This window comes from Salvia splendens, chromosome 17, assembly GCF_004379255.2.
Source record: "Salvia splendens isolate huo1 chromosome 17, SspV2, whole genome shotgun sequence".
NCBI lineage: Eukaryota > Viridiplantae > Streptophyta > Magnoliopsida > Lamiales > Lamiaceae > Salvia > Salvia splendens.
The window spans coordinates 22,364,722-22,436,810 of record NC_056048.1 but is presented as its reverse complement, the minus strand read 5'-3'; the positions used below and the strand labels follow the sequence as shown (position 1 = coordinate 22,436,810).

Sequence of the window (72,089 nt, the reverse complement as noted above, 5' to 3'; positions counted from 1 at the left end):
AGCTGGGTCTTTCACTATTGCCCTACGCGCTTGAAGCACACCGAATCCTCGCTCCACGTCCTTCCGTGAAGACTCTTGCCGCTTTGCAAAAAAGGCTCTCTTCGGATCCGTTGGGCATGAGATCGTCTTCAAGAAGACTGGCCATCTCGGGTATATGTCATCAGCTAAGTAGTACCATATATGATGATGTCATCCGTTAGCAGTGAACTCGATAATCGGATCGTTGTCATTGCATTGCTCGGTGAAGAGACTCGACGTGTTCAGCACGTTGATATCGTTGTTTGACCCCCGCCACGCCAAAGTGAGCATGTCAGATCCAAAGACGGTGGTCAACGATGGCTTCAAGGATCATCGTCGGGTGGGTAGCCTTATACCCACTGGTGAATTGGCCTCTCCACGCTTTCGGAAAATTCTTTCACTCCTAGTGCATACAATCAATGATTCCTAACATTCCAGGAAAGCCGTGCACCCTATCGTGCATCCTAATCAGAAACTGGCAATCTTCGGCATTCGGCTTGGGCAAATATGTGGCGCCGAGGGCGTTAACCACGCCCTCACAAAATTTTGCCAAACACTCCCGGCAGTTGTATCCCCGACGTGAAGATACTCATCGAACATGTCCACCGTGGTGCCGTAGGCCAACTAACGAAGCGCAATCGTGCAATTCGTAAGAGGGGATAGACCGATTTTGCTGGCCGCATCTTGCCGCTGCTGGAAGTACTCGTCGCGCGCCTCCATCGCCTGTGTTAGGGTTTTGTATACTAGAAATCACCTTTCGAGTGATTGGATACTGTAAAACTCTAATTGTTATTTTCCAATAAATGCAACAGATTATTTTTTTGTCATAATGTTGTTATGTTTTACATTTAATGGTTGTTTATTGCATATTTAAATGTATAAGCAAACGTAACAAAGTCTAAGTCTTTGTTTTAGTAGACCGGTTGTGGGCGTTGTCCAATTTAAGGTAACACGGTCAGTTCTAAACAAAGAAAAATAAGAATTTCACAACCTAGATAGGCCTAGACTACCTATCGTGAAAGGTTGCAATGTCAGTCCGATTATTTCTAAGCCTTATTGAAATAAGATGACATTGGTGTGGTATAGCACTGAATGGATCTAACAGCAAGACGAGTCTTTATGCTATCTACTGAAAGACGAGGTCTTGATAATTAATTTCTTAATCAATGTACGTTAGCATTGAGCATACGATATTGAGTATCTACTACTTTGACTTACCAAAGGTGCGGATTTTTCGTCACCCAACGATCTAGGTATATTGGGTCGTGGCGATCATTATCTAGCGGTGCTAGGATTGCTATAACGTTGAATCGTGCGCGATGAGAGTCTCGTTTAATAACATCCACAAGAGGAGCTCAAAACAAGGTTTTGTTATTCGGAACCTAGCTACTTGGAGTTTAATTACTCTATGAATAAAAAATAAGAGTTTCTTGCTAAATCCACTCTTGGAGATTAAAATATGTTAATTAATTAAGTCCATAGCAGATAATAATTAATTAATGGATGTTTCTATCTTAAGCGCGGGAAATAAATTAAATGCAACTAAAGGAAACCCGGAATACTTGTAATTTCGGATTTGGAAGGCAGTGTAATATTACTTCTGTAGTGGCTGCTTGTACTATTCCAATATAAGCTTATATTAAATTATGGGTTCAATTTAATTAGTAAAAAGCTAATTGGGTGAGGCCTGTTCCAAATTCTTCCTTAGATCCCTGACTGGGCCCAATATGTGACTTAATATAAATAGGAGAATAAAGGAGACAGAAAAGACAATAATTTTGGTTGAGAATTTTCGTCCCCCTCAGAGAAAGAGAGAGTTCGAAATTTTGCCCCCTCCGTGAGCTGAGTTCTGTCTTCGTTATTCAAGTCCTAGTACGTTGGTGAGATTTGCCTACACAAATATCAGCGTATAGTCCGGGGCACCAGTCAGAAGGTCCGAGGTTGAGTACTGAAGATCTTCACGTGGAGAAGACGCAAGCCATCATCGATTCTTGATTGAATCAACAAGGTAAATTGGCTAATTCCGTAGTAAGCATGCTTTAGGGATCTTATATGCTAAAGCATGTTTTAATTCAAGTTATGAGCATGATACATGTGATAATTATGCGAATAGAATTTGTCTAAATAATCTGCTAAATAGATCAAATTTATGTGATCGGTAAATTCATGCACGCTTCCGCTGCCAATCCCTTCAGCCTGAACAATGCGGAGAAACAGTTCTCGCCGCATCCTAAACCGTCGGTCCCCACCATGGCTCATCGGCGAAGTAGTCTTTGAACAGACGTTGATGAGCTATTCCATTCTCTTGGTGGACGGATTTCCAGTGACGGATGGGCCTTAGTGCCTGTTCTTTGGCTTGCTCTTACTCCTATATTGCACGAATACCTCCGAGAATCTGGTTCCCGAAAGCAAACATTGCGTGTTACATAGCTCGATTTATATCTTTCTTCTGGAAACATTTTGGAAAAGTGGGTGAAAGAGAGATGTTTGATTGGAGAGATGTTGTGTGAGGGTTGAGAGATGTGTGAGAGTTGTGTGAAAAATGAGTGAAAATAAGGTATATTTATAGATAGAAATAAAAAAATGAAGAATGAAAACGCGTCACTCGGGCTCGGGTGAGATCAGGCGTCGCGTTGCAATGGACCCCCAATCTCACCCGAGCCCGATTTCGCGCGATCGGGCGCCCGAGTGGGACATAATTGTGGATGCTATTAGTGGAGAATGATCTCACCTCATTAGAGAGAGAAGACTTTCCAAAATTAGAAAATGCATATTTTCGTGGGACGGACTAAAATGAAAAAGTGCATATTCTTGTGGGACGGAGGGAGTAGAAAATATATATTGGTCAACTTGAATTACTATTTTGCCCCTGATTCCTAAGAGAACAAATGTAATTATTGCAAAAAAATGTGTGTATGTAATGTAAGGCATAGTACATAGTGATTTATAAATGAACAAAAGTCTAAGTTTTGCATTATATTTCTTGCTAAGATGGACTATAGATCCATATCTCTTGTGCCAACTTATAATTAATGTAAGAAGATATGCTAATTAATTATGATGTTGAAGATGGCGTTGGTTGATATTTAGACATTTTCAAGAGTCAGAAGGACCATTCCAATTGATTTTTTTGTTTCATATTTTATGCATGTGTAACATAGCTCACTCGTCCTTGTATGTAAGAGCATATATTCATCGTAAACTACAAAAAATTATACTAGTATTTATTTTGTGAGTTTGGACCATAAACTTGCTTTTCACAATAAGAGTCATTACTCTCTATTTATCCAATACTCCTTAAAAAGGAAAACAAAAATAGACAAGGTTTCACTAAATACAGATAGCATAGTAGTTATAGGGTTCAATCTAATTTAGGGTACAATCTAATTCTAAGATTTCGAGGGTTCAGAAAAAACAAATAGTGCAAAAAAATATTGAGTTTGTTTTTATGTTGCATAAATTATTAGGCCGAGATCGCAGGCCCCAGACGCACCCGCGTCAAGACCGACATGGATATTGGCGTGGTGCGGCGGTTCGACCGAGAACCGGCAGAGACACCGAGATGCGAGGGAACTCCAACCCTAGGCGGAAGGTCCTAGACGGAGTCCCGAGCCACTGGCCGAGACGGACGCGCCGCGTCGCGCGCCGTGTGCCGCTGGGATGGGAGCATCGTCGCTCGGATAGGCCGAGACGGGCGACAGCAACTGGCCGAGAGCAGCGCCACCGTCGTGCGCGCTGCTGGCCGAGGACCGCGTCACCCGACGTGCCGAGACGGCCGAGAGCCTCATCATCCGACGGCCGAGAGCAAGTGCACCTGGTGCGCTACGCTGGCCGAGACGCTGGCGCGCCACCTGAGCGCCGGTGGCCGAGACGCTGCGTGCGTCGTGATTCGACGACGAACTCGTCGGATCTTCGTCGTTCATCGTTCGTGCGAACCTCGTAGATGAGATAACGATGAAGGATTATTTTAATGATTATTTAATTATTTTATTAAAAGATATTATTAAAATATTATTATTTAATGGAAATAAAATCTTTTTGGAAGATTTGCCTTGATTTTAGGAATACTTTTATTATTTTCTATATCTATGGAAATAAATAATATTATTTTAATTCCTAGATGATATGGATGAGAAAAATTTAATAGTTTCCTAATATTTATCTAGATTTAAGAAATATTTTTATTATTTTCTATATCTATGAAAATAAATAATATTGTTTTGATTTCTAGATGATATGGATAAGAATAATTTAATAGTTTCCTAATATTTATATATCTAAGATCCTAAAAAGGATAGATATGTATGAATACATTAAATAATGAAATATCTCTTCCTAATCTTGAACATGGAATTAATTTGAATTTAATATTTCATATCTTATTAAGAATTAAATAATGTATTTATTTTAGACATATTTTATAGTAGACATGAATAAGAATTATATTCTAGAACAATAATTTCCTAAAGGAAGACACCAATTAATAAAAGATTTGATTATCCAGCAAATTAAATACCAACAGAATTTAATTAAGCCTTAAACTGCCTCAAGGCTAAGGATAATTAAAGAAAAACCATAACCCAAAATATCTAAGCTATAATTACGAACTCAATGTTTGTATATGGTCTCCACCAATTGGTCTGCAACTTATGAAGCTTTTTTTCTAATATTATCGCCACCTGCACTGTGGGGACAATAATCCTAAGAAATAGCAAGTTCATATGGCGGACTTCTCAAATATAAATGGTATGAACTAGAATGTGGTTTCCAATATTATCGCCACCTGCTCTGTGGGGACAATAATCCTAAGAAACTACGAGATTCCGAAGTTCACACAGGATTTATGAGATAGCTTGATCTTGTTAGCAGCACATAAGCATTGTTATGGGAGTGTGTTGTAGAAATGAGATTCTGTAATGCTAAATTCGGTGGTCTTGCTTAGGCAACATTAGGCGGCCATGTCACTCTGTGGTCTCTGGACTATTCGTCGGTGTTGTGACCAGTAAAATTGTAAGATTTTAATGCGTATTGACTTCCTCTGGAGGGTACAAAATTTTAATTTTACAGTTGTAAGATATTGAAAAGTTTTATAGTTAATCTAATCAAACTTCTTACATAAGTTTATGACAATAGTAAAATACTCCGTTTTGCAGTGCAAATCAAATCGTCAATATGTCGTTCAATCCTCTTTCTGCAATTCTCAAAGAAAACAAACTTGAGGGCCAAAATTACATAGAATGGAAATAAAATTTGGACATCGTTCTTACAGCTGAAGAGTACAACTTTGTGCTCACAACCCCGCGACCTCTAGTACCGGCGGCTAACGCTGCGGTAGGACTCAGAGATGCACATAGAAAGTGGCATAAGTCGAATGAGATGGCTAAGTACTACATGTTGGCATCTATGTCTTCAGTACTCAAGCATCAGCATTCTGCCATGGAAACTGCCACTGAAATTATGCAGAATCTCAAGAATCTTTTTGGTACTCAAAATCGAACAGCTAAGTCTCAAGCTTTTCGGAGTATCATGTCGAAGACAATGAAGGAGGGCTCGTCTGTGAGGGACCATGTCCTCGAGATGATGGGCCACCTCAACCAGATTGAGGTGTTGGGAGGGACGATCGATCTCGAGTCCCAGGTAACAATCATCCTTCAAAGTCTTCCCCCTAGCTTCCAGCAGTTCAAGCTCAACTTTGAGATGAATAAAAGGAATTACACCTTGGCAGAACTATTGACTGAGCTTCAGTCAGCATAGGACCTTATTGTCACGCCCGCATTTTCTAAGGATAGAAAACACGGTTGATCGCGACTAGGGGAGGATTAAAGAAGCGGGGAAGAAACGGGAAAACAACACAAATCGACCATAGCCCGAAACAAATGGGAATAGCTCGAATAAAATCAGAGTGTCTCAACGATCAACAACTCAAAAGAAACAATATTTAACGATACAAGAGCCCAAAAGAATGAAAACTACTTAGCGGAAGCATTTGAGAGAAGGAATATGCCACGTGTGAAGACATGACACTTTCTAAACACTTAATTTCTTCAACGGTCTTGCTCAACACCCACCACACCCGTCACGCTCAACCTGCAATTTTTAAAAGAAAAGCAGGGCTGAGTACTTGATGCACTCAGTGGACTCATGCCGAAAACATTTTATAAAAAGTATTTATCATGCCACCATTGAGTGACCTTGGGGTTTTAACTTTAGAAATCGCCCAAGACACTAAAATAATTTCCATCGTAAAACTCGACTAATCAGTCATTTTCCCATAGATGTCTACCATATCTGATCCATTGATGACAAAGAATGTGGCCACATTCCAAGTCACTAGACCGGCCGACCCAAAAGACGGCTCACGATCCCCATTGGTGTACACTAGCCTGAATAGGGACTCACTCCCTAGACAGACCCGAATTCGATTATCCATTGATGGCAAAAGCCACATCAGATAGGTTCCATAGAATAAAACAAAACACGGCATGACAAATATTCGTATCATTTTCACATAAAAGTATACTTGGGGCATTGCCCATATTTAAAAAGAAAGCCCACCTCGTTCGTTAGATTTTCTGAATTTGAATTCCTTACTTCGACTTCAAGTTATTTGCAGATAGATCCGTTCCTCGAGTCCAAGCTTGTCTTGTCTTTCATTTATTTTTGAGGTCACCCGAGCTCTAATGATTCTTGTATTCAAATCAGTCCAACTAATTTTATACTCCCAACTGCATACCCAAACTAACAAAATTAAAATTTAACAAGCCCAATTATTACTTTGGCCCAAAAATAAGAAAAGAGCAGCCCCTAATCACTTATCTTTCTCCCCCAATTTCACGTCAATTCTTTCTCCCTCTGTTCTCAATTTTCACTTCTCATCCCCTCCATCGTCTTCTTTCTCTCTCAAATCTCGACTCTTCTTCACAAATCCTGCGCCGAAGTCGTTGCTCCAGCCGGCGCCTTGCCCACTCCAGCGACCTCCACTGCGGCTGTTGCTGCTGTCTGCTCGTACGACCTGCCGCCGCTGCTGTTCGAGACTCGTCGAGCAGCCGACGGTGCTTTCGTCGTCTCGTCTCTCTCCTCCTTCGCTGATTTCCGCCGGCAAAATACAACACCACCGCTGCCAATGCCGCGACGCAGCAGGAGCTGCTGCTGCTGCTCGCTGATTCACCCTTCCTCCGTCGCAGCTCCACATCGGTTCAGCCCGGAGTGGATCCCGTTCTATCGCTGCCTTGCTCCATCCGAAATCATGCCACCGCGAGACTCCATCGCGTTCCAGCAGTGATTCCTTCATCGTCGCGGTCAGCCCCTGCTGCTGTTCGTCATGAGCAGCCGCTGCTACTGCTGCGGTACATCTCCCGAGCTGCCGTTGCTCGACTTCTCCAGCCTCGGCTGTTCAGGCAAGCGCTGCTGCTGCTCGGATCGCGATGCAAAACTGCAGCCGCCCCTCCAGTGCCGTTCCTCTTCGTGGGTTCGCTCATTTTTGCAGTATGACTTCACTCTCTCTCCTCAATTGATGATGAAAAATTCACTCTTTAATTTCAATCGTGAGAGAGAAAGTGTGGATTTCTCAATCGGGGTGACGGCGGTTTTCTTGAAAATGAAAGAACGTGGAGAGAGATCGTGTGATTGGCCGTTATGATATTTGTGGTGGATGAGATAGTGGAATACCGTATATAATCTCTTGTTGTTGAGATTTTGCAGGTTGGTGGATAAAATATTGCAGTTTATCCCCATATTTTGTGGAACAAAAAGTCTGGGTGTTGGCCGATTAATTCTCATGAATTAATTGGGCTTCTCCAAAAGTGGGTTTTAAAAGAGAGAATAAATCTATGTTTTGGGCTCATTTTCAAATTGAGCTACGAAAGAAAAATTGTTTGGTCCAAAGAGTAAAATCTTTTTTCTCGACAAAAGAACAACGGCAAAATATTTCCAGATGCACAAACGACGGTCCTTTCAAGAACACAATAAAAATGATAGAAAAAGTCGGGGTGTTACACTTATGGTCCAGGTTAAGGCTGCCATGATGACTTCGGCACCTCGTTCCTCTGGCTTCAAGCCTAGCAAAGGAAAAAGGAAGGCACCGAACTCAGAATCGGGCAAAGTGGCTAAGGGAAAGAAGAAGAAAAGGGCAAACAAGAAGCCATCGGGGAAGTGTTTCAAGTGCGGAGAAAAGGGGCATTGGAAGCCAAGCTGTCCTATAAGGGGCAAGGCTATAGGTATGCACCAAGCTTTAGTAGTTGAGTCATGTTTGACTTTGACATCTACTTGCACTTGGGTTATTGACACAGGAGCCACTAATCATATTTGTTTTGATCCAGACTTAATGCAGGTGACAAGACGGCTACTTGATCGTGAGATCGAAGTCCAGCTGGGCGACGCTACCAAAGTGGCGGCCGTTGCAGTGGGAGACATTTATTTGCATTTTAGTAGTGATAGATTTTTTATTTTAAAGAATGTTTTGTTGATACCTTCTTTTAGAAGAAATTTAATTTCAGTTTCTAAATTGGTTTTTGATGGATATTCGATTTCTTTTAATGACAATTGCGTTATTAAGAAAGATGGTTCTTATATCTGTCGTGGTATCATGGAAAACAATCTGTACACAATCACTTCTACACAATTTAATAATCGCAAATCAGAACTCAATACAACATCAAAAATTTCAAAGAAACGAAATGAACCTTCAAGTTCAATGAACGAAACGTACTTATGGCACCTTAGACTTGGTCATGCTAATGAAAGGAGGATCCATTCTCTTGTTCAACAAGATCTTATCAAAGGTCTAGAGGAGGAACATTTTCATGAGTGTGAGTCATGCTTAGAAGGCAAGATGACCAAGAGGCATTTTAAGGCTAAGGGCAATAGGGCCAAGGAAGTACTTGAGCTCGTTCATTCCGATGTATGTGGACCAATGTCTACGGAGGCAAGAGGTGGTTTTCGATACTTCATCACATTTATTGATGACTTCTCGAAAATTGGATATGTCTATTTGGTGCGTCACAAGTTTAAAGACTTTAAGACTCTTGTGGAGAAGTATCATGGAAAGAATATCAAAAGCCTACGATCTGATCGTGGAGGCGAATACCTCAGTGCCGAATTTTTGGACTACTTATCGGATTAGGAATCCCAACTGACTGCGCCGGGCACGCCCCAGCAGAACGACGTGGCTGAAAGAAGGAACAGGACCTTGTTAAATATGGTTCGATCGATGATGAGTTATGCACGTCTGCCTATTTTGTTTTGGGGACATGTCTTGCTTTCAGCAAGCCATATTTTAGACAATTTACCATCAAAATCCGTACCTACTACTCCTTATGAGGTGTGGACTGGGCGCAAGCCCAATCTAGCACATCTCAAGATTTGGGGTTGCCCGGCTCATGTATTGGAAAATGATCCAACTAAGCTAGGATCAAGGATGAAGGTATGTTTGTTTATAGGATACCCCAAAGGGACGAAAGGTTATGAATTCTTTAGTCTCCGAGACAAGAAAGTCATTGTGAGTACTCACGCGACATTCTTAGAGCAAGACTATGTAATGAATCATAAACCCAGCAGTGAAGTGGCTCTTGATGAGCTAACTTCTGTCACAAGTTCCATTACCCAAGAACGAGTACCAAGTGTACAAACAATTCCCGAAACTTCAACTTCTACTCAAAATATTGTAGTGCCGCGCCGCAGTGGGAGGGTCTCGCATGAGCCCGACAGATACATTGGTTTGGGAGAATCTATGGATCACTCCTCGGACAATAATGTATTAGATCCTTGGAACTTTGCGGAGGCGCAGACAGATGTCGATCATTGCGAATGGGTAAAATCAATGGATTCGGAACTACAATCTATGATAGACAAAGACGTCTACGATTTGTCCGTCCTACCCGAAGGCTGTACTGCCATTGGGAGCAAGTGGATATATAAACGTAAACGTGGACCCGATGGACGAGTTAAAGTCTTTAAGGCAAGACTAGTGGCCAAGGGGTATACCCAAAAGGAAGGCGTCGATTATGACGAGACCTTCTTCCCAGTGGCCAGCTCAAATCGATCCGGATACTATTGTCTATTGCAGCTTATATGGATTGGGATGTATGGCAGATGGACGTTAAGACTGCGTTTATAAACGGTAGTCTTGAGGAGACCATCTACATGGAACACCCCGAAGGATATGCCATAAAGGGCAAAGAACACATGGTTTGGAAGCTTAAGAAGGTCATTTATGGCCTCAAGCAAGCATCTAGATCGTGGAACCAATGTTTCGATCAAACTGTTCGCAAGTTTGGATTCGAAAAGTGCCCAAGTGAAAGCTGCGTGTATAAGAAAGTTGATAAAGGGAATGTGTTGTTCTTAGTTTTATATGTTGATAACATTCTTCTAATTGGAAACAATAAAAAGATGTTGTCATCAGTACGAACATGGTTGTCGAACCAGTTCGAGATGAAGGATATGGGAGACGCGGGACACATCCTCGGGATCAAGGTTCTTCGGAATCGAGAAAAGAAGATGTTGTGCTTATCTCAAGAACCTTACATCAACACAGTACTTAGTCGTTTTAGCATACAGGACGCCAAGAAAGGTTTCTTACCTTTTAGACACGGCATCCATTTATCTCAAGAGATGTGCCCTAAAACGCCGTCTGAGATTCAAACAATGAGAAGGATTCCATATGCTTCGGCAGTTGGAAGTCTCATGTATGATATGCTTTGTACTAGACCTGATATTTGCTTTGTTGTTGTCATGGTGGCAAGATATCAGTCGAATCCGGGCCAAGGACATTGGACTGCCGTAAAGAACATACTCAAGTACCTTAAACGGACTAAGGACTATGCTCTAGTTTACAATGCAGTCGAGCTCTGTCCTTTGGGATATACTGACTCAGACATTCAAGCTGATCAGGACTCGAGAAAATCTACTTCAGGATATGTGTTCACCTTAGGAGGTGGAGCCGTAATTTGGAAGAGTGTGAAGCAGAAATGCATCGCGGACTCTACCATGGAAGCCGAGTATGTGGCCGCTTCGGAGGCTGCAAAAGAGGTTGTATGGTTCAAGAACTTCCTTATGGATTTAGGTGTGGTTTCGAATCTGCTCAAGAGCATCACTATTTATTGTGACAATTCTGGTGCTGTGGCAAACTCGAAAGAACCAAGAGCTCACAAAGCGAGCAAACACATAGAGCGAAAGTATCATATCATCAGGGATATAGTGCAGAGAGGAGACATACAAGTGGTCAAGATTGAGTCAGAGAACAACCTGGCAGATCCTTTTACAAAGGCTTTGGCGGTGAAACCGTTCGAGTGCCACGTTGAAGGGATGTGAGTTCGACTCATTCGAGACCTCAACTCGCTTTCACTATAAGTGGGAGAAATTTTAGACGTGTGCACTACCATTTTGTATACTCGAAAGCTGCTTTGAGTATAAGTGGGAGATTGTTAGGGTTTTGTATACTAGAAATCACCTTTCGAGTGATTGGATACTGTAAAACTCTAATTGTTATTTTCCAATAAATGCAACAGATTATTTTTTTGTCATAATGTTGTTATGTTTTACATTTAATGGTTGTTTATTGCATATTTAAATGTATAAGCAAACGTAACAAAGTCTAAGTCTTTGTTTTAGTAGACCGGTTGTGGGCGTCGTCCAATTTAAGGTAACACCGTCAGTTCTAAACAAAGAAAAATAAGAATTTCACAACCTAGATAGGCCTAGACTACCTATCGTGAAAGGTTGCAATGTCAGTCCGATTATTTCTAAGCCTTATTGAAATAAGATGACGTTGGTGTGGTATAACACTGAATGGATCTAACAGCAAGACGAGTCTTTATGCTATCTACTGAAAGACGAGGTCTTGATAATTAATTTCTTAATCAATGTACGTTAGCATTGAGCATGCGATATTGAGCATCTACTACTTTGACTTACCAAAGGTGCGGGTTTTTCGTCACCCAACGATCCAGGTATATTGGGTAGTGGCGATCATTATCTAGCGGTGCTAGGATTGCTATTATGTTGAATCGTGCGCGAGAAGAGTCTCGTTTGATAACATCCACAAGAGGAGCTCAAAACAAGGTTTTATTATTCGGAACCTAGCCAGTTGGAGTTTAATTACTCTATGAATAATAAATAAGAGATTCTTGCTAAGTCCACTCTTGGAGATTAAAATATGTTAATTAATTAAGTCCATAGCAGACAATAATTAATTAATGGATGTTTCTATCTTAAGCGCGGGAAATAAATTAAATGCAACTAAAGGAAACCCGGAATACTTGTAATTTCGGATTTGGAAGGCAGTGCAATATTACTTCTGTAGTGGCTTCTTGTAATATTCCAATATAAGCTTATATTAAATTGTGGGTTCAATTTAATTAGTAAAAAGCTAATTGAGTGAGGCCTGTTCCAAATTCTTCCTTAGATCCTTGACTGGACCCAATATGTGACTTAATATAAATAGAAGAATAAAGGAGACAGAAAAGACAATAATTTTGGTTGAGAATTTTCGTCCCCCTCAGAGAAAGAGAGAGTTCGAAATTTTGTCTCCTCAGTGAGCTCAGTTCTGTCTTCATTGTGGATGCTCTTAGTGGAGAATGGGTCTCACCTCATTAGAGAGAGAAGACTTTCCAAAATTAGAAAATGCATATTTTTGTGGGACGGACTAAAATGAAAGAATGCATATTCTTGTGGGACGGAGGGAGTAGAAAATATATGTTGGTCACCTTGAATTACTATTTTGCCCCTGATTCCTAAGACAACAAATGTAATTATTGCAAAAAAATGTGTGTATGTAATGTAAGGCATAGTATATAGTGATTTATAAATGAACAAAAGTCTAAGTTTTGCATTATATTTCTTGCTAAGATGGACTATAGATCCATATCTCTTGTGCCAACTTATAATTAATGAAAGAAGATATGCTAATTAATTATGATGTTGAAGATGGCGTTGGTTGATATTTAGACATTTTCAAGAGTCAGAAGGACCATTCCAATTGATTTTTTTGTTTCATATTTTATGCATGTGTAACATAGCTCACTCGTCCTTGTATGTAAGAGCATATATTCATCGTAAACTACAAAAAATTATACTACTAGTATTTATTTTGTGAGTTTGGACCATAAACTTGCTTTTCACAATAAGAGTCATTACTTTCTATTTATCCAATACACCTTAAAAAGGAAAACAAAAGTAGACAAGGTTTCACTAAATACAGATAGCATAGTAGTTATAGGGTTCAATCTAATTCTAAGATTTCGAGGGTTCAGAAAAAACAAATAGTGCAAAAAAATATTGAGTTTGTTTTTATGTTGCATAAATTATTAGTGGGATCGTGATTAAATTAACAAAATTTATATAATTCAAAACCCCATTTATAAAATATATATAGATAATGATGCCAATATTATTATATTATAAAATAGTGGTGCACTAGTATTAAAGTGCCAACGTTATGCTTTTTTATGAGCTTCTCATACTTATTTTTCAAGCTCTTCCGAAGTAAGAATCCATTTATCCAACTTTATTGGGAAATTATTAGTATTTCTATAATTGATCCCTACTATTCCTAAATTTTACTAAGCTAAAAGTGAAGTTTAAAAGGTTGTATTATGATATCCGGAAATTCCCAATTACAAAATTTATAACTGAAATAGGCACACGTCACGCATTACATGCATTACATTAATTTCGGAATAAATGCATATGGATATGGAAATACTTGTTTATAATTCAAAGTCATATTTATGCTGTTCACAACTAAACTTAGTTATGCATGTCGGCATACAAATCTAAAACAAAATTTAATATCCACATATTATAAATAAATAGAATTAATCAGATGCAGCTTCAACTACGAGATATCATTAACAAATAGATAATACATTGGATTGGACCACCTCCTTATCTATATTTCAAATCCAATTAATTGATTGTATCATGGAAAATGTTTCTATTTTCGATGTTGAAAGTTTCGGGACCATTATAATCCCATCAATATATAACCTCTAGGTTAGACTATAGTAAACGAAATAAAAACATAAAAGGATAAATTGCCTAAAAAACCAATAAATTTTAATTTTGTTGAATTTTGTTTCCTCTTGCAACATTAAAAATCCGAAATAGAAACCATAAATCTTTTTCTTAATTTTATTATTTTTCAATAATTTGTCCAATGAAGTATAAAATTTATAAAGAGTGAAGAGGCATAACTTTTGGAGTTAAGGACTATACAGGAAGATAGCAACAGCTCATAATTAATGCAAATTAAGACCCGTTTATTATCTATTAATTGCTGGTTGACCCCGTACTCTCTTTTACTATATTTCCAAACAAGCCCCATCATGCACCAAACCATCATATATAAATGCGATTATATTTTTATGTAATTATCGTTATTATTAAAATATGAGACCACTTGTTTTTCGAGTAAGATTTTTAAGATCCTATATTAGTCAATTTCCACAATCTTACCCAGTTGATAAAAAAAATGTCGCATAACAAAGCATGTTGTCTATCATTAAATAAATGGAACATAACAAAGTTATCATTATTATCAAGAAAAATGGCGCCACAACAGTAGACAAAATCTGCCCGGAAAAAGCACCAAAAACTTTCAAATTTCCAACTTAAATTTTTATTTAAAATATGGCAACCATTTCCTTAAATACAGATAGAAGTGCTGACATTCCTGCTTCAAAATGTGTTCATTCACTGTTTCAAAATTTATTATACAATAGATATTTTTTTTAATGTAGTTTAACCCCTTAAAAATATTTAAATAGCAAATAATCTTTTATTCTAGATAATAAAAGAAAACGATAATACTTTAATAGAAATTTGTAGTATACTTGAATCGAATAAGAAATGAGTATACATGGTATGTAACTTAATACTCTGATTTGTCGGTCCAAATTGATCCTAACAATTTACCACGTACAAAAGCACGTCATGAATGCCTATATCAGATAATATTGTTTACCAAATTCTAAGTTACAATATTTTACTACTAATTTTTTGTGTTAAACGATTATACTAATGGTTAATCACACTACTTTTACTGGTGTATATCTCAGTACTACTATTAGTTATGGACCTTTGATGTAATTACAACACGTGAAAATAATAGTAGTATAATTGAACCAACTTTGATAAAAAAAAAAACTAAAATATTATAATTGCAAACATATCATGAACTCAATGGTGGGCTTGTGGAATATAGAAAAAGTGTAAATAGACTCCAATTGAATGATTTTGACAATCGAATAATTAATAGTACTATTACTTAAATTGAAAGATTTTTAAATACAAATTTAAAGACTAGTGAAGTAGAGAGCTTCTCCACTTAAATTATGATAAAAAATTAATAGTCATTCCATCTCATAAAAATAGCATAATCACACAAATTTATATAGTACTACTAGGAGTAGCAGTAAAAAATACTCCATATGTCCAACTAGAAATGAAACGTTTTCCTTTTTGGGTAGTCTCAATAAAAATGAAACGTTTCCTAAATGGAAAGAACATTAATTCAACTTTTTTTTTCTCTTTTACTTTAATATCTTTTTATGAACTTATAAAATAACACTGTATAAAATTCTGTGTCGGAAATTAAATGTTGCATATTTATTAGGACGGAGTAGTATATAAAGAAAAAGTTATATTGGATAGATCAAAATAGGTTTATTTTTATAAGTGAGTTATGAATCTGAGATGGCAGCAGTGTCTCTCTCTCGGGAATGGATCCCCTGCTGTGCTCCCACCACAGCAGGGAGTGCTGTGCTCTCACAGCACAATATTTTATTAATAAAATAAAATATTAAAATATTAATTAAATTTTGCTTTTTTAATTGGGCTGTGAGAGCACAGCACTCCCTGCTGTGGTGGGAGCACAGCAGGGGATCCATTCCCCTCTCTCTCCCACTCGGCAATGAAAAAGTATCTTCCATTAGATCGACACCCATATTTTCTCCAATTCCTGTTGTCTCATTCTGTCATTGGCCGAATTCCTTCATAAAAATCCAATCTTTTCCTCTATAAAAACCCACTCTCTCTCTCCCACTCTCTATCGCACTGACACTCTCTTAATTAGTGTGACCAGTGACCACCACTTCCATCTAAACCGTTATTACATCGATACACCCGCTTCCCCCTGCTTCCTGCTTCTGCTTCTGCTTCTGCTTCATCTCTCTCTCTCTCTGTCTCTCTCTCTGATCTATGCTTCCTTCTCAATATTTGGTCGGTGGGATTTCGCTTTTCTAGGTGGGTTTTGCTTCTCTGCCGTGATACTGTTTTTTTTTCTATTTCTTTGGTGGATACAAATAAAATGATGAATTTCTCTTTTTTTCTTGATGAAAGTCACTTTCTTGAAGTTTGCTTTGTTCGACTTTTGATGGAGGAAAAATGGGATTTTTTTCAAGTGTTTTTCATCTCAAGTTTCGGTTTTTCTTTGACTTTTATTTTCATGCATTAAATTTAGATGTGACTTAGAAGCCCTCCTAGATTTTGAATCTGAATTTTCTTTATCTGGAAATAATAATCTGTCAGTTTTGTTATTATTTTACCATATATAATTGTGCTAGCTATCATTTATCCTCTCCAAAAGAGAAATACGGATCTTGCTTTTATGCTACACTTTAATTTCTTATGTTTTTCTTTTTCCTCTTTCAGTTGACTTGCGTCTAATTTGAACACCTTTTCGCCTAATAAAGCTATATATTTCTTGCACTTCAATGATTGACCATTTGTTTCTGAATTTAATCTATAGGTAGATTTAGGCTTATTAATGTATAGCTTGCTCTTTTCAGAATCACCACTTCTTACTTAGCTTTGTTCTTGTTCAATATCATAATTTTGTTATGAAAAATTGCAGCTTTGTTGATTGAATTGGTGAAGATGCTGGAGAAAATGGAGGACAGATTTGATCCAGAGGCAGTGATTGAGGAATTCGAGTCGTTGTCGAGAGACGCAGGGAGGGTTCAGAGGGAAACTCTGCGGAAAATCTTGGATGAAAATGGTGGAACAGAGTATTTGCAGAGATGGGGTCTCAATGGGAGAACTGATTCTCATAGCTTCAAGGATTGTGTTCCCATTGTCTCCCACAGTGACTTGGAGCCTTACATTCAGCGAATCGCGGATGGAAACAGCCCCTGCTGCCTCACCGGAAAGCCAATCACCACCATCTCCTTGAGGTGGAGCCTTCATAAACTGTATTTTATAGTTAATTCTTGAAAGAAAATGGTTTTGAATTGGCTTGCAAATGATGTTGTTGCAGTTCTGGTACCACTCAAGGGAAGCCTAAGCTTGTGCCTTTCAACGACGAATTGATGGAGAGCACGATGCAGATATGCAAGACGTCGTTTGCATATAGGAATAGGTAACAATCTAATGGTGTAGTTTGTTTTTATATAGTTATGGTTAATCATCCTTCCCTTGCATTGATGAAGGTCATGATTATAGTAATGCTGTTGTAGTTGTGTTGTTTGTGAGAAGTGTATTGAGATGATTAGTGTTTTATAGTGTGGAACGATTTGGTTTTTTAGGGAGTATCCGATTGGGAACGGGAAGGCGTTGCAGTTCATCTATGGCAGCAAGCAATTCAAGACGAAAGGCGGGCTAGCTGCTGGAACTGCCACGACCAACGTGTACCGAAATGCACAGTTCAAGAAAATGATGAGGACGATGCAGACGCCATGCTGCAGCCCGGATGAAGTCATATTCGGACCAGATTTCCACCAGTCGTTGTACTGTCATCTTCTATGTGGACTGATTTTCAGAGACGAGGTCCAGGTGGTCTCGTCCTCGTTCGCGCACAGCATAGTCCACGCTTTCCGGACCTTTGAACAAGTCTGGGAAGAACTCGTCACTGATATCCACGAAGGGACCTTGAGCAGCCGGATTACTGTCCCACCAATCCGAGCAGCCATGGCAAAGCTGCTCGAGCCAGATCCTGATCTAGCGGATACCATTTACAGCAAGATCTCGGGGCTAAGCAATTGGTACGGCCTAATCCAAGAGCTATTTCCTAGCACCAAGTACATATACGGGATCATGACCGGATCCATGGAGCCGTATCTGAAAAAATTGAGGCATTATGCTGGTGAGCTACCTTTGTTGAGCGCAGATTACGGATCCTCCGAGGGATGGATCGGTGCAAACGTCAACCCCAAGCTCACTCCAGAGGTGGCCACATTTTCCGTGCCTCCTAATATTGGCTACTTCGAGTTTATCCCTTTGAGAGAGGATCTAAACAGCCAAGGGCAAGAGGCGAAGCCCGTAGGGCTCACCGATGTCAAGATAGACGAGGAGTATGAGATCTTAGTCACCAATTTTGCAGGTACACAAACATTCATTCAAATTAATTATGCAATTCAATTCTTGAAACCGTGCTTGCTTCTCGTCTGATATCGTCGTATTATGTGTATGTTTGCTAATACTTAGCCACTAATTAAAGCTCTTTGACTCCTCTTGATACTACAGTGCAAGATTCATACAAAATTGGTAATTTTGAAATTGAAAAAACTGGCTTCAATGCTTTGGCATGTGGTTGTTGGAAATTTGGACATTGTATTTATAAGTTTCTGCAGGTTTAGCTGTTTCCTCTACTCTGAAATCATTGAATTAATTTGATTCAGATATTATTTTGTGTCACGTGATATAACCAGCTGGATGAGTTAGGCCTCAGAAACAGTACTTATTTCATAAATGATGCTAATTTTGCATTTCCATCTGTTGACTATATTTGTTTTCTGACAATATAAACATATTTAAGCTATTTCTTCAAACCAAGTTTTCGGCTTCAGTTTCTCACCGCTTTTATTGTGTTTAAATTAAAATGTAGCTATGTTGTAGTTAAACAATGTTCATCTTGTTGAACTACTAATAGAGAAAAAAAATGTTGTGATGCATAGTCGTTTAGTGTATCTAGTCGATGCCTGAACGTGTTCCTGCCTCGATGGTTGCTACAGTTGATGTCTTGAAGCGTTGTTTCACTTATACAATTGTTTTCTGGCTAGCTGACCGAGATAGGAACTACGCGTCGGCCTTTTTGCGATGGATGATCGCACGAGAATCCTCTCTTCATTCGATTCAGTTGTGTTCGTTGCATTTGACATGGGACTGAATCACTGACTGGCTGCTGTGATGATCGTTTGAGATGAGATTATTAAATTCGTCATTCTGACACTCGTGTGTCGTTGCAGGGCTGTACCGTTATAGGCTAGGTGACGTGGTGAAGGTTAAAGGCTTCCACAACTCGACTCCGGAGCTCCAGTTCATCTGCAGGAGGAATCTCCTGCTCACGATCAACATCGACAAGAATACAGAGAAGGATCTGCAGCTCGCGGTGGAAGCAGCGGCCCAGCTGCTGGTGGGGGAGAAGCTTGAGGTCGTGGATTTCACCAGCCGAGTGGATCTGACGATGGAGCCCGGCCACTACGTGGTCTTTTGGGAGATCAGCGGGGACCCAGAGGACGAGCTCCTCCAGGAATGCTGCAACTGCCTCGACAGATCGTTCGTGGATGCAGGGTACCTGAGCTCGCGCAAGGTCCGCACCATCGGGGCGCTGGAGCTCCGGATCGTGAGGAAGGGGACTTTTCACAAGATACTGGACCACTACGTCGGGCTCGGGGCTGCTGCCAGCCAGTTCAAAACGCCGCGGTGCGTGGGGCCCACGAACAACACGGTGCTGCAGATCCTGTCTGTGAATGCCAGCAGGAGCTACTTCAGCACTGCGTATTAGTTTGTTGGGGGGCAGGATTGTTGTTTTGGTTCGTTTGTGTAGCATAAATTTTATTGTTGTAGGGAATGTACTAATAAGAACACTTACAAGTTTAATTGTATGATATCAACTGTTGTAGTCCTAGCTCGTAGTAACTTGGTTGGTAAGACGCACTCTGTTATCCCAATGGATAAATTAACCAAATCCCACATTGGAAATTGGAAGTTTATTAAAGAGGTACTCCATTTAGTAAGATGATTTGTTACATGTAGAGCCCACACGTACGCGCCGTCGCCTCGCCGAGACCGCGAGCCCTGGACTTGGATCTTGGTCTTTTGGGCTGGTCATTGGCCCCACCTAATATTTTTGGACCACCTCAAACATACCAAGGTCCATGTTGTCTATGTCGTGATCGGAATATGTTGTGGCAGACACACAGCCAGGTCCACGATGAACCCTGATGCATTGCGTGTTCTCGATGGACCTCGACATGCGGCGTGTTCACGATGGACCCCGACGTGTGGCTTGTCCACGACTGATCTTGACGCATAGCATGTGTTAAAAGGTCTACGATGGACCCTGACGCATAGCGTGTCCAGATGCATCGAGCTCTTCACCTACCACAACGGCTAGTGCAACGTCTAGTAACCCTCGACGATTTCAGTCAATGGCATGATAATAGACATTATGTCTGTGTTGACTCCAGCAACCTCCTGCAGTGGACTCGGCCTATAAATAGCATGCATCACATGAATTCCAACACACAACACACTCAAGCATTTGGCATAGCATAAGCTCTCACCCTCTCTATATTGTCTTTCTATCGAAGCTCTGTCATCGCCATCATATAGGTTGTCAGAACTTGTTCTGTCTGCGGTGCTGCAACGAACTAGACGAAGTCGTTTTATCTTTGGGGATGACACGCTAATCCAAGAGCACTACCAGGGCATATCTCATCTTGCGGAAAGATGACTCCTCGACTATGATTACCTTTCTGTTTATAGTTCCTTTTTGTTCAGTTTATTCCGTATAATTTCCTCCTTATTATCCCGCGTAAGTTTCGTCTGGCAAATTTCTATCTCATGTACCCCAGACTAACACATATTCCAAACTCGGATACTCGGTAGTTTGTATTCCCTTACTCAATAAATAGGTTTAAATTTTCGTCCGTGGAATATTTTCTTATCCATGTATTCCATATTTCAAATAGCATACTTTAGGCTTTAATAGTTTATCTATCATAATTTAAAGTGTCAGTTTAGTCAAAAGACAATGATACCTTTTTTGAAGGGAAAATGAAGAGATGAAGTTGTTTTTATTTCTTTATTATTTAGTCTTTGGCCATACATCATAAGTTATGCTAAGTCATTAAAACTTATAGTGTTAAAGATCCATTTGGTACTTACTATTATAATATTTGTTGCGATTTAAGTATTTTTTTATTGAGACATTTAGTTTTTTTATAAGTTATTATTAAGTTAGTATAACTATATAAAATTTTATTATAATTTTATTTTGGATGAAAGAAAAACAAATTCTCTAAACTTGCATAGTACATATATTCAATAAATGTTAAAATATTAATTAAGTAAAATGATAGTGTTTGGGTGATGATATTCATAGGATGAGATTGTGACAAAATAATTTGCGTCATGAGATAAGATTGTGGATACTAAAGGTAATATGAAAAGGTACAATTTATTTGATTTTGATTTCTTTTATAAGATAAGATTTTGTTCTTTATAACTTTGATTCCTATTTCTCTTTTATACTTCTTAAACTATTATATTTATGTACATTACTCTCTTCGTTCAATAAAAATACATGCATATAATATGCTATGGAAATTAAGATAAAATTTGTAAAGTATGAGAGGGGGGAAGAGTAGTTGAAGTAATGTTTTAATGGTGGTATAAGTTATAAATAACTTGGTGTATATGAGTAATAAATTTGGATAACTTTCCATAAATGAAAATGACCATATTTTTGTGCGTACTAATGTAATAGTTGGGTGAAAGATATAGCCATACATGATTTAATGTTTTATATATTTATTTATTTTGTATTTATAATTTGAAACTTTTATTTCATTTGCATAACACGGTTGTTAATACTAGTTCATTTAAATCGAATGAAATAAGAACAATTAATTTATGTACTCGAAATGCAAATTCGTTATCTTTGTGTCATGTAACTCCGAAAATACAAAATTGCTTTAATTTTCGTTTAACAAAAAAGCTAATATATATTGATAGGTCTAGGCTCTTCAATGATGAACTGGGTCATTAAATGTAGTTCGAGAGAAACCAAGCTAATCTAGCTTGTCCAATTGTTTATTCGCAAAAAACATTAAAAGTCTGTTCAAAAAATGAAGGCCTGCCCGATTTGGCCAACCGTTCTTATCAGGCTTGCTTGTTTGACAGAAGTAGTTTACTTATCAATTTAGTTGCTTGATTCAATATAATATTCACATTGTGGTGATTTCATTAATTGTTCATCATACTTAACACATGACTTGTACTTAAGAAATAAAATATGATATTGAAAGTTGAAACTTTGTCGAAGAAAAAAAAGAGATCGAAACAAGTCGCGAACAACCAGATCTAACAATTGCGGAGTTATCTGTTATTAGAAATTGATCACTCACCCCTTAAAAGTGTTACCCATTTCTAATATGGTATTAGAGCGGGCTCAATCGATGATACTTCTCTTGCATACCCACGTGATGACGTGATGAAAGTCTAATGTGTCATTCCGGCCCATACGTCAGGGGCCATGTTAAAACTCTTAAATCTTGTCTCACGTCGTCTAAGTGATGATCCTAGCTCATCTATATAAGTATGGATAATCTTTCCTCTTATAATCATTGGCGGGCACAGCAAAAGAGGATGAGGGGCTTAACGCTTAAGCTCCTCCCAAGAAGTCATTTTTGTGAATTTTCCTACTTCAAAAATTTTTAAAATTTTTTATCACTCTCACCAGCCCTTCCTAAATCAACGCAGTTTGAAGAATAAATCTCTGAAAATTGGATGACAGGAAGGGCTGAACTTGATCTAGGAAAAAAATTACACAGGCAAAAGGGAATAAAATGGTTGTTGCTCGTATTCGTGAGGAAGAAGACTACCTTATTAAAGTCAAATATATTTATTACTACTATATTACTCTATCTATCTCATAAGAATGTGCACTCTTTTCTTTTTACTCCGTCCCACAAGAATATTCATTTTCTAATTTTAGAAATTCTTTTCTCTCTAATGAGGTGTGACCCATTCCCACTAACAATACATTAATTACTTTTTCTCTATACATCTCTCTTACTTTACCAATTTTGCATTAAAATTCGTGTCAAACTTAAAGTGCATATTCTTTGGGGACGGAGGGAGTATTATAATAATACTCCCTCTGTTACATAGTAGTGGAATCATTTTGTCATTTTTGTACGTTCAATAGTAGTGGAGTCATTTCCCTTTTTTTAAGTAAAAGTCAATACATTTTTTCTAATTTACTTTCCCTCTCTCTTACTTTATTTTTCTCTACTTTTTTCTTAATCTCCGTGCCACAAAGAAATATCTCTACTACTATGGAATGTAGGGAGTATTCTTTGCGATGGGAAGAGCGTTCAATTAAAATAAAAGTGAATATGCCGTTTAGGAAATGTACATTAAATTCCAAATAGATTATTTAGTTTTTAATAAATGATTAATCAATCAATCGATTCCGAATATAATAGTAGAGTTCCTACTCTTTTTTTCTAAATTTTAATCTACAATATATTATTACAATTTCCCACATAATTCACGAGAATATTTTGTAGCTTTAATCTATAAGTTCAGTTTTTCTCTTTTATTTAATTTCCTTGGTTAATTTAATCATTCTAAATTTAGTTTTTAAATAGTTCTTTGATTTAATTATGCGAAATTGATAATGAAAATATGAAAAATAAAAATGAGAGAGAATAAAATTTTTGCTTAAATTTTATGAAATTTATGATATTGACTTTATAATTTCATCTTAGTTGGAGCATTTTTTTAACGGAAATTGCAAAATGAATGCTTAGAGATTAAGCGGAGAGAGAATAAATTTTTTGTCAATATAAGAAATGACTCAACTATCTTAAGACGATTTATAAAGAAACGCGACTCAATTACCATGGGACGAACGAAGTTTACAATGAAGCCCCTCCTAACTATATTTTCTGTGTCCTCCACTGCTTATAAGGCCTTTTAAGAGGTGAGTAATTCATTTATAATATCAAGCAAACTTTCACCAAAACAAATTAAAACTGGTGCTATATCCAAAGTTCCTACTTTTTAAACAAGTAATATAAGAGCATCCGCAGGGGTGCGGATATCCCGGCGGACATCCCCGCGGTCATCCCAAAAACACTTCCTGCCACGTCATAAGGACTTCCCACTGCACAATGGCGGACATCCCCAAGGACATCCCGACGGACTTCCCACAATAATAAAAATTCACAAATTCACCAAATTAAACAATTTACGGAATAAAAATTTCGCCACGATTACGGAATAAAATTTTCATTAAATAAAAAAGAAAGGTACATTTCAACCAAAAAAACAAAAAAAAAGTACACTTCAATAAATACAAATTCCATCAACGACGACCCCTCCGCTGTCATACTTCTTCAATTATATCGTTCTGGAGCCGAATATGGGCTTGCTTTTGGCGCATGTCGGAAAATGCACGGACTCGCTCGACCTCGTCATGGGGTATCCCCATATGTACATTGCCGGTGGCCACGCCGTGGCTTCGACCCGCAGCATCAGCATCATCATTGGCCTAATCCATCAGTGCTGGACATTCATCTTCGACAATCATGTTATGCATGATAATAGGTGATGCTGTCAGCATACCACAGCCGTGATGGACCCTTCACTGTCGCCCATCGAGCCTGAAGCACACCAAATGTCCGCTCCACATCCTTGCGCGCTGCCTCCTGACGACCCACAAAATATACCTTCTTTTCTTCTGTTGGGCATCTGATCGTCTTCACAAAGACGGGCCACATAGGGTATATCCCATCAGCCAAATAATAGCCCATGTTGTGCTGGTTGCCGTTGACGACGAAATTGACGGCCGGACCGACGCCCATGCACTGGTCGTTGAAAAGGGGCGACGACTGGAGGACGTTGATGTCGTTGTTCAACCCGGCTACTCCAAAATAGGCATGTCAAATCCACAGTCGGTAGTCAGCTACGCTTCAAGGATCATCGTGGGATTCTTGCCCTTGAAACCCGTAGTGTACACCCCTTTCCAGGCAGCGGGGCAGTTCTTCCACTCCCAATGCATACAATCTATGCTCTCTAGCATCCCCGGAAAACCGTGCTGAGTCCCGTGCATATCCAGCAGAGCCTGACAATCTTCCGGGGTAGGCTTCCGAAGATACCTATCCCCGAATATCTCCCTAACGCCCTGACAAAAATACTTTAGGCAATCGCGGGCAGTTGTCTCGCCGATGTGGAGGTACTCATCGAACATGTCAGCCGCACCTCCGTATGCCAGCTGCCTGATTGCGGCAGTGCACTTCTGAATCGAAGTGTGGCCGGGTTTACCAGCCGCATCCTCCCGCACCCTGAAATTCCCGTATCGACGCTCTAAAGCTCCCACGATACGCAGAAAGAGCGAACGATGCATCCTAAAACGTCGCCGGAACATGTTCTCCCCAAATCGTGGCTCCGGAGCAAAGTAATCCTCGTACAACCGACGGTGTGCAGCGAGGTGGTCCCGGAGTACTATAGATCGACGATGGATGGTTCGAGGTACCGCCGGCGCCAAGGCCGCCTATATCTCCCTCTCCGCTGCCTCCCGCACACGTGCATGAATTCGCCTCATTATGTCATCATACCCCCACCACTACCACCCGCACCGCTACCGCCCGCACCAAAGCCACTACCACTACCACTACCAGCCATTCTGGATATATAAAAGAAACGTAGAGAGAGAGAGATACTCGTTAATACAAGTGGTGCGAATGAAATGAAGTTCAACGAGCTGTATTTATAGAATTTTCAAAAAAAATATATAAAATAATCGGGACGTCCGCGGAACTCTGGTGTCCGGAGCGGACGTTCGTACCCGCGTCACCGCTGCGCAATGGCAGACGTCCCGTGCCGAACTCCGGCACGCCGGCCGGACGTCTGCCGAGATGGGCGCCATTGTGGATGCTCTAAGTTCCTATTTTACAGTCATATAAGTTTATCGAAGAAGCTAGAAAGCTAAGCAAACCCTATATGCTAGTCGGCTAAGAGTTTAATGCTCTACCAATAAGAGACTAACAACACATTTTATAGAACAAGAGGTATGCTAGTGCTCGCTTTCGTCGTCCTTTATTCATTATTCCCTCGGTCTACTAATAGAAGTCTCATTTTTCCATTTTTGTCCGTCCGTAAATAGGAGTCCTGATTCATAATTATTATAAATGGCAAAGAGGCTCCACATCCACTAACTCAATCCACTCACATACTCATTTAAAATTAATATATATAATTAGGACTTATATTCCACTAGCTTTCTTCCACCCACTTTTTTTAACATTTTTTAAAACTCGTGCTGGAAAGAAATGGAAGTCCTATTCGCAGACGGAAGGAGTACAATTTCTTTGAAGGGAAATATTTGGACCACTTGATCAAATTTTCTTATGTAGAGTTGTCTGTGAGTTATTGAATAGAGGATAAAGAAATAGAGGGAAAAAAAAGTAAAGATGATGTTGTTTCCATTTTAGGAAACATTTTATTTTTAATGAGATAAGTGGAGTATTATAATACAAGTAAAATTCCATAAATAATTCATCTGAAAATTATCAGCTTGCTAGCTCACTCGACAACCTCACTTCTCTTTATTTTTTATAAATACCCACTAGGGAGAGAAAAAATCGAAAACCGAATAAATCGAAATCTTGAAATTCGGTTTGGTTCGGTTCAGAAGGAAAAAAAAGATTATGTAGAGTTGTCTATGATTTATTGAAGAGAGGGTAAAGAAAGAGAGAAAAAAAAAGTAAAGATGATGTTGTTTCCATTTTAGGAAATGTTTCATTTTTAATGGGATAAGGGAAGTACTATAATACAAGTAAAATTCCATAAATAATTCAACTGAAAATTATCAGCTCGCTAGCTCACTCAACAACCTCACTCCTCTTTATTTTTTATAAATAATTCAACCTCACTCAACTGAAAATTATCAGCTCGCTAAGTTTGAAATTTGTTTGATGTTTTATTTTAGTTTGACACTTTGTGGTATTGTTTAGTAATCCACCTTTAAGAAGAAATATAACAGCTTATAACTAAAAACACCAATGTCAAAGTAAATAAATTTAATTGAATCAAACTCAAATTTAATAAATATAATGATCCTTTGCACCAAAGTTAAGATCTTTCTTCATATTGCATTTCTCATGGATATAATGATCCTTTGCACGATCATCATCAGGGGGCTTATGGGAGATCCATTTACAGTGTGTGAACAATAAAGGTTTTTATTTTGCCCACAAATTTTACAATTGTCTTCTTTGGGAAGATTAATATGTGATTAATAAAGGTTTTTATTTTGATCATCATCATCATCAGGGTGCGGGCTTGTGTCTTTAGTCACATTTCTTAAGCAAGTATACATTTGTTTTAAACGAAAAATATTTTCAAGTTTAAAATATTAAAATATGGATCATGATAATCTACAAACCCTCTATAATACAAACTATACAAACTTTAGGAGTTGACATTGTTGACATTCTCCCAGTGACAGAAAATTTATTAGGCATTGACATTGACATTCCCTCCAGTGACAGAATTTGTATTAGGCGTTGACATTCCCACAGTGACAGAATTTGTATTAGGCGTTGACGTTGACATTCCCACAGTGACAGAATTTGTATTAGGCGTTGACATTCCCACAGTGACAGAATTTGTATTAGTCGTTGACATTGAGATATGAATCTCATTGCTAACCGTTGATTACTTACAAGGAGTGTGTAGGATTAAAGTTTGTAGTTTGTATTATAGATAGGAGTTTGTATTTTGATCACACATCATTAAAGTATGAAGTATCGTTTAACTGAATTATGCTCAATTTATGAAGATTTTTATGACTTTTTTAATTTTTCATTTCAACCTTTTTTATAGATGTTATGTTTTAAGTATAATATTATAATTGAATCATCACATAAAAACTTCAGTGTTGCTTATACGAGTTTACCAGATTTATGCCTATATTTATTTAGGCAAAGACTATAATAAATATATTAGCTGAAATCCTACATTAATAATTGTCTTCAATCGTTCTTTCTTTGGTAAATCATAACAATGTCTTTCCATTACACATTTTTTATATCATTTTAAAATCCATTAGAATTTTCCAACAACAAATCTTTAATTTAGTAAATTAAAAAATTTCAAAAATTTTTACTACAATCTTGAAATGCTAAATATATATGTGGAAGTATCTTTTCGTGAGGTGAGGGGAGTGATCAATTGTTAACTCATCATTTTATTGCTAACTACAACTAATTTAAGACCATAGGATTTTAGAAATCTTGTGGTCTAAAATTTGGCACGTGTAATTTTTGTTTTTATTAATTAAATCGAAAAAGATAAAAAAAACTACCAAATTAGAGTTTTGGATAAAAATGTCAATATAGTGTTTCGAAAATATCAACACAATGCTTTGAGAATGTCAACACAATGCTTTGAGAATGTTAACCCATTGTTTATATTGACATTCTACATGTATTATATTGACAAATTTCATATACTATGTTGACATTTGTTGTTGTACGAAAAAAATTTCAAATTTTGAAAAATTTTTCAAATTTTGACATCGGAACATATGCAAGTGAGATCTCGTTAGAATCCTTATGAAATTATCTTTAATTTGATATATGTTGTGCGAAAAAATAATTTAAATCGAGAAAGTTATATGCGTTTTAAAGTTATGAGATATTTTTCAAAAGTTAGTTACAACTAATTTGGTGTACCTAATATCTTGATCGTATTGACATTTCGACACTAATGATTTAGGCCTTTGATTTGAACTAATGATTTATGCCCTTAATTTGAATATCTAATAGCTATTATTTAATTAATAATTAAGTACTGAGTTATAACACTCACCATTAGAGCATCTCCAATAACCGGCGTCACCACCGCGACGCCGATTTTTCGCCCACGCCGGTTTGACGCCGAACCATTGGAACCGGCGTGGGCGAAATTGGTGTCAAAATCGGCGTCGCCATGCCGATTCCCGCGCTGACGCCGGTTCCGACGCCGATCCTCACGGGCGTCATTGTGCGTCCCGGATCGGCGCCAAACCGGCGTCAAATTTTTAATTTTTTTTTAATTCGAATTTTAAAAATTCGAATTTAAATTTTTTTTAAAAAAATACTATTTATTTATGAAAATTGTTTTTAATATTTAAAAACAATTTTTACAAATAAATTTATACAATAAATTCGTAATAACCCATATATATTTAATGGGCTTGTGAATTATGAAACCATTCTAGGTTGTCTCTCTTTTATAGAGACATCCTTGAATGTTTTATGTTCCACATTCGATGTTGGACAAAAACCACTCTAGGTAGTCTCTCTTTTATAGAGACATCCTTGAATGTTTTATGTTTCACATTCGATGTGGGACAAAAATCATTCTAGGTTGTCTCTCTTTTATAGAGACATCCTTGAATGTTTTATGTTCCACATTCGATGTGGGAAAAAATCATTCTAGGTTTTCTCTCTTTTATAGAGATATCCTTGAATGTTTTATGTTGCACATTCGATGTGGGACAAAAATCATTCTCGGTTGTCTCTCTTTTATAGAGACATCCTTGAATGTTTTATGTTCCACATTCGATGTGGGACAAAAATCATTCTAGGTTGTCTCTCTTTTATAGAGATATCCTTGAATGTTTTATGTTCCACATTCAATGTGGGACAAAAATCATTCTAGGTTGTATCTCTTTTATAGAGACATCCTTGAATGTTTTATGTGTGGGACAAAAATCATTCTAGGTTGTCTCTCTTTTATAGAGACATCCTTGAATGTTTTATGTTTCCATATAGAAATATTGTACTTTTTTAATTGTACTTTTTAATTTTTGTACTTTTTTTAAATTATTGTACTTTTTTTAAAAATTAATGTACTTTCTAAATTTTAATAGTATTATTCGAATTTCCCGTATTTGTCTCGTAAATTAAATTCCGTATGTTGATACAAGTGTAAATTAAATTATATAATTGTTATTAGTGATGTGGATAGGTAGTGTGAAGGCTATGTGAGGGCTATTTGATGTCCAGTTGATGTGGCAAACTGATGTGGCGGGAGAATTGTAGTGCTGATGATGTGGCAGTGTGAAGACTATTTGATGGCTATTTGACGTCCGTGATTATTGGAGATGCTCTTACCACTTCCGTGATATGTATATCTCGCACTACAAGCAAATTAATCTATAGAGACGCAAATATAAGGACGCAATTGAAATGGGTGTCAAAATCCGAGATGCATAAAAAAGCGTACTAAATTAAGAATATATTGAAATGAGTGTCTTTAATTACAAAGTGAAATACTGATAGAAAAACTTGCAATACATTAAATAACATTGAGAATAAAACTAAACACATCGCTTCTATCTCCCTTCACCTAACCCAAAGGGCACCCACAATAGGGCGCCCGATGGCACGCCCGAGGCGTGTTATCGTCCTCGGGTGCGCCCGATGCCTCCATTGTGGGTGGGCGCCTTCGGGCACGCCCTACGCCCACGCCCTATGCTTCGGGCGCGGAAGAAGCGCGGACGATTGCCTATCGTCCGCGCCATCGTCCGCGGCATCAGGCACCTTTGTGGGCGCGGACGATGGCACGCGTTTTTTATTTTTTTTAAAATGTTAAATTCGAAAATTTTGTATTAATACCCCCTACCCCACCTTCATTTGTAACATTTCATTTCATGATTCCACTCTCAAAACTCACATTTACTACGAAATGGATTCAAGTCCCAATAGTCCGATGTTTAGTGGTGATGCGCGTTGACCGGGTACAGAACCCGAAGAATATCGGCCGTTTGACGCCAACACGCAGTATGATCCCGAATTCAGTACGAATTCGTATGGTTTGTCTGACATGGAGCAGTCTCCAAACCGACCCGCCGCACCCTTCCGCCGCGCCGCCCCCGCCAAAAAGAAGCGAATCCGGCACCGCGCGACCAAGTTGCCACCTCCGGCAAAGAATAAAGAGTACGCCCCCGGCCCTACGAACTACCAGTAGGATGAAACCCTCGTCTTGGCGAGGTGTTGGGTGGATATATCGGAGGACCTGATATTCGCGAACAACCAGAAGCAGCTCGCGTACTGGGAGCGCATAGCTGAGCGCTACAATGCGGCGAAGCCGCCGAGCGCGTACAAGCGCCAACGGGAGCAGCTCCGCAAGCACTGGGATCAGGTGAAGAAGCAAGTCAACCTGTTCGCGATAAAGCTTTGTTGTCGTACCAGTCCATGTACGGCGACTTCAAGCATTTGGCCATCTGGGCGCTCTTGAGGGACAAGCTGAAGTTCCAAGGCGGGATTCTGCACACCGGTGCGACAAAGAGGACGAAGACCACCGAAGCTGGTGGTTATACGAGCAGCGAAAGCGGAGTACGTCCGGTGGACCTCAACCAGACGTACACGGAGGAAGAGTGTTCCGGCACACCGATGTCCTCCCGGCGTCCCATAGGCGTCAAGGCTGCGAAGAACAAGAGGAAGGCGACGGCGACATCATCCTCGACCACCGCCACCCCATCGCCGATCCCGGTCCCGATCCCGACCCCGACGGCCGCCGCGTATGAGTCGTTGGCAACAGCCTCGATGGCGAAGATGTTGTTGCAGACGCACAAGGCCCTGGCGAAGTGTACGGACACCGCCCAAGCCGAATATCTCCGGGGGTTGATCGATGAGTTGCGCCGAAAGTTGGGAATTGCGTAGATTAGCCAACTTGAATCGTGTAACTTTTGTTTAATCAATGCAATCTTCGCCGGTTTTTAGCTACTCGTTGTGTTTTTTTATTTAGTTTGCATTATATATTTGAAAACATTTAAATTAATTAACTAAACAATAGTAAAACATATAGGGCGCGCCTTAGGGCGCCCCACTGCAGGTGGGAGGGTAGGAGGATAAAAATGATGACGTGGCGGTGCATAGGGCGCGCCTCATGGCGCCCCATTGCTAATGACCTAAGCCCACTGACTCTGTCTCGCCTCTCTGCCTTGTGATGCCGTCGTTCCACCACCGCCGGTAACATTCACCGTAGTTCGCATCCCATTTTACAAAGACTGTACAGCCAACCACCGGTAAAAAGCGTCAACCAAGATCTTCAATTTCTCCACAAAGTTGAACTTTTGATTCGTATTTTTCTATCAGCTTCTATTGTTTTATGTTTTAATTTGACATTAATTGGAATCGTGCAATCTCCTTTACCTAAGTATTCATGTGCAGAAGTCACTGGTTCACAACAACGAATGCTTGATGAATAATTAGCTTTCATAATTGATGATCTGCTACTTCTTTTATGAAATTATGATTTTGACGAAAATTAGTTGGTGGTAAGAGTGCTTTAAGGCTCTGCTGAAACCAAAATCATGTACTATATTGCTAATTGTCGAGTTGTCTCCAACTAATAATTCTTTGACAAACGGAAAAATCCGCGTCCAATTAGACAATCACTTTTTATGGAAATTTCTATAATACTTATAGATACATATAATATAACAAAAATACCATAATTTGTAGCACTATTGATTTTTTTGGCGTCAATAAAAAAAGTAATTATACAATAACACTTTATTAGAATTATGTGAAATGTTATGGGTATGATTTTCTCTTCTTATTTATTTGTGTATATAATATAAATTAAACTGAAAAATCTATACAAATAATAAGCATGACCATAATTTAATTTTTTTTTAGTATATTAATTAATTTATCTTTCTTGGTAGCATGTCAAAATAAGAAATCTCTAAAACAATAGAGTAAAAAATCAAAGATCAAACATTTTTATATTCGTTCTAACAAAATAGTTAGAAGATTAGTTGATTTTAAATTTAGTAAAAGATTACCAATTTACAATCCATACATTTAAAATGACATTTGGATATTACTCCTATTTATTTAGTCATATAATAATTAATAATCACATATTACTATAATGGGATGCTTTATATTGCTCGCTCATCTCTAAATTGCTAACTAAGACTAAATGATATGGATTGGATCATTAAATCAAGGTAGAAGATCATTAATCACATAGTTTAAATACAATGCACAAAAAATATCAATTAGAGTATTAATGATAATTGACCAAAAGTTAGTTATAACTAACTTTAAAAAAAATCTCAAAACTTTAAATGATTATAACTATCTCAATTTAAAGATAATCTTATAAAAATTGTGATGATATTAAATTTAAATATAATATAAAATAATATTTATATAATTTTGTTAAAATTTAAAATAAGAAGATTCCTAAGAAAAAATGAATGGAATGACTATTTCCATGTGGAATGGAATGACCAATCCAAATTTTACCAAGCAAATGAATGGAATGGAGGTAGGAATGCCATTCCATTTCCCCATTCTATTCCATCGTACCAAGTAGGTAGTCTCTTTCACTAAATCAACTCTCTCTCACACACACACAATTCATATTAGTTCATCTTAATCCTGTTTATTTTTATTTAGAATATGTCAGTCTCACAATTCATATTAGTTCATCCTAATCTTGTTAATTTTTATTTAGTGCTCCTACTAATAATTCAGTCTCACCTATTTTATTGATTTACCACTGCAAATAGCAATGGGTCCAAAAGGCTTACATCGCTGAAATTTTATGGCCTAAATTAGCCCAATATAAACCTAAATCAAAATCTAAAATGATTTGGAATCCTAATAAAATGATCAACATTATCCGATTTCTGTTTGCAGATTATTTGTATTTCCAAAAAAAATGTAGTCAATTAGTAAAATATGGAAAACTGGTCTTGGGTTTCTTTTTGCACGGTATGTTTACCACCAAAAAAAAGACTTTTCAGGTTTGATTTTCTCCGGTGTTTCTAGAAACAGTCTATCATCTCATTTTTGGGATTGTGAAATCTTCGTTTTATCGAAAAATAGCTATTTAAAAAAACATAAAACCAAAAAAAAACATTAACAAATATCTGCCATTTATAAATTAGAAAAAATAGTTTAACATAGAAAGTTAATGAAAATAGTAATTCGGAGTTAATTATCAACAAGTTCGTGTGTCTTATATTGTTAGTGGTTACTACTTACTTCCTAAATTAAATACTCGATGTTCTCTACATATTCACCAATTATAATAGGTGGAGTATATTTATATGGTAAAAATATTGACGAGTTCTTTCAGAAATACAATCCGGTGAGAACCAAAAATTGTATATTAGAATTATGAATATTATGATTATGATCGACAACTGTATCAGTTAAGTCGTAACAAAACATTTAAAACATGATTTATTTAGCAGAGGATTTGGCCTTCCACTAGCCAGGCGTGAAGAAGGGCATTGCATGATTGTGACACAATTATTTTTGCTACGTCAAGTCAACTATTTTGATAACGGAATTATTCTATATTTTAATAATCATTATATATATACTGTTCATAATTAATTATATCCCACCAACACACTAGAACTCCATTTTTAAGGCATAACCTAACTGTTTGGCATCCACGTCTTGATTAGAACAACTATAAATATAGATAAACCATTTTAGTTGCATAATCATTGACTTTAATTTTCAATTAGTAAATTGTAAAATTAGATCATACAATATATATATCCCTTATTCTCGTCATCATTTGATTATGTAGGTTGATGGAACAGCTACAAGTCGTCTATGCTCTGGTTAGTATACTATACAGTATACACTGAGGTAAAATAACAGCTATACTATAAAAATTTGCTTAAGAAGTAGTAGTACTATAGTATAATAAATTTATTTTCGAAAAGATTTATATAACCTCTTGCGCGTTAATTTCTGACGTTGATCATTTTAATACATATTGGCGAATACATGTCCTATTTATTTAAATCTCTCCCAAAGTCCAAGTTAAAAATTTTCTCTTTTATTCTTAAAATATCTTTAAATTTCTAATATTTATAGTATAAATCCTTATACTATAAAAATCTCTATCATTATAAAAAAAATATATTCCGGAGTACTATAAAACTAGTAGAGTTTACAACTTTTAAATTTTAAATTAGTTCAGAGTACAATTTTTGGTCCACCTTTTAGTACGTTACATCGTTGTTTCCTATTGGGTTTAATTTAGTAGTACATTTTTTAAACGTTATTTAACAAATCATCGGAACATAGGACTAACAGCACGTCTTCCCAAACTTCATTGACAATTCTTATTACACTAGAAAAATACCATACACCATACAATATTCGGCCAATAACGATATAAGTATACAATATTCCTACATTCGAAACTCTATTCGTAATGTTAACATTTTTTTATTAAGACACAATATTCGTAATGTTAACATTCTGTTATTAATACATCGTAGGAGTATTAACTTTAAATGGCACATTTATTATTAATTCAATAATAGTACTCCTTCCGTTCCCTCGTAGTTTAGTCATTTTCCCATTTCGGGAAGTTTCCTCATAGTTGAGTCATTTTCATATATAGTACGGAGTAACTTTTTTTCTCTTTCTTACTTTACTATCTTACTTTATTCACTTTTTACTTTATTCTCTCTACCTTTTTATCTTTTTACTTTTTTATCTATTTATTTAACACACTCAACATTATTTTCTTAAACTTAATGCAGAAAAGTTTCGCATCAACTGTGAGGGAATGGAGGGAGTATAATTTTGTAGGTATGTTTTAGAATCAGACTTTGAGATTTTTGGTGATAGGATTTTTTTCTTGGATTAGTTGGAGATGTCATCTATGGTGGTGTTCGGTTTACTAGATTAAATAATACCAAGATACAATCTAAGATTGAGTTGTGAGATTATTTTAGTCATAGATAGGGGGTTAGCTATCACTAATTATCCCATGATTATCCATCTATGATTGAGTTATGAGATTGAATCTCATGAACCAAACACAATATATATTTAATTCGGAATACAATCTTGCAAACCGATTACCCCTAATAGGATAAGATGAGGTATGAGGTAATGATGTAGTATCAAATAAAAGAAACATAAATTTCATTGGTCGTCCATGAATTATGTATGTGGTTGCGAACTTGCGATGATGAATAATTATATTCTAAATCTTGAATACTAATCTTACAAAACTTATTTATGCATTTAATGAATGTCATAAATTATATATGGGCCCATGTGTCGATATTTGTCCAGATTAAATTATTTCCCAGTTTGTATCTAAAAGAAATCTACTACTATAATATTACGAAAGCAAGGTACAATCATCAAATTTAAGAACATCATCATTTTCTTAACCTGAATACCCTCATTTAATATAGTAGGAGTACTTCAATAACCAACGAATATTTCATACGCTCGTTAAATAGTTTTCATCGAAACTTACCGCTTATTTCGTTTTTCACTTACATTTAAAGGAGCATATTATTAAGAAATAAAAAATTATGGAAGATCTTTTTATGCAATTGAGTTAGACTAGATACTTCCCGTTTAATCCTTATTTTTTTCAATTACTATCATTATTCTGGCTAATCGCATCTGTTAATATTTTTTATGCCTGATTATCACAAACAATTATTACACACAATTGCAAAATCAAATTATATCCATTTCAAATTTTCAATCTTTATGTTCAACTATATCAACCCTCCTTCTCATATGTTTTGCAGTATTGGTAATATTATTGTATTCAGATAAAAAGATTATAAATAAAAAAATCGTTTGTGTAAAAACAATTACCACTATATAATAATAATAATGATAAGTAATACTCCGTCCGTCCCATAAAGATTGTCTCATTTTGACCGGACACGGGTTTTAAGAAATGTAATGAAAATTGAGTTGAAAAAGTTAGTGGGATGTGAGTCATACTTTTATATACTAGTTTTATAATAAAATGTGAGAAATAATGAGTTAGTGGAATATGAGATTCACTACAAAAAATGGTAAAAAGTGAAACGGGATAATTTTTGTGGGACGGACAAAAATGAAAAAAATGAGATAATTGATACGAGTATATCTATAGAATATTCTCATATCTCTATTATTACATATATTATTGATTTAGCATATCTTTCATATTTCTTGATCACTAAGTTAGGTTATTAGGGAGTATTATAAATATGAGTCTTTGTTATATTTTAAATCATTCATTGAAGAAATACAATTTATCCTTTTTATCGTCTTTTTCTTTTCTCAGCAATTTACTTTATCAAAAACTCTAGTTGAACGATAGTTGGCTGCTCGACGGGAGGATCCCGCGAACGAACCATCATCTTCTCCGCGATCTTACAGTTATCTCTCGATACGAGTTTACTCGTATCATCTGGTGCTTTCACTGTGTTCTCATCCTCCGTCAGCATGTACCAACAACGACAATTCTCGGAGTTGCAATTTTCCAACAATGGATTGCCATATGATGTGCCATCATTCAACGCGGCAGATCAATTTCAGCCCACTCCCTACCACCAGAACCCTCAATTAGGCAACCGTCATACACAACCGCCGCAGCCACGACCCCCTTCCTGTTGGGACCCACCTTGGTATCACGTGCAACAAGAGTACAGATCCTATGTTCAAGAATCCCCAACCGTCTGGCCATCTACCTGCTGGGACTTGCCGAGACAACACACACCTCAACACCACCACCAAGATCTGATCCAGCCGCCTTATGGCTACGAAACAGCGTCGACTTGTGATCTAGATCCCTACCAACGACAACGCAGCCCTCCTGACTGGTCGTCGCCACCGCAGTGCTCACCCTATTCCTGGTATCCACCGAAGCACCAACGCACAACAACATCTATCAATTATGGAGAAAAGGAATCCGTAAATGGTCCTAATGATTTTTGGGATTCTTCTAAATACGAAGAAGACGTGATTGCTGGCTATAGTGAGGAGACTTGATTTTTGGCTCATGAAATTGTTTTACCAAAGTGACATTGTGAAGGGGAAAGGACATGGGAGTACTCCACCCACGGAGACGCAGGATTTGGAACTGGACCTACCATTGGCTGCCTTGGCTTCACAGCTTGAGCGCTTGACCGCAGTTGTCAAGCAATTGGTGTCCCAGATGGATGCAAACGACCGTCGCTTGAGCGATTCACACGCTGCAATGCGTTCTCCACCAGCCCCAGCGTTCAGCGTCCATCCAGTCCCTCCGTTAAGCATCTCGTACACAACGCCGGTATTGTGTCCCCTACAGCAACCGACCGTTGCATCCCCAGCTGTTCTCCGTCACGTTCCACACCAGGTTTTGATGCCGTACTCGCCCGATATGTCGTCCTACTCCGCTGCACCCTACGATTTGCAATCGCTCTTGAACCGCGACATCGCAGGAACCTTGCAACAGCCACATCACTGCAGGAAGCAGCTTGCCGGACCCTTCACCAAGGATGTCACTCACATCGAGCACCCCCTTGCTTCAATCGCCAAATTGGAGTCTTTCTTGGATGACACCGACCGCCACATGGGGGAACTGCACACCCAGCCTCGACCTCCACTAGCCCCGCCCAACGGACAACTGTCGGGCTCACATATGGGTCCCTTTTTGCAGTTGCAGATTGAACAGGTGGTTAAAGTCGAAAGAGAAATTGTTAGATGATGAAGGAAATGGTGGATCCAACCCCCTATCCGTCATTGACTCTGTTAAGTTACCATTTGGGTGTATATCGACTCCACTTGAGTATATATCAACTGTATTGAAGAGTAGTGAATGGAAGAAATGCATCAATGGATCATTACAGGACTTGCAAGAGTCAAATGATCTCTATTTGCATATTATTTGGAGAAGTTCAAGCAAATTCGGTGATATATATTATGAAGTCCATTTTGTGAAGACGGTGGAGCTTGATATTTTTGTTAAGCTGCTTGATGAGAAGATCAAGAGATTGTCACCCTTTGCAACTCGGCTATCGACTGGTGCTCCTCCATTTGTGGATGTTTTGCTTGAGTTGTCGAGGAATGAGAGATGTGGCTTTGTTCTCGGTGATATCTCTATTAAAGCTCTCATTTTGGACATGTTTGTGGCCGGAAGTGATAAAACGTTCACACTAATTGAGTGGACATTGTCCGAGCTCATACAACATAAGAGAGCTAATAATGAGCATTTGCATGCAATTGATCCAGGTGGGGATAACTCCCCAAAGATTTTGGTTCACAACAGTCTTCATTTTGTGTTGGTTTCCACCTTGAGGACAAGGTGAATTTCAACCGTGAGGGAGTTGATACGAGTATATCTATAGAATATTCTCATATCTCTATTATTTCATATATTATTGATTTAGCATATCTTTCATATTTCTTGATCACTAAGTTAGGTTATTAGGGAGTATTATAAATAGGAGTCTTTGTTATCTTTTAAATCATTCATTGAAGAAATACAATTTATCCTTTTTATCGCATTTTTATTTTCTCTGCAATTAATTTATCAAAATCTCTAGTTGAACGATAGTTGGCTGCTCGACAGGAGGATCCCGCAAACAAACCATCATCTTCTCCGCGATCTCACAGTTATCTCTCGATACGAGTTTACTAGTATGTATAATCTTTATGGGAGGAGTAGTAAATAATTAACCAGCTAACATGAATGCTCCGACAAAGTTGAAAAAAGGTATGCAGGGTGGTAGGTGTGTGATGCAAGCACCTCTCTCTCTATACGTATGTATGTGGAGACGGAGACGGAGACGGAGACGGAGTCAAAGTTAGCATAGTATGTGAAAAATTTATCAGAGTTTTTGTACAAAGGCCAAATCACTCTTTATCTTTCAACCCATCCCCTAAAAAGTCTATGACGAGTAGTAGTTTTTTCATATGAATTCCCTGCTTGATTTCTGTCCAAACAAAATTAGTCAAATTAGAAACAAAGCTGTATTCAAATATCGAAAGCCATTAAGTAATTTCTCGAATAATAGTGATTAAATATTTTATAAAATAAATCACAATTAATCTCATTGGAGGCTAAAATATTCTCACTCTGTTTTCCAGTCTTTGTTTTTTCCCCTGTTTCAGAAAGAGTAATATCACAGTATCCCAAATTCATACAGATTCCCATCTCTCTCTCTTCAAAACTGTAACCGTACACACACAAAAAGCACAAACATATTCAGCCAAAAAAAAACCCCAAAGCACAATCAGTTCGTGCTCGCTTTCCACTCATGTTGATTCACAAACCTTAGATTTTTCCTCTGAAAAAAAGAAACGAATTTCTCTGCTTTCCGTTTTAACACTCAATTATTTGCTGAAATTCTTCTCTTTCAACAGTATTGTTTCCTTTTCCACTCCCATGCTTTTCGAATTTTGAGAAATTTCTCCATGCCCTGTCTCCATTTCTCTCCAAGATTCAATTTTTCAGCATTTTGCATGTTTCATATGCTTCATACGTTGTTATTAAAGTCTGCAAGAAATTTGTAGAGAGAGAGAGAGAAATGTCTGAAACTGCTAAAGTTCGTTTAGTTCGTTGCCCCAAATGTGAGAATTTACTGCCGGAGGTCACTGATTTCTCTGTTTATCAATGTGGCGGTTGTGGCGCTGTCCTAAGATGTAGTAATTCTCTTTCTCTCTCTTGTTTTGTATGTTTTGTGGGGAAGATTTGTGTTTTCAGGGATTTATTTGTTTAGTATATTTCTGAATCTGATTGATTTTATGCAGTTAATGATAGAGAAATGCTTGGTTGATTCATATTGATTGATTTCTCCTTTTTTTGATGTATGGTTGACTTCATTAGGCAAGAACAAAGGTGTTGACTTGGACACATTCTCGGAGAAGTCTACTGAGGAAATGGTTGGTAGTAAGGTAGAAAAGCTTTCTGATAGATATGAAAAAATGGTGAATGTTTCTGAGAGGAGAGTGATGGAGATGATGAGTGATGGCTCTGAGTCTGATGTGAGGTCCAACGTTAGCTCTTCGAGCCGGGCCGAGAGGAGGAGAGCTCGCGAGAGGGCTGAAATCGGTAGGAATGGTTTAGGTAAGGAGGAGAATTGGGATGTTGATGGTGATGTGATGAGAGATAGGAGGTTCAGTGAAATCCAGCAGGTGGAAATGGCTCGAGATTTTGAGGATCCTGTGTTGTTTCGTGACAATGAGGCCGGCTTGAGAAGGCCAGGCCGGGTTGGGGAGAGGAGTGACGAGATGGAGGGTGTTTGGAGGGCTCAACGAGTGGATCCGGGGGCTGGAAGGCGTGCGAAAGATGGCTCGTTTGATCATCTATCCGCATCTAGTTATGATTTTGATGATCCATCTAGGAGTAGGGGTAATGGTGTGGTGGATGGATTGAGCAATGCTGAATTTGTTGAAGATGATCGGGCCGAGCTTTTGAGGCAGTTAGACGAGCTTAAGTATAAGCTGAGTCTTTCGGGTAATCTCAACGACAAGGGGAAAGAGAAGGCTCCCCTCGATAGGAGGATGCTTTCTCAAGATCCATATGCGTCTGAGAATGAGGCGATGATGATGCAAAGCTCGTTGAAAAGGCCGCCTTTTCAGAATCAATACACCGAGCCACCTCATTTGATGCGTAGGCAGGAAATGGGGGAGAATGGTTTTTATCCTCCGAGATATGGTCCAAGTCATGTTCAAGGATATGGGAATCCATCGAGGCCTCATTTGCGCCCATCCGAAGCTCAAGGAGGGTTTCAGATGCCACCTGCGCATGGCTATGTGTCTGGACCTTACGTGGATGATGGTGTGGCGTATATGGATAACATGGAACCGTATCCTGCTGAATTCAGCCGGCACCATCCATCTTGCTCGTGCTACCATTGTCGTGCCAAGGGACCAGTTTCTAACCCAATGATGCAAGCTGCGTATAGTGGTAAATACTCCAATATGTTGGATGATCGTGGCTCGTTTGGTGCAAGAGATCACTACAACCCGAGAGTTCACGATCAGCCTCCACTGAGGCCTCGTGCCACTCAAAGTCATGCAAGATGGCCTAGTGATGTGAACTCTGAGGTGGATGGTTTCACACGTCGTCGCCCTGCTAGAGCCCATTTGGTTGGTGGGGGAAAACACTGCAGCCATTTAGCCGGTGGCGCTCCTTTATTGACCTGCAACAGTTGTTTCGAGGTCCTAATGCTTCCTAAGAAAGCCGTGAGCAAGAATAGCAGCAGGAAGAAGCTCAGATGTGGGGCGTGCTCTTCTCTCATTGCTTTCGTAGTTTCAGGCAAGAAAATGGTCGTCTCACTCGACATGGAGGCTAAGAACGGTCCTCCAAAAGCTGATAACGCGCGTTCTGTGCCTTCAAGACCAACAACTACCAACAAGCGTGATGTGCCTTCAAGACGAGGCGACACTAATCCGAGCCAAACTAGGACAGCCTTTTCATCTGAGGATTATGATAGCTCCGGATACGATTTCCACTCCATGGATAGAGAAGTGTCTCGTCCGGGGAGAGATAGCAAGCCTATCGAGACCAGGCTTCGTCATTCTACATCCACGTACGCTTCTGATGCCGAGGAAGAAGCACAAGACTTCGCCTCAGCTGCTGATATACCAAGAGAGGATAAGGGGCCTCAACCTCCTACATGCTCCACTCTTCAAGATTACTTTGAGCAGCCTTACTTAGACAGTAATGAATTCTCCGATTCCCATTCGAATAAGCATCGTGTGGTGAAGGATTCTGGCGAAGGAAACAGAAGTGGGCGCTCTGAACGCGGTCTAATTGACAGATCTTTACCGAGCAAGACGGGTGCTAAGCAGATTTTGAGGAAAGAGTCCACAGCTACTGAGATAGATATATCATCGAACGAGTTCTCCAACACAGGCTCTACCTTTGAATCGAGTGGAGCAAGCAGAGGCGGTAGAGGGGCTGGCTCATTCTTTGCTGGCATTATGGGGAGCTTTAAGGATCCACATAGACCCGAAGAATCTGCTAGTGTTACTGTCAACGGCCATCTAATACCAGACCGGTTGATCAAAAAAGCAGAAAAAATAGCTGGACCGATCCAACCCGGCCATTATTGGTATGTATGCCTTCTCTTACACTGGTCTCCTTCCATATGTTGCATCCAACTCATTAAGTTTTTACGACGATTTAGGTACGATTATAGAGCTGGATTCTGGGGTGCTATTGGAGGGTCATGCCTTGGCATAATCCCTGTAAGATTTTATTACCATTTTTGTAGAACGCCTAATTTTTGCTCGTTTAACCAACTTGGGTGGTCGTGTTGTTGCAGCCGTTTATAGAAGAGTTCAACTACCCTATGCCAGAGCATTGTGCAGATGGGAACACACAAATATATGTTAATGGAAGAGAGCTGAACCACAAAGATCTTAATCTGCTGGTAGGCAGAGGTCTCCCGAGGGAGATAGATAGATCCTACATTGTAGAGATATCCGGCAGAGTTCTAGACGAGGACACTGGCGAGGAGTTGGAAAGCCTCGGAAAACTTGCTCCAACGTGAGTATACATATACCCCTCGCGTTTATTTCATATTCTGATGACTCGTGCATGGTAATCACTTGATGTCCGTTTGAGAGGTGGATTTTATCTTTCACTAACTTGTTAACTTAAACAGCATGGAGAGGGTGAAGCGCGGATTTGGCATGAAAATTCCACAGGCCGTTGCATGATCGTGGACTCATCAAATGCTCGATCGCCTCTGGTACAGACTACCATTGTCTTTTTTTTATTATTTCACTTGTTTTGATTGAGAAAAGGTTAAGATTCATGCTATGCTACTACTGCTGTTGTTGTTTATGTTTGAGTGATTGGTTCACATGCAAGAAATGTGTATTGTGGCATGGCAGTCTTGCAAAAGTTTTTGATGCTGTATGTAATATCCCTCTAATCTTTTCTTTAAGAGGGTTTTCTATATTTTCTCAGTGCCTATACTTGCAATTATTTTGACCCTCTAAATATTATACTACTCAATTCATCCTTTAAAAATACAACTATTTCCATTTTAGTTCCTCTATTAAAAATTAAAAAAAATTCTATATTAGGAAACTTTTTTAATAAGAAAATGAGATTTATTATCCACTAATAATACTTAAATTGCATTTTTTATTTATCTCTCTCTTACTTTACCAATTGTATATTAAAACTCGTATCGTTTTAAAAAACATCTTCATTGAATTATATATAGCCCCACTTCATTTTGAGGAGCATTTTTATCTCTACTAACTAGATTTGGCATGAAAATTTCACAGGATGTTGTATGACCATTTTGGACTAGTGGTGTCATCAAAGGCTCGATTGGTACTACTTCAGTTAGAAATTTATAGAAGAAAAATGAAATTAAGTGGAAACAAAAGCAGAAAAAATGTGTGTAAGACAAACAGAGATGGGAGGGTGGATTCAGAACTTAATACTTTTTCAGTTTTTCTCTCTTTATTCCTTAATTACTAACTTATATTAGTGGATTCACAAAATACAATTGCTTATACTTTTTCCACCGCTTTATTCTCTAATTATAGGGCATATAATAAAGTAGATATTCCAGATAACTAAAAAAAAGTTAGTGGGACCATCTCAAATCTCAAGTATTATAAAATTGAACAAGATAATCTCATCCAAAACAATTTCTCTCAGTTCTTTGTATCCTATGTTGATATCACAAGCTACATAATTTATTTTGGTTATTTTGATAAAAACTTTATTCTCTTTTATTTTCTTCCTTCTAATTTTATTTTAATTTGATTAATCTTCAAACACCAATTTTTTAAAATTCAATTCACAAAAGAAATGCGTCACTAAAATGGAATGGAGGGAATATTTGATTGTCAAAAGCCAAAACGGAAAAAATATTACTCCGTAGACGACACTTTAAATGAATGAGAGATAAAGAGATGAGGTCGATTTCCACACAATAATTTAATGCAATTAAATTCTTTACAGCAGTGATTACTTCAATTGCTGTGATGCTGAACTGAGTCATTAGTCACTGTGTCCTCCCTCATTCAGGCAGATAAGATTATTACTATTAAAAAATAGAGAAAAAAGAAACGAGAGAGGCAAACAGAGATAATTATTTCACAATTCGTACATTAAGGTTAAGCAGTGTTTTATTTTAGTCAAGCCCTATATATTTATATAGTATATCTTATTTTACTCTATTTATTAATTTTGATACTTAATTTTAATACATGCCACCCTCATTCTGATGTTGTTGATTACTGAATTTGGTTGGTGAAGATATCAACTGCATATCCTGATTTCAAGATTATCAAGCAACTCAGGGCATCAGCAGTGGGGCGCCTTAGGGCGCGCCACGTCATCAGTTTTATCCTCCTTTCCCCACCTGCAGTGGGGCGCCCTAAAGCGCGCCCTATGACGCCACATCATCATTTTATTGTTTTATTTAATTAATTTAAATGTTTTCAAATAACAAGTAACGAGTAAATAAAAAACGTCTAAATAACAAATGACAATGCATTAATAAAAAAAAGTTACACCATTCAACTTACAAAAAAAAACAACTAAGTCGGTGCAATTCTCAACTTCTGACGCAGCACATCGATTAATGCCCGGAGATATTCGGCTTCGTCGGGTCAGTACACTTCTTGAGGGCCTTGTGCGTCTGCAATAACGTCCTCGCCATCGACGTTGTTGCCAACGACTCAAACGCGGTGGCCGTCTGGGTCGGGAGCGTTTCTGGGAACGGAGATGGGTTTGCAGCGGTCGAGGATGAGGTCACGGCCGCCTTCCCCTTGGCCTTCGCAGCCTTGACGCCGGGAGGACACCGGTGTGCCGGAACTCCCTTCATCCACGTACGTCCGGTTGAGGTCAACCGGGTGATTGCCGCTGCCGCTGCCGCTGCTCGTGTAATCACCAGCTTCGGTGCTCTTCGTCCTCTTCGGCGCACCAGTGTGCAGAATTCCATCTTGGAACTTCTGCTTGCCCCTCGAGAGCGCCCGGATGGCCTCGTGCTTGAAGTCGCCATACATCGACCGGTACGACAACAGCGCTTTAGCGCGCACGTCGCTCAAGCTCTCGCCGCTCCCCTGTGCCCGCGTGAACTTCTCGAACTCCGCCGAGTACAAGTTCACTTGCTTCTTCACTTGATCCCAGTGCTTGCGGAGTTGCTCACGTTTGCGCTTGTACGCGGTCGGCGGCTTGGCCTCATTGTAGAGGCCGGCGATGCGCTCCCAGTACGTGACCTGCCTCTGGTTGTTCGCGAAAATCGGGTCTTCCGATATATCTACCCAACACCTGGCCAAAATGAGGGTTTTGTCATCGGTGTAGTTCATACGGCCGGGGGCGTACTCATTGTAATTTCCGGGAGGCGGCAACTTCTGCGCCCGCTGCCGGTTCTGCTTCTTTTTGGCTGGGGCGGAAGCGGTCGCGGCGGGTTCGGGATCGACGCTGCGGCGTCACGGCGGGAGGGAGCGCTTGGTCGGTTTGGAGACGGCTCCATGTCAGACAACCCATACGATTCCGTCTCCAAACCGACCAAGCGCTCCCTCTCCGCTAAACATAGGACTATTGGGACTTGAATCCATTTCGTAGTAATTATGTAAATGTAATAAGTTTCGAAAGTGAAATCGTGAAATGAAATTACAAATGAACTCTATTTATAAAAAAACGAAACCGCGTGCCATCGTCCGCGTCGATCGTCCGCGTAGCTTACAGTGGGCCAGACGATGGCGCGGACGATGGCCTATCGTCCGCGCTATACTCTGCGCCCTTAGTATAGGGCGCGACGATCGTCCGCGGCCTATGTCACGTACCCGCAATGGGGCGGACGATGGCGGGCGCAGACGATGCGCGCCATCGGGCGTGCCATCGTCCGTCCCATTGCGGATGGCCTCATAAAAATTCATTCTTGCTTAAGTTATTTTGACTATTTCATTTCCTAAAAGCATTTCTCCAACTACCAAAATAGTTTAAGAAAATGAAAAGAAAAGCCAAGCTTCCAAACGAATAATATGATGGGGAAACGGTAACTACTTTACTCCCTCTGTTCTTTAATACAGTATTTTGCAAACTAATTTAAATTTTTTATTTCCAAAAATCATAATTATAATTAGTAACAATATTTATTTACAGATTGCGACATGCTAATTTCCGGCAGAAAATGCATTAAATGCTGGATGATAAGACCATTTTTGCATAACTGACAACTACCCCATCTTTAAACACTTCTTTAAAGCTGAGTTGTGTGTGTTTATGTGAAAAAACAGAGAAAAAGAGGAAGAATATGAAACAATTCAACACCAAAAACATATTCTCATCACTTTTGGTGAAATTTGCAATCTGTTCTCTGCTTCTTGCCATTTCTTATCGACTTCTTTCTTCAAGTTTTGTGCAGTTTTCTCTTGTCGTTTCAGATGATGAGGCTGCTGCATTAGCTGTAACCACTCCGCCGCCCCCATTCACCGATGACCTCTTGCTCAATCTTGACTACACTCCTCGCAATGGTGAGTGAACTTCATTTTTTTTTTTGTTTAATTCAGTAGTTCTAAGCTTTTCTCCAAACTTGAAAAGAGTAAAGATTGAATCTTTTTAACACCCAGATCACATTCAAGATCGAATTTATAAAAAAAATGGCTGAAATTATGTCAAAATGATGATGTGATTTATGAAGCTGAAACATACCATTTCAGCCTATTGAACATTCTTGAAATGTACATTCAACCAACTGCCTGAGAATTTAAAAACATTATTAAAGTCATAACTTACCAACTACTAATGTGTATCTGAATTAAGAATCCCAAAATTATGTGAAATTGTGTCACTAACATAGGTTGGTTCTAACTTTCAACTTTCACACTGTGGTTACAGAAAGCTGTGATTTGTTCAATGGTGATTGGATTCCAGAGCCAGATGGTCCATTCTACACCAACAGCAGTTGCAGATCAATAGAAGCTCCACAGAATTGTATGACGAATGGCCGGCCGGATTCGGGCTACGTTTACTGGAGATGGAAGCCCAAGGGCTGCAGCTTGCCTAGGCTTGATGCCAAGAGATTTCTTGAGATGATGAGGGATAAATCACTTGCATTCATTGGTGATTCAATCATGCGTAACCATGTTCAGTCATTACTCTGCATTCTATCACAGGTAAATGGTAATGTCATTTGAGATTGAATCTACATTATAATGAATTGATTAGTAGAAGTTTGCCAATAGGCAATAGCTTCATGTCTAAGTTGATTCAAGAATATGATTTTTGAGTTTTTTTAATCTAATTAATATTTGGTTTTCTCAATCTTTCTAAGCAAGCATACCTTTACCAACTAGGCATAGCCCCTTCCTCAATGGACCTACAATAGTTAGTTTAACTTTCATTTCATTTTGCTATCAATTCTTGTTTTGAATTTTCTCATCTTTTTTTCTTTTTTCTATTCTTTATATTGAAAAAGCTCGTAGAGGATAGTACTTGAACTCCTCTATTAACGATCTTACTCCACGTTATAGGTAGAAGAAGCCGTTGACATCTACCATGACGAGCCTTACAAGAACCGGAGATGGTCGTTTCCCTCGTTCAATTTCACTGTCTCTGTCGTCTGGGCTCCATTCCTAACGAAAGCTTCCATCTTCGAGAATGACAATGGCATTTCCTCTGGCATTATCCAGCTATATGTAGACGAACCCAACAAGATATGGACAGATCAGTACAGGGATTTCGACTACATAGTGATTGGAGGAGGTAAATGGTTTCTCAAGTATGCGATTTACTACGAGAACAACACTATTCTGGGTTGCCACGGCTGCCATGATAGCAACATAACAGAAGTAGGATTCCAAAATGCATACAGAAAGGCACTAAACACGACGTTCAAATTCATATCTGAGGCGAAGCACAAGCTGTATATACTCTTCAGGACTATAACTCCGGATCACTTTGAAAACGGGGAATGGGACTCCGAGGGTTACTGTAACAGGACAGAACCATTCAAAGTAGACGAAGTTGAGATCAGAGACATAGATGAGATTATGAAAAGTGTTGAACTCGAAGAGTATCAGTTGGCATCAGAGGCACTTTCAAAAAACAGGGTGGGTGGTTTGGAGCTGCTGGATACAACCATGCTTTCGCTCCTCAGACCAGATGGTCACCCGGGCGTGTACAGGACGTTCCAACCATATGAGGGGAAAGACAAGCATGCAAAGATTCAGAATGACTGTTTGCATTGGTGCTTACCTGGCCCTATAGATTCTTGGAATGATTTGATGATGGAAATGCTTCTTAGACATCAAAGATGATGTTAACACAGCATTGTACTTACTTGCATATTGAGATTCATTTGTTGCACCTTCTTCATTTTCTGGCTATCCAGGTGGTTGTTAGTGAAAACAAAGGATTTACATTTTACACACAAAAACTGAATTTTGTAACGAACAAGATCTATTTATTCAACACCGCATTTTGGACAAAACAAAAAAAATGCAGCAATTAGAAGGTGCATCATTTCTGCTTCTACTTGGTTTTAATTGCTGGTTCTTGCTTTATTTCATCTCCCTTGCGCAATACAGTTTAGCCAGATATCTAGCAAGGGAAGATGAAAGGGCCTCTGTCTACAAAGGAATATGTTGAGTGAAACAGAAAAAGGAATGCCATTGAAGAACCGTTATTTAATCAGAAGAACTTGATAATAATAAAAGTATCTAATTTACAGCACACTTGCAACACACAATCTAAAAATTATTCCTAAAGAATCGCGTAGAGCAGCTGATTCCAAATTACGATGCAAAAATCCAATATGTTGATCAACCAAATTGTTCATTATATGTTGGCCAAAAAATCCATCAAATTTAAGATTCGTCATTTTCCCAATCCCAGTCAAGCACATTTTCGATTAGCTATTATCATACAAATCCAGCAAATAAATCTTACACCAAACAAAAAAAATCGATTTCGCTCTTCGGATTCATATACAAGAGAAAATTAAATAATTACTACAAATATTCTTCGAGGAAATCCAAAAGACCACATAAACTCGGTGAATTTTCAACAAGCGCAGGCCAAATGCATATCATTACGAATCAAATATCGAAAAATTAGGAGATAAAAAATATTACGTTATCAACGAAAATGAGATCAGCGACAACTACGGTTCCGATTACTCCGGCGATGAGCGAGGTGGGGCCGGTAAGCAGACTCCATTTTCTGTAGATCATTTTTCTCTCTCTAATATGCTCCTCAGTTCTATTGCAGTTGCAGATATAGTCATATAGCACCTGGTTTATAGTGGCTTTTTTATTTAATTATTAAACGGGCCAGTCCATAATAACATGGGCTGTCTCTCAAAAACGAATAAATACGTGCCTTTATTTAGGTAAAAAGTTGTCCAGTTTTATTATCAAAAAATAGATTATTTTAAAATAAAATATTTTTATTTTATTATGCTAGTAGTATACTTCTTTATTCCATAATCAATAGCTCTATTTTATTTTTTTTGGATCGTCCACAAAATTTATACTAATATTTTGTAACTTCAAGATAAGTTATCTATCTTAAGGACCCATTTGATAAGAAAGATGGAATATGAGAAGATATGTAAAACAAGATAAGAAATACGGGTTTCATGTCAAGATATGCAAAGATAAGATTTTTTTTCGTGGTTGTTTGATAGAAAAGAAATTATCTAAATTTGTATAGCATATTAAATAACATGGCTTAAAGTTATAATTTTGGTATGATTGGAGAGTGCCCTAGTCCTATATTAGGCTTTGAGTTAAGCTTAACTATGATATCAAATAATTAGAAATGTTCATATATAATTCTCTATCTTGGTATTACTATAATATCAACCCATTAGAAATGTATAGATATATCATATATAGATTAGAGAGTTAAGGATTATATTCAATGTCGAACCAATTTTAATGACCGAACTAGAGAATAAATCATGTCCACCCATTTTGTTAATCTTATGGTCATAATTAATTCTCTCAAATATTATTAAATATTGTCAACATGTATTATAATATTATAAAACTAATGTGTGGGGCTGATTTTGTAATTGTAACTTTGGCAGTTAATGTGTTTACCTTGATTTCAGACAACTTAATTCGGAAATGATTTCACACGATTTTAATGCTCTCTTATTCTCACTTCAATCTTGAAAAATATTCACACATGTTAATATGATTGCATTATATTCACACGATTCTAATCTTCATGTTAACATGGCTTGATGTATTGTCTCAGTTTTTTAACTTCTTTATATTATTCTTAGATGAATACATTTTCTGTTCCGATGAATATAGTTTCATAATAAATGAAGTAGTTAGTCTATTCAAATAATGTTTTGGATGGATGAACTAATCTGATGGTTTGATGAATAAATACCTACACAGAATGAATAATTTTTAATATAGAGTGATCTCTTTATATTATCATTTATGTTTTATTGAACTCATAAAATGTTTTTCATATTGTAGTCTGTTTAATTCATAGTAAAACCATGTTTCCGCCGCCCTCAGTATAAAAAATCCATAATATATTCTTTAAGCTAATAAAAATCTCTAATAAGTGTACTACACAGTATACCAGTTTTGGTTAATTTAAGCTAAAAACAAATGATGATTTAGACTATTCGGTTTACAGTTTACGTGGGAAAAACTGTTCCGATTTCAAATATCGAAATATCACTTCTTCTTAAGGTAACATTCTATCTTCTTTTCAACATCAATGTCCTTGTTTTTGCTTTCCTCTACGTAGTATCTTGTAGTGATGCGCTTGTTGTTGAGATATTCATGACTGAATATTGCATTCATCAAAGTTGAACAGTATTTGGCCCTCAAGCTCTGCAGTAATCCTTTGCTAGTTTTATCTGTACTCTGCCGTTGTTCTGTTTTGACCTTCTTTCTTTATTAGCTCGTTCTCCATCAACTTTTGAAGCTCCTGAAATTATCAGATAATAAACAATAATGTATAACCACTTTATTCCCAAACCGCGTACATGGATTTTAGGAGATACTTCAGCTTATTAAATAATTAATTCATCATTATATACAATATGCGAACCTAAAATTTGGTCTGACAATCGATTGCCCGACTAACCTTCTATTTGTGGTGTAATTATCATTTGCCGATTCCTCCCTGGTGCATCATTTCCACCACATATTAACGGCGAGCCACCAGTTTTCATCATTTCTACCATACAAAAACTTCATATATCACACACATAAATCATTCACAATCCACCAACTGACACAAATCAGAATTAAATACTTCATCAGATGCAGAAAAGATTTCATTTTATAATTAAATAAACTCAGCTAAATCATTCTCATTTTCATCCTATAAATAATACAGAAAAACATCAAATAATCACAATAAGAGAACAAAACAACAGTTCATCGAATAACAAGTCCACATTACCAAATAATCATTCCACATCCAGTAAAATACATCACCAAACATCAAGTTAAATGACACATAGATCATAACAAAAATTACATCAGCAAACGTTAACCAGAATACATAATATAAATACATACTACTTCATCTAGTGTCGACAAGACTTCATATTTTAATTGTATAAGTTCAGATCACATCTTCAAAACCTTCACCCAACACACCAATTTTGGACAGACTTCAGCCGATTCTGAAGATACTTCATCTTATACTTTGATCAGTTCATTTACAGCATTCTAACATACTTCAGCCAACAAATTCATCCAAGTTTGAATGAAAAACACGAACTTTAATCGACTAAACAAAATTGAAAACCGTGAACAAAATATAAATACATAACTCTTCATCTAATGTTGGCAAGACTTCAGCTTATAATCGTATATATTCATATCACAACTACAAAACCTTCACCCAACACAACAATTTTGGAGATACTTCAGCCGAATCTGAACATATTTCATCTTATAAGTTGATAGGTTCATTAACATTATTCCAACATACTTCATCCAACAAATTCATCCAAGTTTCAATTAAAAACAAGAACTTTAATGAACTAAATACAATTGAAACTGTGAACAAAATATAAATTCTAGAATTGGGGTTAGCTCACCCGAAAGATTTGGTCGAAACAGGTGTGGGGTAGACTTGGGTTTGGTTTTTAGAGGGCGTTGCAATGTAGTTTTTCCAGATGAATGTCTTGGTACTGATTATAAGAAAAACGATAATCAGAATCTGAACTAAATTACCACATTCAATGACCTAATTTGAAGTTCTGGAACACGATTTTCAAATCACAGATTCTGAACTAAATTAATGAAAGAACTAAACTCACCGGGATCAGATGCAGTTTTGGAACGCAACGACCACTCATCTACAACAAAAATGAACGCGATTAGTTCGAATGGATTTGGTAGACTGTAACTATTTTTTACGACAATGAATACCTTTCAATTTGCTCCGCCTCGTGTCCACCATGGTGAGAATCTGTAGATGACTAGTATTGAGGAAAGCCAGAGGACTAGGGTTGATAAATGGTGTAGTGAAACGGTGGAGAAGAGAATGGGGGTAAAGCTGAAACGTCGCGGCGGAAGTGAAATGTGAGAGATTTTACCCTAATTCCATATGCTGTGAATAACGCTTCCATCATTTTTACCATATTTGACCACATTAAGAAATGACTAACATGCCCTTTGGATGAACAATTTAATTCACGGGATGAAATTTGAATTTATGATGTAGGATCTCTAATCTCAGCCACTAGATTAAAATCCATTGGCTAATATTTAGTCTCTAGTTCTACACTAAGAAGGTGTTGTGGGAATAAGGGGACCTAGAGAGTTAGGACCCATTCACTTTTCTAGATATGCCTAGAAATGGGTTCAATTAGGGGGTAAATATGATGTTCACCTTCCATGACTCATTACTTCTCGGCCCTTGAATTGTACTAGGGCCCGCACTGTTCAGCCAAAAAATTTCAGAAATAAACCTCAGGAGAGAGGTGGTTTTCAATTCTAGTCCACCAAGAAATGGAAGTATAGTTACTCAATTACCCCTAGCATTTTCGTTTCCCCTCTAATTAACTCTTTTCATAAGGGCAATTTTGTCTGTACAATCAGAAACCGCCCACAATTGTGTGGGCCCTACCCGCAAAAAAAGAGTGCTATTCTTACTCACTAAATAGCAGAAACCGCCCACAATTGTGTGGGCCCTACCCAATACATTAGATTCAGATTTAATTCTTCCCATTTTGTAAATGGGAAAGTGAACGGGTCCTTAATATGTATATAAGGTTGTAGTCACACTAGCTACAACAACATGTGAAGAATGTAACATATTGCATCAATTTATATATGACAAAAAATCGAGAGTTAATTTTGCGAAATAATATGACTATGTGAGAATATTATTGCAGTGTTTCAAGATTGGGTGTAAAACGAGTGTGTTTACTTTAGTGTAATTGAAGTTACAAGTTATTATGATTTCTTATACTTGTCTGCAGGGGTGGGTAAACGGTTTTCGGTTATTCGGTTAACCGAGAATCGAACAGGAATCGGTCGGTTATCGGTTAACCGATAACCGAAATTTACGGTGTTCAGATCGGTTCCGGTTTGTCATTTTGCTCCAAGTCGGTTGTCGGTTATAACCGATCGGTTATCGATTATAACCGATAACCGAAATTAAATACAATTTTAATTTGAATTATATTTTAATTAATACTAGAAAAATTGTAATTTACTTTAAAACTTTGTAACAATAGAGGAAATTGTAATTTACTTCCAAATTTTGTCAAAGTCTCATATTGCAATGTAAAAAAAGTCTATTTTAATTTGTGTTTGGATCAGTTATACTTATAATATCTCAAAGTTCATAAAGTGTCTAAAGTCTAAACATTATTTTAAAAATAAGATCTCTCAAAGTCAGTAAAGTTTTATTGCTTAAGCATTACTACTATTTTAAAAATAGGATAACTCTTCACTGATTATTGGAGAATTTTTTTTAAAATTTTAGATAATTTAAAGTTTAAGTCTTTTAAAGTGCCTTAACAATTTATGTATTACTTGTAAATAGGAGTATAAAAATAATAATAATAATAATAATAATAATAATAATAATAATAATAATAATAATAATAATAATAATAATAATAATAATAATAATAATAATAATAATAATAATAACAATAATAGTAATAAAGTAGATGAAAAGTTAAAAATTAATCCCATAAATAATTTTAATTTTAATTATATTTTTAATTAATAATAGAAGTAATTGTAATTTACTTTCAAACTTTGTCGTCACAATAGAAGAAATTATAATTTACTTCCAAATTTTGTCAAAGTCTCATATTGCAATATCAAAAAAGTCTGTTTTAATTTGTATCACTATCAGTTATACTTATAATATCTCAAAGTTTATAAAGTTTCTAAATATTATTTTATAAATAAGATCTCTCAAAGTCAATAAAGTGCTTAAGCATTACTACTATTTTAAAAATAGGATAACCCTTCACTTATTATTGGAGAAAAGTTTTTAGATTTTAGATCATTTAAAGTTTAAGTGTTTAAAAGTTCCTAAACAATTTATGTATTACTTGTAAACAGAAATAATAATAATAATAATAATAATAATAAAAAAGTAGATGAAAAGTTAAAACAATAAACAATTTTAATTTCAATTCGGTTAGTTCGGTTATAACTGATAACCGACCGGTTCTAATCGAGTCGGTTAATTAAATAACCGAACTTGAGATCCGATCGGTTCCGGTTTGTTTTTTGACAAAATTTTGGCGCCGGTTAACCGACAAGTCGGTATAACCGAAACGACCAAATAACCACCCCTACTTGTATGTATACCTGCTTGTACTTGATAATATTGATTTTTGTTGAGCATAAGGTCATCCACAACGCTGTCACTTATCCGTCCCTTAAATTACTATATATGAGCCCCACTGTACTTTTGTACTCCATCTCTTAACTAAGGGACGGAACCTGCAACCCTCCGTCACTTATCCGTCCCTTAACCGTCCCTTAAATTACTATTCATTCAATTTCATTTTTTTTTATTTTTTTTCCAACATATTCAATTAATAAAAAACACACTTCATTAAAAATAAAATAACATTACAACATAAAATTCAAAAAAAATTAAAAAAACATAATTAAAAATCCTAAAAATTAAAAATACATAATTTAATTTCCTCCGCCAAAGTTTGTCAAAATGTGCTCCATTAGATCATCTTGGAGTTGGGCGTGGGCGGTAGAGTCACGTGTCCTTTGCCCGAATAGACAACCGTTCTTGTATAGACGGGTGCACTCCACATCGAGGCGGACTACTTGCGGTTGAGCTTCCGGGGGCGTCAGGGTCGAACCAATTTCCGGGTGCCTTTGTGGCCGCTCGTTGACAAACACAGATTTTCCATGTTTTTAAGGACTAGATTTGACTTGTTTTAAATTTCAAACATGCAAATTATGTTCTTAAATTGCATATGTTATACATTTGGTATTTTTGACGTGTTTGTTGATAAATGATAGAAAAAGATAGAAAAAAGGTGAAAAAAGGCCAAAGTGCAGCAGCCTCTGTTCGAGCCCATTCTGCCAGCGATTTTGAAGTCCAGTCAGTGCTTACTACATTCCATTCTCTTCGTCTTCGAAAGAGCTTCGCGTGGATATCTTTCATGTCTTAATCGGAGTTTTGTGGAGAAAGTTATGACAATTCTACGAATATTGCGCAGTGTAGTCAAAGTTGACGGGAATTTATGCGGAAATTCACAGAAGAAAAGAAATTATTATATTGTGAAGCCAAATCTCTCCTAATTCTTGTAGGGCACGAAATTTATCAAAAATAAACCTTTTTCCAGCCTATAAATACCTCTGAACCTAATTCATAATCTTTATCTCAGAGCCTCCAATCCTTCTCCCTCTCTACACTTCTTCCATTCCATATTCCACCATTAAATTCATCCATCTTCCATTGGAGCGGATTTCTGCAGATCCAAGCTAGAGAATACTGAAGATTGAAGATTCAACCTTGAGTTTTATCAATTTCTTTCATGTCTCGTACTTTATTTGTAGTTTTTACTTGTCTATGAGTTAAACATCAATTGTGGAATTTTTGGTGAAGATATTCGATTGATTTTCCTTGTTAGCTCTTGTAGTTATTTGATTTATCCTTGCGCTTTCTATATTCAATTGATTAGCTACCTCTTGAATACATGTTAGAGTTGATTAGAGTACCCGGAAGACGAAATAGTTGACTTGGAAAATGGATAATTCACACTTTAATTCAATAGAACTCGGGAGAGTTGAGGTTTCACGTGAGGTCATTGGTCTTAACGATCTTTTAGGAGTTAGATGTTAGAGATTTAAAGGGGACTTTGATTTCAACACCTAATCTACGGATTTCTCACCTCGGGAGATGGTTTAATCCAGTTAAGTGACCGACTTAATAACTCTAGAGACCGTGTTGACTTGGAAAATGGATAATTCACACTTTAATTCAATAGAACTCGGGAGAGTTAAGGTTTCACGTGAGGTCATTGGTCTTAACGATCTTTTAGGAGTTAGACGATAGAGATTTAAAGGGGACTTTGATTTCAACACCTAATCTACGGATTTCTCACCTCGGGAGAGGGTTTAATCCAGTTAAGTGACTGACTTAATAACTCTAGAGACCGTAATTCAAGAAAGTCGATTGTGTTTTGGATCCTAATATTCTACATTTCTATGCCTGCTTTGTATCATCGTTTATATGCTTTCTTTTTATTTGTTTATTTATTTTTCAGTCTAGTTTAATAAAATCAAACAAAAAAAACATCTGTGTCTTTAAATAGTATATGACGCTTAGTATATAATAGACAGCTGCAATCTTATTCCATTTGTTCGATATCTCGGTATTGACCTTTAGCTATACTAGATCTACCCTGTAAACTTGCAGGTATTTTTAGTGTTAATAAATAGTGCATCACTCGTGTACGACCCACCCTCCACGCCACCGGACAATTCTTCCATTGCCAATGCATGCAATCGACGCTGCCAAGCATCCTGGGGAATCCGTGCACTTCTTCGTGAAGGCGGAGCAGGAACTGGCAATCTGTCGTGCTTGGCTTCCGGAGAAATTCGTCGGTAAAGGCTGCCCGGACGCCTTTGCTGAATCAGAGCAAGCACATTCTCACAGTGTTGTCTCCAATGTGGAGGTATTCGTCGAACACATCCGCCGTTTGTCCAGTCGCAAGCTGACGGATTTCTGCAGTACATTTCTGCAGCGTCGTGTGGCTAGGACGGCCGATGGCGTCGAACCTTTCTTGGAAGAACTCTTCCCGGGCCACCAATGTATTTGCGATGTGGAGAAATAGCGGTCGCCGCATGCGGAAACGGCGACGGAAGTAGGTATCTCCCCACACCGGGTTATCGCAGAAGTAGTCGCGGACTAACCTTGCGGCGGCTTCCTCCCGGTTACGATGGATGTAAGTCTGGGAGCGTCTTTGGGGCGGCGCGGCTTCCTCCGCCTCCCGGCGTCGATCTTCTTCAAGTGATTCTTCCATTATTCGACGTATTTGCTCATACGGATCCATGAGATCGATTAAATTTGGGGGAAGAATAAGAGAGAGATGATTTGAGATGAAAATTGGAGAGGAAATGGAGATGATTTGGGAAGAATAGATGTGTAGTTGTGTGTGAAATGAGAATGAATTAGGAGTACTTATAGAGTAAAAAAATAAAAAAAGGAAAACGGCTATAAAACGGTAATATTACCGTTTGCCAATTATTAAATTTTTTTATTTTAATTCAAATTAAAAAAAATAATTTATTGCGTCAGCGTGACGAATCCCACTCGCGGGCCGGCGAGTGGGCGTCACGCATGGCCTGAGAGCTCGCCACATCTCGGGAGCGCGTGGCGAGACCTCTCGCAACGGGTCTCGGAGAGACGGGCGATCCGGCGGGATGGTGACGGGACGAGACGCTGCAACGCGTCCCGCCAGCGTTCCGTCATGGAGGAACGAAATACGGGCCACCCTCGTAAGGCGTTGCGGGTGGCCTAAGAGTGTCCACAATGGGGGAGCCGCGGCCCGTGGCTTGGTGCGTGGCCCCCCATTGCATAGAGCCGAGAGCCGGGGCCGAGAGCCGAGGGCGAGCCGCGGCCGCGGCCTTCACGCGGCTGAGCCGTGTGAGCCGCGGCCCTCCATTGCAGCGGGCCGCGTAAATATATATATATTTTTTTAATTTTGAATTTTTTTTATAAATATGCACTTCTATTTCCATTTTTTTCACTTCTTTCTACACTTCCAATCCCTTAATTTTACACTTCCAAACCCTACAAAAAATGCAAGGTGGAGATGGTAATTCCCCGGGGTATGGAGACTCGGGATACGACAACTTCCCCAATCAGATGTGGAGTCCGCAATCACCCCAATTCCGGGTCCAGTCATCCCAGCAGAGGAACTTGGTTCGCCAACCATCGGGGTTCGGTGACTACAGACCGAATATGGACGCGATCAACAACCCGTCCCAGCACTTCCAATCCTCCAATTCCAATACTCCCAGTCTCCTTTGTCTGAATCTGATAGATTCACATGGTTACAATTGATGGGTACACCGGAGACCCCGACATCCGGTAGTGTGGAGATGGATGCCCCCACCGGGGGTCACCGAACCGGCAGTGGTGGGGGGTGAGGCGGCGACGGTGGCGGTGGGAGGCGAGGCGGCGACGGTGGCGGTGGGAGGCGAGGCGGCGGCGGCTGTGGCGGTGGAAGGCGAGGCGGCAGAGAGCAGGGGCGGGCGAGGGGGAGACGGAGAGCCGGAAACCGGCGGTGGTGATCGGCGGGGCGAGAAGTACAACGACGACGAATCCCTCGCTGTTGCGCGGGCTTGGGAGGCGGTCACGACGAATCAGGTCATCGGCACGGATCAGACCGACTTTTGCTTCTGGAGGCGCGTCCTGACGGTGTACAACGACTTCAAACCAGAAGGTAGTGCCGGATGTGATGAAGGCCAGATCCGGAAGAAGTTCGGCCGGATCAGTAGAGTTGTGAAGAGGTTCAGGAGCATTTACGAGAAACAGCTCTAGAATGCCGAAAGCGGCCGCAGCGAAGCCGACGTACGGGCATTATCGTATCAGTTGTTTAATACTGAACGTTGGCCCAAGTTCACCTACTAGAATGAATACATGCTTATCCGAGACTCCCCTCAATTCAAGGCGATCTGCGATGATGAGACCGGTCCTACTGGGAAACGGACAAAAATCGGGGCCGACGGCACCTACAGCAGTGGTAGCGACTCACGTGCATTCGACCTGAATGACGATGTGAGGGATGAGCCCCCCTCGACAATGTCGAGGCGCCCGCGCCCGCAGGGCCAACAAGCCGCCATCCGGAAAGCTAGAACCGCTTCCCAAGTCTCTCGAACGAGCGCGGCGGCACCGCACCCTTCACCGACCTCGGCGTTGACTCAAACACTGGAGGTGCAGATGATGAAGCAACTTGCGGATAACTTGTCCTTGTACGAGAAGTCGACGGCCCTATAACCAAGATGATGTACTACGACCTCATTCTTAGATTGAGGTCGAAGTTGGGCTTCTCCGTTCGGTCGGAGACGGGCGAAGCTAGCGCCAGTGGGGCCGGTGTCGGTGGCGGTGGAGGAGGTGAAGAAGATGTGCCGGATTCCGATGACGCCACCGAGTAGGTAGCGGTGGTGTTTTTTATCTTTTTATATTGTGTTTTTTTAAAAAAAATCGTTGTAGAATTTTCCCCTATCAAAAGTACAACGAAAATTTATCTCTAATTCGTAACTTTATTAAATTATGTTTATTTCCCAAATTATTAGTCTACTAAAATTTAATATAGTTAAATTAAAAAATAATATTAAAAAAAACAAATAAATTAAATTTATTTTTTAGAGGGCCACATTTGGTGGCCCTTGTTATTTTTGTTAATTTTGTTACTCTTACCATTGCGGGGGGCCACATAAGAGCCACGAATAGTGGCCGGGTAACATTTGGTGGCCTTGAAGGGCAACCATTCTGGACACCCTAAATGGACTTACAATACCAGGTATTGTTTGAATCCAAGTCAAACTGAATTTGATTGATAGCAAATAAAGTAGTCTCTCATTCACGCATTTAGCATTTCGGTTGTTAGCTGCTAATTGCCATTCATATAAAAAGGAAAAACTACATAAATATGCGTTTCAGTTTTTGGCATTTTTCATAATTATAGATATTCAGTTGGTCCAATCGAGTCACCAAATTTTGAAGTTTGAATTCTATAATTGTAGATTTGAAATTTTCGGTTGGTCCAATCAACTCAGCAACTTTTGTATGGTATTGTAATTGAGTGTCCAAAGTTTCAAACCATCAGCAATATTTACTCAATTTTTAAAAAAAGTATAAGTTGTTACTTGTGATACATTCACTAAAAAAATACTCTATTATTTCAATTAAAACCGATTTATATTCTTTTTTGCAGTTTTTCATCTAAATTGATCTATTTTATTTTGAAAAAATCAAAATTTTTACGCCTTTTCATTTTATTCTTAAGTTCAGTAAAAATATAAATGCATTTTCTTTTTTGGGAATTAGGAAATATCATTTATTAACATCTGAATCAGAGGTGATTAAATGATTCTAGCCATAAAATGATTCTCAGTCAGAGCTGATCGGGTAAATATTAATTACTCCTATATTTTTCCTATTCAACTCTACCAATTAAACATTAATGTTTAGATCCAATTTAATAAGAAAAGAAACGCATTTTTGTTAAATGTGAAAGTGGATAACCTATTTCATCTTCTCGAAAATGTTGGATTATTCTTTTGATAAGGAAATTAACTTCAATATCTTCATTAAGGTGGCATATTATTTGTTTCCAAACGTGAGCGTGACATAATGCTAGCATGATAGTTGACATCACTAAACTTGTGATATTTAATTTAATTCAATTTTGATGCATTTTCTCTTCTAGAAGGTTTAGATTCTAATTAACGAGATTCCGACACGTGTAATAACTTGTGGTCTGTCTGAATCAGCAGGCCCCTACACCTCATAAATAGCTGATTTTATTAAATGTATTCTTATACTACCTCCGTTAATGAAAATTTGTCTCATTTTCGTCCGTCCTTCAAAATTTGTCTTATTTCACTTTTTATCATTTTTTATAGTGGTCCTCATATTATAAAACTAATATATAAAAGTAGGATCCATAATTCACTAACTTTTTCAACTCACTTTCCATTATATTTCTTAAAATCCGTGCCTGGTCAAAGTGGGATAAATTTTTAGGGACGGATGTAGTAATAGATAGTAATACTCCCTCCTCCCATAAAATAGATGACACGCTTAAATATTGACATAAGATTTTAGGATTTTAGATGATGTTGTTTGTGTGTTAGGTAGAGAGAGAAAATAATATATTTATATTAATGCGAGAGGGAGTTTTTTTTAAAAAAAATAAAATGTGACATCTTTTGTAGGACAAATTAAAAAGGAAAGTGTGACATCTATTATAGGATGAGCGGAGGGAGTATGATATTGTAGAAAAGTTGATCTGTATTAATAAAGTTGAATGATCAATAATTGAATAATATTTTAGTTGAGTAATTTCGTTGTCATATTACTATATTACTTAAAACATAAAAAAATAACTAGGTTGAAAAAGCTATTACGACGTACAATGATATTTTATGAAGAAATAATCAAAGATTCATATTTATCAACTACTACACGTGAGATGCTCAAATATATTTCATTAACCAAAAATATAAAATATCATGGTCATGGGTCCCAAAATAATTATCTACTTAAAATTTATCATAATTACCGCTTAATAGTCAAACTTTTCATTCTTAGAAATTATTATTTGGAACTATCTCAATCATCAATTAGTAACGACAGCACAGAGCACACACAAACATTATCTAGATATTTTCTAATCAGCACGCCCTCCGTTCATTTATAGTTGAGTCATTTTTTCATTTCGGAAAGTTCCTTCGTAATTGAGTCATTTCCATATATGGTAACTTTTTTTTCTTCTTACATTTCTCTCTTACTTTATTCTCTCTACATTTTCCTTTCTCTTATTTTTTATCTATTTATTTAACACACTAACATTTCTTTCTAAAACTCTATGTCGAAAAGTTTCGCCTCAACTATGAAGAAACGGAGGGAATATCTATAATATTAATAGAGGATCAGATATGTAATATTGTACGCCTATCATTAATCTATGGTCTTGAATGTTCCTACGCCTATAATTAATCAATGTTCTTGATTGTTCCCCCCCACGTTCTTAAATACTCCCTCCGTCCCGGGCTACTAGCTCATTTCCTTTTCGCCTCGGAGATTAAGGAATGAGTGTATAGGAAAGTAAAAAATGACGGTTGTAGGTGAAATTTTTTACTAAAAATGGAAATAGTGCAAGTAACTTGGGACGCCCAAAAAAGAAATAAGTGCGAGTAGTGCGGGACGGAGGGAGTACATATATATACATTTATGGAGTACAATTATTTTGTGAATTTATTGTTGATTAACTAGATTTATATATAAATCATCATATAGTAAAATAGTACTGTAATTTAAATAACTACTATAAAATGAAATGAAAAAAACTCTTAATAACTAAGTAACAATATGCCTCAATATTGGTTTAGTAGTGGAGTGGGGTAAAAAATTTCGAATTTGCACTTCACTGACAATTTTTATTCAGCCAATATCCCAAATAAATACTAATTTCTATTCACCTAATATATACCTCAATAATAAATGCAGTTTCCTTATGTCATAAATAGTCCCTTGAACAACTGTACCACATATTTACCAAAAAAATAAATATTCATAATTATTATTGTACTGCATTTAATATACGTGATATTTTATTTTAAACTTAATATTATGATATAAAAATAAGACTTGTATTTCAGATTTTTTCAATTCACAAATTTTTAAAATATGTGACACAAAAATCATAAATTTATTGTTGGAGGAAGTCACGGAGGGGATATTAGATTTTACAAAAAAATTATAAATTTTAATGCATATATCAATATGTGATGATAGATTTACCATGAACTGAAGTTTCTACTACCTACGAAATAATGATGCAATACTTACGTAATCATCATTAATCTCTAGACTATATATTTTCTTAGTTTAACCACTCCAAATATAAGAGTAAGACACCAACCGATCTCAATCTACGATGATAATTATATTTAGTAAATAGTTTCATCATGCATTCCATTAAATAAATTATAAAATGTTAATTTTCCTAATCTCTTGTCGATACTTTCAATGTATAAACGTCATTGACACCATCGTGTTGGTTTCGACAGCAGACAAAATAGCCATGTTTTTGTCAGCACGTTCGTTTTTTGATACAAAGTCTCCTTTTGCAATCTCTGTGATCCTTTCAATTTTGATTGCTCCATCCTTACACAGCAATAGTAAATTAAAAAAATACTCCTAACTAAATATGAATCTTAATTTTTACTATATACTTTTAATAAAATATGAAACTTCATAATAGACATTCAAAATAGCAATAGGAGACTTCTATTGCAAAACATAGGAGTTTACCTTTTTAAGTGTTAAATGTAAAATTCCGAGGATGTATTTGTGATATTATTTTAATTATTCTTTTACTTCATAGTTTTTGTAATTTGTTTACTAGTTATGAATGTATTTATTTTGGTAATTAATAAGATTATACAATATTTCCAGCAAATGACACTTAATAAAAGAAATAAAATTAATTTTTATTATCTATATGTCACATTTAATTTTCAAATTTTAGATAATACTTGAACTATTTATGTTTCTAGAGAATCGATTAATATGGAACTTTTCCAATTTTGTACTCCTACTAAGCTTTTATTTTGTGTGTTTGTCGGTGTAAGGCACTCATTCATTAATTGATCTTAAATAAAAATAGTGCTGATATAAGGTGCTCATATAAAATACTCCCTCCGTATGTAGTATGGAGTATCATTTTTTATAGATAGGTTATTGAAAAACATTTTTTGAACTAAGAATAAAAAGATCGTCATACTTTTAATATATCTTCCTCGATTTTTACTCACGTCACATTTACATTAGAATTGTAGTATCACATACATATCCATCAATCTAAAAAAATTTACTTCAATTCTCAACGGGCAACTAAATCCTTCACTGAACTCATAACCTATTACAAATTCCCAAAAGAATCACATCATATAATTGATCCAAATTGCCACCATCTTCTCATATTTATTCTTTAATTTTTATAATCATTTATTTGACACTAATTAAAGAAAAAAAATATAGTCTCTTTTTTTTTATATAAACGATGATACTAACATTTATTATAAATTCCTAACAAATATATGTGGAGAATTATACAACTAAGATATTACTCACCCCTCCCCCAACATTCTATATAAACACTATACACACACCTCTTCAACTCACCATCATCACCATCATCATTCACCTAAAAAAGTTATCCCTCCATAATTACCCAATCTTGGCCATCCATGGATTCCACCCATCCCCACATCGCCATCATCCCAACTCCGGGCATGGGCCACCTCATCCCCTTAGGCGAATTCGCCAAGAAGCTCCACCGCCTCCACGGCGTCACCACCACCTTCATCCTCCCCACCGACGGCCCCCTCTCCTCCGCCCAATCCTCCTTCTTCTCCTCCCTCCCCTCCGCCATCGACCTCCTCCTCCTCCCCCCCGTCTCCTTCGCCGACCTCCCCTCCGACGTCAAGATCGAGACCCGCATCTCCCTCTCCATCTCCCGCTCCCTCCCCGACATCCGCCGCTCCCTCTCCTCCCTCCACTCCTCCCACAACCTCTCCGCCCTCGTCGTCGATCTCTTCGGCACCGACGCCTTCGACGCCGCCAGAGACCTCCAAATCCCCTCCTACATCTTCTTCCCCTCCACCTCCATGGCCCTCTCCATGTTCCTCAACCTCCCCGACCTCCACAATGCCGTCTCCGGCGAGTACCGCGACCTGCCGGAGAAGATCAAGTTCCCCGGCTGCACGCCGCTCCACGGCAGCGAGCTTTTCGAGCCGGCCCAGGACCGGAGCAACGAGGCCTACAAGTGGGCGATTCATCACATGGAGAGGTACCGGTTGGCCGATGGAATTGTGCTCAATAGCTTTAAAGAATTGGAGCCCGGCCCGATCGAGTACTTGCTCCGTCACGAGCAAGGCAAGCCCCCGGTCTACCCAATCGGGCCGCTGATCAAAATGGGCTCGAAGCCCGAGAGCGACGCTGCTTGCCCATGCGCGACGTGGCTCGACGACCAGCCGAGCGGCTCGGTGCTGTACGTATCGTTCGGGAGCGGCGGGACCCTCTCCCGTGACCAGATCATTGAATTGGCATCAGGCTTAGAGATAAGCGAACAGAGGTTTTTATGGGTGCTCAGGCTCCCTAATAATGCAATTTCCAATGCCACTTATTTTAATGTCTCTAATAGTGGGGACCCTCTGGCTTATTTGCCGGAGGGCTTCCTTGAGCGGACCAAGGGCCGGGGCCTGGTGGTCCCGTTCTGGGCCCCACAGGCCCAGATCCTGGCCCATGGATCGACGGGGGCTTTTCTGACGCACTGTGGGTGGAATTCCGTTCTGGAAAGCGTCACGAATGGCGTGCCGATGATTGCCTGGCCGTTGTACGCGGAGCAGAAGATGAATGCCGTGATAGTGCAGGAGGATGCGAAGGTGGCTCTGCGGGCGCGTCCCGGGGAGAACGGCATCGTTGATAGGGTTCAAATCGCGAAACTCGTCAAGGGTTTGATGGAGGGAGAAGAAGGGAAAGGAATGAGGAGCCGAACGAGGGATCTCAAGGATGCGGCTGAGAAATCACTTAGCGAAATTGGTGAGTCCACGAAATTCTCACTTAGCGAAATTGGTGAGTCCACGAAATTCTTGAATGAATTCGTCGCAAAATTGAAGAGTAATGCTTCCATATAGTTCCAAAATATGTTGGCTAAGTATTTAATTTTGGTTTTCTAGTTGTGAAAATTTATGTAAAATACTAAGCGTATGTACTATACATGTGCTAGACAACTCATTTTTTTACTATGCATTTTAATTTTCATAATAAGAGAATTGTGTTGATAGGGGGAAGATAATATTTAGTTTTGTGTTGACTAATGTGTGATTGTGGTCGCTTTTATTTTACATATCACTTGTGTAGTGGTTGCCTTTTGTGATTGAATTTCTACATTCGTGCGTTTAATTTCAATGCAATATTAGTATGTAATGTTGTGTGACGTTAGGTGAGATAGTTACATCTAGAAATTAATAAATTAAAATAAGTCTCTCATTTCCAATAAGAGAGGGCCCAATTGGATAGATCATCTTATCTAGTGGGACCCACTCGCCCATAGTAAAAATTAGTACGTTTGTGGCCCTTTTGGCAATAATAACACTTTTTCTATCAATTATGTGATGAAATTTAGATAAGGTGGTTCTTTAGTCAGGGAAAGTAATGTTAAAGTAGCTTTTTTTAGAATTCCAATATTTATTATTTTGTGATAATGAGAGGCCCATTTTGTGAAACAAGTTCGATTTACTTATTTAATTAGAGTTCATAATTTTCTTGCACGATTAGTTATCATGTACAAGTTGAATCCTCGCATACATTAATGTCATTTTTTAAAATTAGATAGCATTAAATCAGTTTTAATTTTACAATTTTTGCCTATCACTACCTTGCAGGAGTCCTACTCCATGTAAAACTTGAACAAGAACCTACAATTTCTTGCATGGGTTCTGTTGAGATTTTTTTAGCTTAATTGAGAATTGAGATTCATTTTCAGCCATTCATCCATAAATTTTCGAAATGTCAACTGCAAGTAGATTATGTCAACTCAGGGGTATTATCGTCAATAGCCTGCACATCAAATGTCAACAACTTATAATTGACATTATATGTGTATAGTTGATATGAATTATATATGTAGTAGAGATTATATGTGTAGTTGACATGAATTGTATATGTAGTTGACATGAATTGACATTATATGTGTGTAGTTAACATGAATTGTATATGTAGTTGACATAAATTGTATATGTAATTGACAAAAAAAATTAAAAATTAATTTTTTTAAAAAAATAAAATTAAAAAGGTATTTATTGAATAAAATGTACCATGAAATTATCATTCTGCCTTTCATAATTAATTAATCTAAAAATATTTTCCATGTGGCAAATTCTGGATCACTCATTTAATAAAAATGAGTGGCTGATAATACATCTGAATTCTTAATTAGGCTAAAAAATCTCAATTGATCACACTCTTTTCTTGCATTTGATAATTTTTGGGGGTTGAAAATTTATTATAAAAATTCATCTCTAGAGAAAAGCAGAAGAATGACATGATACTCGATTGGGATTAATAGTGTGAATAAAAAAAGTTAGTAGGTGCAATTGAGTCTTCACCATCAAACGAAGGCTTGATGATTCAATAGAAATACAAAGAATTGGTGGCAAATATAAATACGATTTCTCGTCTGTTATGCATAGGGAGCTGAAACTTATCGATCTATTTTTCCCCTCCAACTATTATCTGATATTTGAAGGGTACTTTAGGACCTGGTCCTGGAGTGTATTTGATAGAAATGGGCACTTATAAATACATAGAAATGAGCTCGACTACTCTCAATTTTTAATCGAATCTAATCATATTGGTACCGAGTCCACACTTTGGACCTCCAAAAGGCAAAAACAATTAATTTTTGTTATAGTGAGTAAGATTAAATGAGCCAATTGAAGCAACTCTAATTGACTAATCTATCATTGTCCAATAATAAAAAAACAAATTTTCATGGATATATAAATGCAATAAATTTTAGAAAGTCCTGATATCTATTGTCAGCATTTGAGCTTTAATAGGGGTAGGGCCAAAACTTTGCAAAAGTCTTCTATCGGTTTGTCGGATGTAGAAATAATCAAATAAATATATACCACAAAAATAAAAAAAGCTAGTAGTTCAATTCTCTCTTGTATTCCTACTAAACATGCACAAACCGAATCAGATCGTCGGTTAACCGGCAGTTCGGAACCGCCGATTCACAAACCGGTATCGGAACCGACGCCGGCGGTTCGGCGGTTCAGGTTCAAAACAATCGTGAACCGTAACCGGCGTTTCAAAACAGCCAGTTCACCGGTTTGAACCGGCGATTCAGCGGTTCCAACGGTAGGATTCCGGCTACGGCGTAGGTTTTCAGGCTAGGTGTGCAGAAAAATCGGCAGTTTTCGTCAGAAACCACCGGTTTCCGACAGTTCAGGACCTTTTTCAGGTGGCAGCGTATAGCTGGCAGTGTATAGGCCTGAAAACCGGTCAGAAACTAACAGTTTTCGGCCAGAAACCGGCAGTTTCCGTTAGAAACCGTGGACTGAACCGCCGGTTCAGGCGGTAAACCGACCGAAATTTGAATTTTGAGTTTTTTTTTATTTCTTCCATTTTTACTCCTATAAATACCTCACTTCCCCCATCATTTTTACTCACCCCATTCTTGTGTTAACAAGGATTTCCTTCTCAATCTCAATTTCTCTATTCTCTATCCTCATTCTCTCTAATTGTTCAAGTTGTTTACTACTATATTTGTTATTGTGTTCGTAATTTACCATTTATTCAATACTCCATATTCCATATTAGTTTCATTTTGCATTATGTCTTCTTTTGGTGGTGGACCGGGACGTAGTGATCGGGGCAAAAAAATTTCCCAAGATCAAAGTAGTCGTCCCCAAAAATCAAAGTGACCTAGTAGTCGAGAAGTTATGGAAGAGGTTTCCCGAGTGGCGGTTGAAAGCATGCAAGTATGTTCTAAAAAATAAAATTATTTTTACAATTCATAATTTCATAAGATTGAGTTTTTAATTTTTTTTGTGTTCCTATTTAAAACTTCAACTTATATAATATTTATAGATAGAAGAAGATCATAGGACCGCTATGCTACTCGCTAAAATGCATCAAGGTGGGGGGGGTGTAGTTCCATGCAACAAGATGACGAGTACGACGTGGCTATATCGTCGGACTCGGACAACAATGATGATAGATCTCTTTCTCGTATTCTGTCTAGCATCGGCGGAAATGAGGACATGCTTCCCCTGATCCACCCACTAAAAAGCATTGAAATCTGAGATGATCGTCAGGATGAATCACAAGAAGATTTCGCCGGGTATGAATCGTAGCACAACCGTCAACCGCCGGCCAATTCCAAATAGGTAAGTAAGGTAAGAGAACTACGTGGGCTTTGATTCCCTAATGCAAATGAGCATTGGGGATACATATGCACCTCAACTTAAATTTTTAAATTTAAGTTGAGTTCAAGTCATTTTTCCTTAATTTCTTTTTTTTTCCATTTGTTTCTACTTTAAAAATATGCAAATACAATTAAATAATTGTATTTGTATATACTCTAGTCGGTGAAGTAGATTTCTCTATAAGGCTAAATCCAGGAAACTTTTGACAATTCTACTATAATTGTTGATTGTTAGACTAAACTCAACATTTAAGGTTGAATTGCTTTTAAGGTTGAATTGCTAAAGGTGTCCTCAATTTAGTTATGTAGAAACATCTCCTTCGCCGACTAAGAGTATATATACTTATAAATTTATTGTTTAGAACTTCAAGCCTTTTTTGTAATTTGTAATTAGTCTCGTTGTATTAAAATTTTTTGTTTAAAACTTCAAGACTTCAAGTTTTTTGTGATTTGTAATTGTTGTAACTTGTAATCTCAATAAAATTGCAATTTTCATCGTGATTTTTTGAATTTTATTTACTCACATTTCATAGATTAAAAAAATAAGAAAATGCAAAAAAAAAATTTATGAACCGCTGAACCGGCGGTTCGAACCGCCGTTTGAACCGACGGTTTTTTAACCGGAACCGGAACCGCCGGAACCCTTGGCGGGTCGGTTCAAGTTCATGGAAGTGGTGAACCGTGAACCGCCGGTTGGTTCCGGCAGTTCCGGTTCCGGTTCCGGTTCATGGAAGTGGTGAACCGTGAACCGCCGGTTCAAATATAATTTCAATTTAGGTTGTTTTGTTACAGATCAGTAAATGGAGAAGGTGCTCGTTACTGGCGGTGCAGGCTATTTAGCTTCTTTTCTTGTCAAAAATCTTTTGGAGGAGGGTTACACAGTTCATGCCACTCTTCGAAGTCTAAGTATATGTTTTTTTAATTTTCTATTCAATATTCGAAAGAATATTGTTTATCTTTATTTATGTAGTACTTATTTATTGCATGTGTTTGATTGATTTGAAGGTGATGATGCAAAGGTGGGATTGCTAAAAGGGCTAGCTCATTTACAAACAAGATTGCATCTATTTGAAGCTGATATATATAATCCCAACGATTTCGAAGTCGTTGTTCAAGGCTGCGCTTTTGTGTTCCACTTAGCCACGCCTTTGCAGCACTATGACAACAATACTCGGGTTTGTGAAATTTAATTAAGATTTTAATTAAAATATGCATTTGATTACGATTCATTTAATATGCTGTGTGTGTTTATATATGTGAAATTAGTACAAGAATACTAGTGAGGCAGCTGTGGATGGGGTGAAAATGATGGCTGAAAGCTGCATGAGAAGTAAAACGGTAAAGAAATTGATCTACACCGTGATAAGGCCTATTTCATGCATCGGTTTAGAGGTAAAAAGTATGCTACTTGATCGGTTTATCGTGTAAAAGTAAGTGTAATTGTGCAGGAATGCCGCTTGACCAAGGCAACAAGGCCAAACTGATCAAACAAGTACAACATGCGAAAAAAGCCAAAAATCGGGGAGTTGATCAAGGGGAGTAATCAAGCAGTTAAGGAGGGGACCAATGGATTCTAGAAGGAGGACACGTGAGGCTAATGAGCTGAATGGTGAGCATCATTTTGTTAGCAAGGACGGCGTTTTAGAAGAGGGACACGTGCTGATACATGAGACGCAAGGACGGAGATGAGTCATGAATCTGTTATTGAAAAGCGACGTCATTCTAGAAGGAAGGCACGTAGCAATCGCTGAGTCACTCGCTCACAGCGTGAGCGAATATCCTCTGCCAAGATCGTTATCCAGCTGGAGATTGTGTGAAGTGCCTATAAATAGAGGATGTGCCACCATAATAAAAGGATCTCTCATTTACTTTTTAGTTGACGCTTTAGTTTAGTTTACGTTTTAGTTTAGTTTCCCAGTTCGAGAGATAATTTAGATAGAGAAATGTTTAGTTAAAAAGGGCGACCGAAGGAAGCGCTACAGAATTCTCGATATCTGTCGGTGCTATCTCAAGTTTCCCGCCGAGGACCACTCGGTTTTACTTTCTTTAATCTCGCATTGTAGCTAAAGTTTCGATCTGTTTACATTCCGCATGTTCCCTGTACTGTTCTGAGTTTTTAGTATAAAATAGAGTTATTTTGTTTTTC

General features: G+C 37.9%; 5 protein-coding genes across 8 annotated transcripts; all 5 read left to right on the top strand.

Moving 5' to 3' along the window:
- Positions 1 to 15,965: 15,965 nt before the first annotated feature.
- LOC121775029 (jasmonoyl--L-amino acid synthetase JAR4-like) lies at positions 15,966 to 19,967 on the top strand. 2 transcript variants are annotated; one of them, XM_042171979.1, is made up of 5 exons: positions 15,966 to 16,257; positions 16,868 to 17,186; positions 17,270 to 17,371; positions 17,538 to 18,331; positions 19,197 to 19,967. In XM_042171979.1, exons 2-5 carry the CDS (start codon positions 16,891 to 16,893, stop codon positions 19,733 to 19,735), a joined length of 1,731 nt encoding a protein of 576 aa, XP_042027913.1. In that variant the 5' UTR covers positions 15,966 to 16,257; positions 16,868 to 16,890; the 3' UTR covers positions 19,736 to 19,967. The 2 variants fall into 2 exon arrangements, with proteins under 2 accessions (XP_042027913.1, XP_042027912.1); XM_042171978.1 differs by lacking the exon at positions 15,966 to 16,257 and adding an exon at positions 16,590 to 16,762.
- A 19,907-nt stretch (positions 19,968 to 39,874) lies between these two features.
- On the top strand, positions 39,875 to 44,223 carry LOC121775076 (protein ENHANCED DISEASE RESISTANCE 4-like). Of its 3 annotated transcripts, XM_042172040.1 has the most exons (6): positions 39,875 to 40,436; positions 40,618 to 42,850; positions 42,926 to 42,986; positions 43,064 to 43,287; positions 43,406 to 43,492; positions 44,040 to 44,223. In XM_042172040.1, exons 1-5 carry the CDS (start codon positions 40,319 to 40,321, stop codon positions 43,458 to 43,460), a joined length of 2,691 nt encoding a protein of 896 aa, XP_042027974.1. In that variant the 5' UTR covers positions 39,875 to 40,318; the 3' UTR covers positions 43,461 to 43,492; positions 44,040 to 44,223. The 3 variants fall into 3 exon arrangements, with proteins under 3 accessions (XP_042027974.1, XP_042027975.1, XP_042027973.1); XM_042172041.1 differs by lacking the exon at positions 44,040 to 44,223 and having other exon boundaries at positions 39,875 to 40,433; positions 43,406 to 43,704; XM_042172039.1 differs by lacking the exon at positions 44,040 to 44,223 and having other exon boundaries at positions 43,406 to 43,704.
- Positions 44,224 to 46,913: 2,690 nt separating this feature from the next.
- Positions 46,914 to 49,153, top strand: LOC121773554 (protein trichome birefringence-like 25). Its single transcript, XM_042170434.1, has 3 exons — positions 46,914 to 47,249; positions 47,614 to 47,891; positions 48,249 to 49,153. The coding sequence occupies exons 1-3, from the start codon at positions 47,030 to 47,032 to the stop codon at positions 49,032 to 49,034; spliced, it is 1,284 nt and encodes a 427-aa protein (XP_042026368.1). The 5' UTR covers positions 46,914 to 47,029; the 3' UTR covers positions 49,035 to 49,153.
- A 15,910-nt stretch (positions 49,154 to 65,063) lies between these two features.
- Positions 65,064 to 66,856, top strand: LOC121775032 (hydroquinone glucosyltransferase-like). Its single transcript, XM_042171983.1, has one exon. It carries the CDS (start codon positions 65,196 to 65,198, stop codon positions 66,642 to 66,644), a length of 1,449 nt encoding a protein of 482 aa, XP_042027917.1. The 5' UTR covers positions 65,064 to 65,195; the 3' UTR covers positions 66,645 to 66,856.
- A 2,860-nt stretch (positions 66,857 to 69,716) lies between these two features.
- Positions 69,717 to 71,690, top strand: LOC121775033 (dihydroflavonol 4-reductase-like). Its single transcript, XM_042171984.1, has 5 exons — positions 69,717 to 69,905; positions 70,736 to 70,849; positions 70,949 to 71,118; positions 71,210 to 71,281; positions 71,392 to 71,690. Exons 2-5 carry the CDS (start codon positions 70,744 to 70,746, stop codon positions 71,425 to 71,427), a joined length of 384 nt encoding a protein of 127 aa, XP_042027918.1. The 5' UTR covers positions 69,717 to 69,905; positions 70,736 to 70,743; the 3' UTR covers positions 71,428 to 71,690.
- Positions 71,691 to 72,089: the final 399 nt, after the last annotated feature.

Bases quoted from the DNA above. Each gene is read 5' to 3' on its own strand.
- LOC121775076 (XM_042172040.1), top strand. From the start codon at position 40,319: ATGTCTGAAACTGCTAAAGTTCGTTTAGTTCGTTGCCCCAAATGTGAG. The intron at 42,851-42,925 runs GTATGTATGCCT...ACGACGATTTAG, and splicing joins ATCCAACCCGGCCATTATTG to GTACGATTATAGAGCTGGAT. The intron at 43,288-43,405 runs GTGAGTATACAT...TAACTTAAACAG, and splicing joins CTCGGAAAACTTGCTCCAAC to CATGGAGAGGGTGAAGCGCG.
- LOC121775032 (XM_042171983.1), top strand. From the start codon at position 65,196: ATGGATTCCACCCATCCCCACATCGCCATCATCCCAACTCCGGGCATG.
- LOC121775029 (XM_042171979.1), top strand. From the start codon at position 16,891: ATGCTGGAGAAAATGGAGGACAGATTTGATCCAGAGGCAGTGATTGAG. The intron at 17,372-17,537 runs GTAACAATCTAA...TTGGTTTTTTAG, and splicing joins TCGTTTGCATATAGGAATAG to GGAGTATCCGATTGGGAACG. The intron at 18,332-19,196 runs GTACACAAACAT...GTGTCGTTGCAG, and splicing joins CTTAGTCACCAATTTTGCAG to GGCTGTACCGTTATAGGCTA.
- LOC121773554 (XM_042170434.1), top strand. From the start codon at position 47,030: ATGAAACAATTCAACACCAAAAACATATTCTCATCACTTTTGGTGAAA. The intron at 47,250-47,613 runs GTGAGTGAACTT...CTGTGGTTACAG, and splicing joins TGACTACACTCCTCGCAATG to AAAGCTGTGATTTGTTCAAT. The intron at 47,892-48,248 runs GTAAATGGTAAT...TCCACGTTATAG, and splicing joins TACTCTGCATTCTATCACAG to GTAGAAGAAGCCGTTGACAT.
- LOC121775033 (XM_042171984.1), top strand. From the start codon at position 70,744: ATGGAGAAGGTGCTCGTTACTGGCGGTGCAGGCTATTTAGCTTCTTTT. The intron at 70,850-70,948 runs GTATATGTTTTT...ATTGATTTGAAG, and splicing joins TGCCACTCTTCGAAGTCTAA to GTGATGATGCAAAGGTGGGA. The intron at 71,119-71,209 runs GTTTGTGAAATT...ATGTGAAATTAG, and splicing joins ACTATGACAACAATACTCGG to TACAAGAATACTAGTGAGGC.